The sequence below is a fragment of the Neoarius graeffei genome, chromosome 1 (genome assembly GCF_027579695.1).
Source record: "Neoarius graeffei isolate fNeoGra1 chromosome 1, fNeoGra1.pri, whole genome shotgun sequence".
In the NCBI taxonomy this organism is placed as follows: domain Eukaryota; kingdom Metazoa; phylum Chordata; class Actinopteri; order Siluriformes; family Ariidae; genus Neoarius; species Neoarius graeffei.
The window spans coordinates 59,457,406-59,529,494 of record NC_083569.1 but is presented as its reverse complement, the minus strand read 5'-3'; the positions used below and the strand labels follow the sequence as shown (position 1 = coordinate 59,529,494).

The following is a 72,089-nucleotide window of genomic DNA, read 5'->3' as shown; positions in this document are numbered from 1 at the left end:
TCAAGGACGGTCTGGCCTCTATTGGATGCCCAAGTGACCTCGAAACCCTCATCTCACATGCTATTCGTCTGGACAACAGGATGAGAGAACGCCACCAAGCCTTGAGCCCCCCCAGCCTCCCTACCTCTACCTGGAGACCGTCTACCTCCTTCAGTGACTGTCCAGAACCCATGCAAGTGGGTCGTACTCGCCTCTCCGCATCTGAGAGGGAGCGCAGAAGGAGGGACAAGTGCTGCATCTACTGTGGCAAGCCTGGTCACTTCCGAGCATCATGTCCCGAACTCTTGGGAAAAGGACCGCCCCGTCCAGCCGAGGGAGGGTTGTGACGGGGCCTACCCTCTCTCCCGGACTCCCTGGCCAAGGAATCTACATCCCGGTCTCCATCTCCTGGGGTGAGTCTGTCCACTCTTGTCAAGCTTTGATAGACTCAGGGGCGGCTGGGAACTTTATGGATATTCACTTCGCCCAAAGCATCAATATTCCGACTGCACCTCTTGAAGTCCCACTGTCTGTGTCTGCCCTCGATGGCCAAGCGTTAGGTGATGGAAGAGTCACCCAAGTTACTTCTCCAGTTTTCCTCCAGTCTCAAGGTCACAAGGAAGAAATATCCCTGCACCTGATTCCTTCACCTGAGTTCCCAGTTATTCTAGGCCTTCCTTGGCTTACTCGCCACAACCCTCGCATAGACTGGGTAACAAGCCAGGTTGTGGAATGGGGCCCTGCATGCCATGCCTCTTGTCTGCTCTCTAGCTCTCCTGTGTCTCCTGCCGAGCCCCCTGATCTCACCGAGTTATCTCAAGTTCCCACAGAGTACTGGGATCTCAAGGAGGTATTCAGCAAGAGCAGGGCCGCCGTTCTTCCTCCGCACCGGGCCTACGACTGTGCCATCGACTTGCTCCCTGGGACTACCCCTCCTCGTGGCAGACTGTTTTCACTCTCTCAGCCAGAACGCAAGGCCATGGAGGAATACCTCAAAGATGCCCTGGTCTCTGGGTTTATTCGACCCTCCACTTCACCTGCTGGAGCCGGCTTCTTCTTTGTCGGCAAGAAGGATGGGGGGCTCCGACCATGTATTGACTACAGGGGCCTGAATAAGATCACTGTGCGCAACCGATATCCCCTTCCGCTGATGTCCACAGCTTTCGACCTGCTCCAAGGCGCCACCGTCTTCACCAAGTTGGACCTACGGAACGCATACCACCTCATCCGTATCCGACAGGGAGACGAGTGGAAGACTGCCTTTAACACCCCGTCTGGGCACTACGAATACCAGGTGATGCCCTTCGGACTCACCAACGCACCAGCTGTTTTTCAGGCCCTAATCAACGACGTCTTAAGGGACATGATTAACCTATACGTTTTTGTCTACCTCGACGACATCCTTATCTTTTCCAAGACCGTGCAGGAGCACCACCACCATGTCCGCCAGGTTCTCCAGAGGCTGCTACAGAACAATCTGTTCGCCAAGGCCCAGAAATGCGAATTTCATGTTCCCGAGGTCTCCTTTCTGGGATTTATTGTACGGACAGGCCAACTCCAAATGGACCCTGCCAAGACCCTGGCCGTCCGGGATTGGCCTACTCCCAAGTCCGTTAAGGAGGTTCAGCGGTTCTTAGGATTCGCTAACTTCTACCGCAAGTTCATCAGGAACTTCAGTTCTGTGGCAGCACCCATGTCAGACCTCACCAAAGGGACAGGTGGATCTTATGGCTGGTCTCCTCAGGCAGAAAAGGCGTTCAAAGACCTCAAGGACCGCTTCTGCACGGCACCCATTCTGGTTCTCCCGGACACCTCCCAACCATTCATCGTGGAGGTGGACGCCTCGGACAGTGGTGTCGGCGCGGTGCTCTCTCAACGTTCGGAAGGAAAGCTGCACCCCTGCGCTTACTTCTCCCACCGCCTGAGTCCTGCTGAGTCCCGGTATGATGTGGGGGATCGAGAACTGCTAGCGGTCAAACTGGCCCTTGAGGAGTGGAGGCACTGGCTGGAGGGAGCACAACATCCATTCCTGGTTTGGACTGACCACAAGAACCTGGAGTACCTCCAGCAAGCCAAGAGACTGAACCCTCGACAGGCTAGGTGGGCCCTGTTTTTCAGTCGGTTTGACTTCACCCTCTCATACCGCCCCGGCTCCAAGAACACCAAACCTGACGCACTGTCCAGACTGTTCTCTGCCACTAACAGGGAGAATGAAGTCGGGCCTATTATCCCTGTGTCCCGGATTGTGGCCCCTGTCCGCTGGGGTATTGAGGAGGCTGTCCGACGAGCCCAACGCCAGGACCCCGGTCCTGGGACGGGGCCACCAGGCCTCTTGTACGTCCCACATCAAGCCCGGGCCAAGGTTCTCCAGTGGGGTCACTCTTCCCCTCTCACCGCCCACCCGGGAGCTCGGAGGACCCTGGACTTCCTGAAAAGACGCTTCTGGTGGCCTAACATGGAGAAGGAAGTAAGGTCATTTGTCCTGTCCTGTGAGGTTTGCACCAGAACCAAGAACCCACGACAGCGTCCCCAGGGTCTCCTGCATCCTCTGACCATTCCCCGGCGTCCCTGGTCCCACGTGGCAGTCGACTTTATCACGGGTCTCCCTGAGTCACAAGGTAACATGGTCATTTTGGTCTTAGTTGACAGATTCTCCAAGGCCTGCCGCTTCATACCACTGTGCAAACTCCCCTCTGCTCTTGAAACTGCGAAACTTTTGTTTAATCATGTCTTCCGAGTCTTTGGTCTTCCACAGGACATCGTCTCAGACCGAGGGCCCCAGTTCTCCTCCCGAGTGTGGCACGGGTTCTGCAAGGTCATCGGAGCCACTGCCAGCCTCTCCTCTGGGTTTCACCCACAGTCCAATGGTCAGACGGAGAGGCTCAACCAGGACCTGGAAACCACCCTGCGAGGCCTGGCTATGGATAACCCGACATCGTGGAGCACCTGGCTGCCATGGGCGGAGTACGCCCACAACACCCTGCAGTCATCGGCCACCAAGCTGTCGCCATTCCAGTGCCAATTCGGGTTCCAGCCACCTCTGTTCCCGGACCAGGAGGAGGACGCGGGGGTGCCCTCAGTCAACCAATATGTGAGACGGTGTCGCAAGACCTGGAGCAAGGTCAGGAAGACCCTCATACAGACCTCCAGAACCAACCAGACTCAGGCCAACCGCCATAGAAGACCTGCACACGCTTTCCGCCCTGGGCAGCGTGTTTGGCTGTCCACTAAGGACCTTCCACTGCGGGTGGAGAACCGCAAGCTTGCTCCTCGCTACATTGGCCCCTTCAAGGTGGTGCGCAGGGTGAACCCTGTCTCCTACCGGCTCCAGTTGCCCCGGACTCTGAGGATCAACCCCACTTTCCATGTTTCCCTGTTACGGCCCGTACTGACGTCTACGTATGCCCCTGCCCCTAGGAACCCCCCACCCCCCCGCATCTTCCAGGGGCAGACTGTGTTCACTGTGAATCGCCTGCTTGACTCCCGCCGGGTCCGCGGCGGGTTGCAATATCTGGTGGACTGGGAGGGCTATGGTCCTGAGGAGCGCTGCTGGGTTCCTGCTCGGGATGTCCTTGATAAAGAACTATGTCGGGACTTCCATTCGGCCCATCCGGATCGCCCTGGGAACGTCAGGAGACGCTCCTAGAGGGGGGGGTCCTGTTAGGACTAGGACTGTTTTGGCCTCTAGAGGCCGCTGTTATTTCCTTTTCATGTCGTGTTTATTTTGGCCTCTAGAGGCCGCCACTGTTCCTGTGTTTTGTGTTTGTGTTAATTGCCTAATTATCTTCACCTGTGTCCTTAATTAGTTTGTCTATTTATACCCCTGAGTTCAGTCCTCTTGTCACGGAGTCTTTGTGCTGTTATGTTTATCTCCAGTTTCCTTTGTACTGTGTTTTTTGATCTTCTTAGCTTTTGAATTTTTGCACTTTGCTTTTCTTTTGGATTATACTCTTTGGTTTTTTTTTGTCTTTTGTTTTGCCCTGTATATAGTGTATATAGTTTAAATAAACCTTTTGTTACTTTTTCTACTTCCGCCTCACGCCTCTGCATTTGAGTCATTCCCCTGGTGGCCTAGTGGGGGTTTGCTGGATCATCACACCAACGAACCAGGTTCGAATCCCAGCAAAACCCTAACAGGAAAATACTACAATCATACGGAGTTCCCGACAAGTTGATTGCTGTGATCAAGCTGTTCTACCATCACTTTGAATGCAGTGTAATTGTTGACGGTAAATTGTCGAAGTGGTTCCCGGTAGAATCTGGTGTTAGACAGGGCTGTATCATCTCACCCATGCTTTTCCTCCTCATAATCGACTGGATCATGTGCAAAACCATCTCAGACAAGCCAAGAGGAATACAGTGGACCCTTCTTTACCATCTCGAATCACTGGATTTTGCAGATGACCTAGCTGTCCTCTCAACCACCCATCGGCATTTGCAAGAGAAGACCAACAGACTGAGCTGTTTTGCCAAGCAGACCGGCCTGAATATCAGCACCAGCAAGACCAAGACCTTATATATCAACGCAACCACAACCGAGCCAATCTTAGTAGATGGAGAGCCATTGGAGAAGGTAGACCAATTTACTTATCTTGGAAGCATTGTCAGCACAAATGAGGCTACCCATAAAGACATCAACTCGCGGTTGGGGAAAGCACAGTGTGTTTTTGCAGCCCTTCGCCCCATCTGGAGGTCAAAACAGCTCAAATTGAAAACCAAGATCCGCATTTATAATAGCAACGTGAAGTCTGTCCTCCTCTATGGCTCAGAGTGTTGGTGAGTCGTCCAAAGTGATATGAAGCGCCTAGATGCTTTTAACAACAGATGCCTTAGAAGAATATGTGGTATCTACTGGCCGAACGTAATAAGCAACAAAGACCTCTTCAAGGCGACGAAGACCAGATGCCTTATGGATGATATCAAGTGCAGGCGTATGAGGTGGCTGGGGCATGTCCTCCGTATGGAGCCTGACCGTACCGCCAAGATAGCCCTAAGGTGGACTCCTCCTGGAAAGAGAAAACCTGGGAGGCCAAGAACAACATGGCATCGCACAATAACATCAGAACTCGCAGAGAACCATCTTACCTTAGGAGAGGCACAACATAGGGCTAGGGATAGGCTATGGTGAAAGCAGTTTGTGGCGGCCTTATGTCCCACCGGGGACGAAGAGGTGTAAGTAAGTAAGTAAGTAAGTACTATAGATGACATTTTGCCAGACATGTCAAAGGCAAAAGTTTTCACTGTCTGCGATGTAAAACATGGATTCTGGCATGTGAAGCTAGCAGCAGAATCACGCTACCTTACGACTTTTGCCACACCTTTTGGGAGATTTAGGTGGCTCAGGATACCAATGGGTATCAGCCCAGCGCCAGAGGTTTTTCAACGCAAGCTGATGCAAGCATTGGAAGGCTTGCCAGGCATCCACATCATAGTAGATGATGTTCTCATCACAGGAGAAGGTGAAACAATGCAGAGCGCGAGTCTAGACCATGACAACAAACTCCGACAGTTCCTTCAGAGATGCAGAGAGAGGAACATCAAGTTGAATGCAGAAAAACTCAAGCTCAGAAAGCAGGAGGTGCCTTACATCGGACACCTTCTCACAGCTGAGGGTTTGAAAGTTGATCCTGAGAAGGTTCGAGCCATCACAGATATGCCACCACCTACAGACGTTAAAGGCATCCAGAGACTGGTCAGGATGGTGAACTATTTGGCAAAGTTTTATGAACACCTCTCAGATGGCTGCGAGATACTGAGGCAGCTCACACACAAGGAGTCTGTGGGAGTGGTCTGAGGTGCAGGAGAGTGCATTCAAGAGACTAAAAGATCAGGCTCTATCCTGATCAGGCTGGCAGTAGATCCAGAGCCTGTCTCAGCTGCAAGATGGTGCCAGTGTGTCTGTCAGCCTGCCGTCTGCTCCGTGAGCTCTTACCTGTCTGATCGTTGTCTCGTCTGTACCTGCTGCTCTCCCTGCTGCACTGGAAATACTCCACTGCTTTTCGGATTTACGATCACCAGACACTGCTACATATTAAGGACTCCCTAGAACTTTTCACCAGTGGTAGTTCTGCCGCTCACAATTGGCATCATCATACATTTGCTCACCTTCCCACAGAGTGCATTCACTGGCTTCCCTGTTGCACCATCCACCGCAAGGGGCGTCGCAAGTGCCAGGGCAAATGCAGACGTTTTCGGGTGAAGATCAGGAGCCAGGTGAGTTCCGCCCTCTCACAACCAGGACACACGGGGTGGGATGATCTCTTCCTGACCCGGCGTTCATGGGACAAGAATTACTCTTGCCATGTTTCCATTGCTCCACTGACTACCCCGATGCCCGACAGCCCAGTTTGATCGAGGCCACATTCTATGCTCGACAGCTCTGCTCAACCGAGGCCACGCATCCGCAGTGGTGGGGTAAATCCCCGGAACATTCGTAAGTTGGAATACTCTCATTGTCTTCAGGACGTGGCTCATTCTGTGGCTAGGATGGTGCTAGTCAACAGCAGGTCGGTGGTGAACAAAACTTTTATACTGAATGACTTTTTCTCCCGTCATGATTTGGACTTACTGTTCCTAACTGAGACCTGGGTTGCTGCTGGAGTTGGTGAGTCTTCTGCCTTTGGTGAACTGTGCCCTACAAACTGTTCCTTCATTAGCACTCCAAGGCGCATTGGAAGAGGAGGTGGAGTAGCTCTTGTTTACAAAAATGTCTTTAAAATACAGTCGCTTCCTGTAGAGACATTTTCTACTTTTGAACTTCAGGGCATAACAGTGGAATCTAAAACCAACCCGTTGGTGTGTGTATTGATATACAGACCCCCAAAGCCAGATAAAGATTTTATTGCTGAATTCTCAGGCTTTCTTTCTTATTATGTGTTAGTGCATAACCAGTTATTAATATTGGGTGATTTTAATATTCATGTTTGCTGCCCAGGCAAACCCTTAGTAAGGGAATTGTGTGATGTATTGGACTCTTTTGGCTTCACTCAACACATAGATCAACCCACCCATACACTGGGTCGCACCCTTGACCTCATTTTGTCATATGGTTTCACTGTAGATAACATTATTATTGAGGAGGCTACTTTCTCTGACCACACACCTATCCTATTCAACACAATCCTTCCCAATCCTGTGCAGACCATCAGAGCTCTTGGTCACTACTCTAGATGCATAAACTCACTCACTACAGCTCAGTTTTCAGACTGTTTTCTCAGTAAAGCTGTTGCTACTACTTTCTCTACAGCTGCATCTGCCTCATCTTGCCCAGATGAACTGATTGCTTTATTCCATTCCTCCTGCACATCTATTCTCGATTTAGTGGCTCCTCTCAGTTACAGACGACCACATTTCAAATCTCAGGTCAGATTAGATTAAGCTACCCGTTCTCTTAGGCAGGCCTGCCGGAGAGCTGAAAGAAAATGGAGGAAAGATGGTCTCACTATCTCCTTCGAAATCTTTAAATCTTCACTAAAATCCTTTCAGGCAGCTGCCAAAGCTGCCAGAGCTAAGTATTTCTCTGATATTATTAATCAGCACTCCAACAGACCTAAAATTCTGTTTAACACTATAAACTCAATCATAAACCCAGCACTCTCACGAGCTCCTAACCTCAATACTGATGCTTGTGAGAAATTCTTGGAATTTCTCATTGACAAGACTGAGAATATCAGAGCTTAGTTCCCCCTCCCACCGCCAACCCCCCTTTATATCTCCCCTGGCCCTATACCTAGTTTCAGTCAATTTCATAATATTCCCCTTGCAGATTTAAAGGACCTAGTCCTACGCATGAAACCAACCTCCTCTCCTGGTGATGCTGTCCCCTCTCATATTATTAAAGAAGCTTTTGATGTAGTTGGCCTCTCCATACAGGTAATTATTAATTCGTGTCTGTCATCTGGTGTTGTTCCTGCGTGTTTTAAGCATGCGGTTGTCCAACCCCTGCTTAAAAAGCATAACCTGGATGGTAAATGCTTGAGTAATTACCGCCCTATCTCTAAGCTCCCTTTCATTTCCAAGGTGCTGGAGAAAGTCGTGCTGTCCCAGCTGCTTCCCTTCCTGTCTGAGCACAACATTCTAGAGCCATTCCAGTCAGGTTTTAGAGCACTCCACAGTACTGAAACGGCTCTGCTCAAAGTGACTAACAATCTACTGCTCACTCTAGACTCAGGCGAGAATGCAATCTTGGTCCTATTGGACCTTAGTGCGGCCTTTGATACTGTGGACCATGACATCCTCTTCTCTCATCTTGAGGAGTGGGTGGGCATTAATGGGACAGCACTGCATTGGTTCAGATCCTATTTAAAACACAGAACCTTCTCTGTATCTCTCGGTCATTTCTCCTCTTCCTCAGCCCCAGTCTCTTATGGGGTCCTGCAGGGCTCTATTTTGGGTCCAGTACTCTTCTGTTTGTATATGCTCCCCCTAGGTAACATTATTAGAAAGTATGATATCTCCTTTCACTTCTATGCAGACGATACACAACTGTACCTCCCCTTTAAATCTAGGGATTCCATACAGCCACTATTGGATTGTCTTGAGGACATTAAGTGCTGGATGACCAACAACTTCCTCCAGCTAAATAATGACAAAACTGAGGTTATCATTTTTGGTCCTCCCAAATCTGGATCCTCAGCGGCTGACAAGCTTGCTCATCTCTCTCCATACGTTAAGTCATATGCTAAAAACCTAGGTGTCACTCTTGATTCAGAACTCTGCTTTGAAAAGCAGATTAGTACTGTCATTAAGAATAGCTTCTTCCAGCTGAGAATGATCTCCCATCTCAAACCTTCTTTATCCTTTGAAGACCTAGAAAAAGTCGTCCATGCCTTCATTACATCCCGGCTAGATTACTGTAATTCCCTCTATCTTGGTCTCCCCCAGTCTCAATTAATGCGTTTACAGTTGGTGCAAAATGCAGCTGCTAGACTGCTGACAGGTACCAAGAAGAGAGAGCACATTACTCCTGTCCTGGCTTCTTTACAGTGGCTCCCCATTAGTTTTAGAATCCAATTTAAAGTCCTACTAATAGTCTACAAGGCGCTGCATGGTCAAGCCCCCACTTACATCTCAGATCTTCTGAAACCACCCCCTGCACCTAGGTCCCTCAGATGTGCTGATAAAGGTCTCCTCCATGTGGCCCGGACTCACCTCAAACAAAAAGGTGATAGGGCATTTGCAGTAGCAGCTCCAAGTCTGTGGAACTGTTTGCCCCTAGACATTAGATTTGCCCCCTCTATTTCCTCTTTTAAATCCAGGCTCAAAACTCACCTCTACTCATTGGCTTTTGCAACCTCTTAGCTGCCCATTCCCTAGTTCTTTTTGTAGTGGGTGTTATTCAATGTTGTTGTTCATTTGTTGTTTGTGTAATTCTGGCCTCTTTGTCTATCTGTCAATCTCTGTGTTTATAATGTGTACTTTTGTTGCAGCTATTAATGCATCTTTATTTTGTGTTGTGTTTATGTTTGTGCATTTTACCTCTGATTTCTTAGCTACCCTATGCACAGCACTTTGGTCAGTGAAAACTATTTTAAATGTGCTTTATAAATTAAATTTACTTACTTACTAAAAGACAAAATAACACATTTACCGGTCTTGAAATACTATGAGCCAGAGATGGAGCTTACACTGCAGTGCGACGCCAGTGAAACCGGGCTGGGAGCAGCTTTGACACAAAATGGCAGGCCTATGGCATACGGGAGCAGGGCACTAACACCGACAGAAAGGGGCTATGCCCAGATTGAAAAAGAGTGCCTCGCTATAGTATTTGGGATGGAAAAGTTCCATCAGTATACATATGGCCAACCTGTTAATGTACAATCAGACCACAAACCACTTGAAAATATCATCAAGAAACCACTGTGGAATGCACCGAAACGACTTCAGAGGATGTTGTTGAGACTGCAAAAATATGACCTAAATGTTACTTATATTCCAGGTCGTGACATGCTACTGGCCGACACATTGAGCAGAGTGTATCTGAAAGACAGTCACAAAAGCCAGAGAGACTGGGAGGTTGAGGTTGTCAACATGGTGGCTTTTGTACCAATCTCAGCAGAGAGGCTGAGTGAGATACGTGCTGCAACACAGACAGACAAAAAGCTGCAGACCCTGATCAACACCATACAGGAAGGGTGGCAACAAAACAAGAAAGATGTACCTGTTGACATAAAGCACTACTTTTCCTTTCAGGATGAACTGAGCACCCAAGATAGACTTGTTTTCAGGGGAGAGAGAGTTGTCATTCCTGAATCACTACAGGGAGACATCACTCAATGGATTCACTCATCACATCTGGGGATTGAGGGATGCCTGAGGAGGGCAAGAGAATGCATTTATTGGCCAGGTATGAATGAACACATAAGAACATTTGTGACAAAATGTGACGTATGCAGAAAGAAACACTTCAGCCGCACGAGATCACAGACAGACCATGGGCTATAGTGGGTACTGACCTCTTTAGTTTTGAAGGCAGAGATTATCTGATAACAGTAGACTACTTTTCCAATTTTTGGGAAATTGATTACCTCCCAGATACAATGTCAAGCACAGTTATCAGGAAGTTAAAAGCACACTTTGCCAGACAGGGGATTCCAGATGTTGTCATTTCTGACAATGGGCCCCAGTATTCCTCCAGAGAGTTAAAAAAAATTCAGCCAAAAGTGGGAATTCACTCACGTTACTTCTTTACTTGGCTACCCGCAAAGTAACGGGAAAGCAGAATCAACCGTAAAGACAGCCAAGCAGTTTATGAAGAAGGCAAAGATGTCTGGACAGGATCCATACCTGTCCATACTTGATCATAGGAACACCCCAACACAAGGGCTGAATGCAAGTCCAGTACAGAGGAGAGACTATATATATATATATATATATATATATATATATATATATAATATATAATGTGTGTGTGTATATACCATATATATATATATATATATATATATATATATATATATATAATGTGTGTGTGTGTGTGTGTGTGTGTATACACCGAGTCCCGTATATTTCGGTGTGTATACACCGAAAGCCGGCGAGGGACTTTCTGTGTGGAGTTTGCATGTTCTCCCCGTGTCCGCGTGGGTTTTCTCCGGGTGCTCCGGTTTCCCCCACAGTCCAAAGACATGCAGGTTAGGTTAACTGGTGACTCTGAATTGGCCGTAGGTGTGAGTGTGAATGGTTGTCTGTGTCTATGTGTCAGCCCTGTGATGACCTGGCGACTTGTCCAGGGTGTACCCCGCCTTTCGCCCATGGTCGGCTGGGATGGGCTCCAGCTTGCCTGCGACCCTGTAGAGGGATGAAGCGGCTAGAGATGATGAGATGAGACACTGAGTGTCTCTAGTGTCTATGGCAGTACTAATGAAAAGCAAAACCTGCATATTTTTTGTCACACGGACCACTAATCAATGACCAAATGTGACTCTTCTATATCTTTACTATAGTATTCTAGTGTTGTATGAGATATGGCTTTGAAGGTTATTAAGAGTGTAAAGATGACATTGATTTTCAGTTTTAAGTTTTGCTTGTACAAGACCCTGTCATTCTGACTTTCACATTTTATTTTGTTCTCTTGCTACTCTTCCAGTCTCAGTTTGCCATCTCAGTGCTAGATGGCTCATTTTCTCTCCCCTCATATGAAGAAATGGAAAAAGACATAGAGTTGGACATGGCTGCTCGTCGAGCTCGTGGTGTTGCCACTCGACATATCCTAAAACTGGACTCTGAACAGTGGGCCTATAATGACCATTTAGCTCACTTGGGTGGCTTCCAACCCCGCCCTTGCTACTGGAGCAACCTGTATGAGTCCAACAAGGTTTTCCGTGCCCACGATATGCTCAACTACAAAACCTACAACTATAGTGTACTCAGTGAGACTGGATGGATGGTGCAGAATCTGCAAGGACAACAGCTGCAGAAACCACAACTTAAGCATGTATAAATAGAACAGTGAAGAGGTTTACTAAAGACCCTTCAGTTGAAAATGAATGTAATTTTTTGCTATATTTGATTTACAGTGTCAAATTATTAAATTTGACACTGTAAATCAAACAGCACAGAGTACCATTAAAGGTCATAGGCAAGGGTCGGAGATGGAACGTAGAATATCAACTTTGTTTTCTAGAAGAACGACCAAAAAAGCAATTCAATCTTCCTGGTGTCTAATTTGCACCCTAAAATTGAATAAAACGATTAAAATATGCTGGTTTGCGCAAGTTGCAAAGGTTTGTTTACATCTCACTTATGCGCACTTTTACCGCCAGGGGACAGTCGTCGTGACGACATTCAAGGCAAACAGACCGGGAGCAGTTCTGTGTTTACTTGCAAACCGAGGACACGTGTACAGACTTTGGTCGTGAGACGTTGTGTAAAATGTCTGAAAGCGATAGCGATTTTGAAGTAGGAACTCTCCAAATTGAATATCGAGAGGTGAAACCATATATGTATGAACCTATGGCCATTGCAAAGCAATCAGTGAATGTGGCTCACTGGTTTGACTGTGCGGCCTCGGAATCGGACAGCGACTCAGCCGACTCTGATCGCGGTGACCCCAGACCTCAACAAGGCTCGCGCCCAAACGATTTATCCTGGTAATTATGATAAATTCTTACTTTCGTCATAATACTAAATAAGAGCCGTTTTGAAGAATAATTAAACCGCCCTCCCTAGTGGATATAGGTAACGAATACTTGACAGTGCGCCGGTAGGCCACATTAGCCTGCCATCCACAGCATTATACTATTTATCGCCTACTCTAAGCGAGGAAATATCCCTTTGTCTCATTTCCACAATGATTGTACAGGATCCCTCAGGATTCTTGACTTGTCAATTGTAAGCAAAGGTAAAAATGTTTACCTCCAATCTTCTCCTTTTTGCTGGTCCGTTTCTTCTTTGACTGCTTGATTTTGTTTCACATGCACAATCTACTCTCTCTGCCTCTTCTCCTCTTTCGGAAAAAGCCAACCCTCTGGCTTCACGCGCACAATCCACTCTCTCCGCCTCTTCTCCTCTTTCAGAAAAAGCCAACCCTCTGGCTTCACGCGCACAATCCACTCTCTCCACCTCATCTCCTCTTCCGGAAAAAGCCAATCCACTCGCTCCGCCTCTTCTCCTCTCTTGGAAAAAGGTAAAAACTTCTTCCTGAACCGGTCCCGTTGTTACAGTTCACTGCACAATAAGGCATGGTTTTTCTTTGGAAATTCCCGAACGCACGTCTGCACTCAAGCCAAATGGCAATGCAAGTAAATGGAAGTGAGCTCAACTCAAGCGGTTTCTTTGTCTTGAATGACGTCACACGCCGAGTAGTCACGAAAATCGCTGAACAGAAATTCGCCACGATCCGCACTAACTTATTAACAATACTTCTTGGGACCAGAAGAAAATTACAGAGGGTTTTTTAACATATAAAGTTTCAAATGTGCATAAATTGAAAACCGCTGCTTATGATCTTTAATAACAGAGTGAGCATCACATTAATAATTCTTTCTATCATTAAACATGATCTTAACTTTTATTATGGTTCTAGATAACTGGGCCATTGTGGCAGCGGGGGCGTGGTCAAGCGCCGGTCTGTGACAGGAGGGCAGAGTCAGGGAAGGTAAGTGGCAGAATCACTACACCTGAGAGCAATTAACCTGTGTTTGTGTGTCTTCCCAGTGACCGCGCCCTATATGAGGAGGGAGAGCGAGAGCAGAGGGAGCTCATCCCTGAACCAGACGCCGGTTGTGTGTGTGTCTGTGCGAGTGATTATTGTTAGACTGAAAAGTGTGGCAATAAAGCCAAATTATAAACCTGATCTCTGTCCTGCCGTCCTCTGTGCTCCACCCACACATAGGGAGTCCTACAGTGGTGCTGAAACCCAGGACAGTGGAGCACCAACCCAGCAGCCCCATGGAATCCTCCTCGTTCGCCGACCTGGTCCACGCCCTCACCATGGCTCAGCAAAGCCAGCACCAGGCGCTCGTCACACTCCGAAAGGAACAAGAGCGGCGCTTCGAAGCCCTGGTGCTGGCCCAGCAGGAAGATCGCAAGGCGTTCCGGCATCTCCTCGCGTCGGCGGGGCCCACCAGCGCTCCGGCCACGGGCCCATCTCCCCTCACTGTCACCAAAATGGGCCCGCAGGACGACCCCGAGGCATTCCTCACGTTGTTTGAACAGGTCGCCGAAGCCTCGGGGTGGCCGATGGAGCAGCGCGCGGCGCGCCTCCTCCCCCTGCTTACGGGAGAGGCACAGCTGGCCGCGCTACAGCTCCCTGCCGACTGCCGGCTGGCCTACGCGGACCTCCGCTGGGCTGTCCTCCAGCGCGTGGGGTGCACACCAGAACAACAGCGCCAGCACTTCCGCGCGCTGCAATTGGAGGAAGTCGGCCAGCTGTTCGCGTTCGGCCAGCAGCTCTGGGACGCCTGCTGGCGGTGGCTGAGGGCCGACGATCGCGACGCCGAGGGAATCGTCGACCAGGTGGTACTGGAACAGTTCATCGCCCGCTTACCAGCAGGAACCGCGGAGTGGGTCCAGTGCCACCGCCCGGCGTCACTGGATCAGGCAGTCGAGCTGGCGGAGGATCATCTGGCGGCTGTCCCGGCGGCAGGACAGCAGATGACATCTTCTCTTCTCTCCTCTTCTCTCTCTCTCTCCCCCTCCTCCTGTGTCCTGTCCTCGCCCCATTCCCCCACCGCGGAGGCGGGGGCCGGTGCCCTCCCGTTTCTCCCTTCTGTGTCTGTCTCTCCCCCACCTCAGGTGAGTGAGCCCCAGATCACCGGTGCAGAGGGAAAGCCCGGGCTGGTTTGCTGGCGCTGCGGGGAACCGGGCCACCTTCAACAGCAGTGCACAGCAATGGAAGTGGGCACGGTGGTTCGGATCCCTGACGCGCCAGAGGCCGCCCTCAATCGGGCCGGAGCGTATCGCATACCGGTGAGTATCCAAGGGGCTACATATCAGGCGTTGGTGGATTCTGGTTGTAATCAGACCTCAATTCACCAAAGCCTGGTTCAAAACGAGGCATTGGGGGGAGCACAAGGGGTGAAGGTGTTGTGTGTGCATGGGGATGTTCACCGCTACCCTTTGGTGTCGGTCCACATTATTTTCAGAGGGGAAAAATTTATAGTGAAGGCGGCGGTTAATCCTCGCCTTACCCACTCTTTAATTTTGGGGACTGATTGGCCGGGATTTCGGGGTTTAATGATGCACCTAGTAGAGAGTGGGTCCTGCCAGTTGACAGGGGGAGATCCCGGTGTCGCTTTGGCGGGAGCAGCTGTCACAGAGCCGTCTACGTCATCTCCGCATCAGAGTGAGGAGCCACCGGCTCCTCCTCTCTCTATTGGGGAATCCCTCACGGATTTCCCATTAGAGCAGTCGCGAGACGAGACTCTGCGGCATGCGTTTGACCAAGTGAGAGTAATCGATGGTCAAACGCTCCCGCCGAACGCCACCCCGTCCTTCCCCTACTTCGCGATTATGAAGGATAGATTATACCGAGTGACGCAGGACACTCAAACTAAAGAGCGAGTCACGCAGCTTTTGATTCCAAAGAGCCACCGGGAATTGGTATTCCAGGCGGCTCACTTTAATCCCATGGCTGGACACTTAGGGCAGGATAAAACACTAGCCCGAATAATGGCCCGATTCTATTGGCCGGGGATTCGCGGCGATGTCCGTAGGTGGTGTACGGCATGCCGCGAATGCCAGTTAGTAAATCCAGCGGCCATTCCAAAAGCGCCTTTGCGCCCTCTACCGTTAATCGAGACCCCGTTTGAGAGAATTGGGATGGATCTCGTCGGGCCAGTAGATTGGTCAGCACGAGGGTACCGCTTTATATTAGTTCTGGTGGACTATGCAAAGCGATACCCGGAAGCAGTGCCTCTGCGCAATATCTCAGCACGCAGTATTGCAGAGGCACTCCTCCGCGTCATCTCCCGAGTTGGAATCCCGAAAGAGATTCTGACTGATCAAGGCACTACGTTTATGTCACGAACACTGCGCGAACTGTATGGGTTATTGGGGATTAAGCCGATCCGCACCACCGTATATCACCCACAACCGGACGGTTTAGTGGAACGGTTCAACCGCACCATCAAAAATATTATTAAGAAATTCGTAAGTGAGGACGCACGTAATTGGGATAAGTGGCTCGAACCCTTGCTGTTCTCAGTGCGAGAGGTCCCCCAAGCCTCCACGGGGTTCTCCCCGTTCGAATTATTATATGGGCGTAAGCTGCGCGGCATCCTGGACGTGCTGTGGGAAAATTGGGAGGAGGGACCTTCACAAAGTAAGAACGAAATTCAGTACGTTATGGACCTGCGCGCAAAACTCCACACGCTCACCCACCTAACTCAGGAGAATTTGCGGCAGGCCCAGGAACGGCAAGCCCGCCTGTACAACAAGGGTACGCGCCTTAGAGATTTCACACCGGGAGATAAAGTACTCATACTGTTGCCCACGTCGAGCTCCAAATTGATCGCCAAGTGGCAAGGACCCTTTGAGGTCACACGGCGAGTCGGGGACATCGACTATGAGGTGAGGCGAACAGACAGGGGTGGGGTGCTACAGATTTACCACCTCAATCTGCTTAAACTCTGGAACGAGGACGTCCCCGTGGCGTTGGTGTCGGTGGTTCCGGAGAAGGCGGAGCTGGGGCCGGAGGTTCAAAAAGGGACATTGGCATCACGTACCTCTCCAGTCCCCTGTGGAGACCACCTCTCCCCGACCCAACTCACGGAGGTCGCCCAGTTGCAGACCGAGTTTTCGGATGTGTTCTCGCCCCTGCCCGGTCGCAGTAACCTCATAGAGCACCACATAGAGATGCCCCCGGGGGTGGTAGTGCGTAGCCGCCCTTACAGGCTACCCGAACACAAAAAAAAGGTGGTTCGGGAAGAACTTCAGACCATGCTCGAAATGGGCATCGTCGAGGAGTCCCACAGTGACTGGAGCAGCCCAGTGGTCTTGGTACCCAAGGCCGACGGGTCAGTCCGGTTCTGTGTGGACTATAGAAAAGTCAATGCGGTGTCTAAATTCGACGCGTACCCAATGCCTCGTATTGATGAGTTGCTCGACCGACTCGGCACTGCTCGCTTTTATTCGACACTGGATTTGACGAAGGGATATTGGCAGATCCCCTTGACTCCACTATCCCGAGAAAAAATTGCCTTTTCCACACCGTTTGGTTTACACCAATTCGTCACCCTTCCGTTTGGGCTGTTTGGGGCGCCCGCTACGTTTCAGCAGCTGATGGACAGAGTCCTCCGCCCTCACGCCACTTATGCGGCTGCGTATTTAGATGACATCATCATCTATAGTAATGACTGGCAGCGGCACCTCGAACATCTGAGGGCCGTCCTTAGGTCGCTGAGGCGAGCAGGGCTCACAGCCAACCCAAAGAAGTGTGCGATTGGGCGGGTGGAAGTACGGTATCTGGGCTTCCACTTGGGCAACGGGCAGGTGCATCCCCAAATTAATAAGACGGCAGCAATTGCGGCCTGCCCGAGGCCCAAGACCAAAAAGGGGGTGAGACAGTTCCTGGGGCTGGCTGGCTATTATCGTAGGTTTATACCTAATTATTCGGACGTCACCAGCCCGCTGACTGATCTCACTAAAAAGGGGGCACCTGATCCGGTCCAGTGGACGGAGCAATGCCAGCGGGCTTTCTCAGAGGTAAAGGCTGCACTGTGTGGGGGGCCACTTTTACACTCCCCTGACTTTTCTCTCCCTTTTATGTTGCAGACTGATGCGTTGGACAGAGGGCTGGGGGCGGTTTTGTCCCAGGAGGGGGAGGGGGAGGACCACCCGGTCCTGTATATCAGCAGGAAGCTGTCTGTGCTTGAGGGGCACTACAGCACAATAGAGAAAGAGTGTTTGGCCATCAAGTGGGCGGTTCTCGCCCTCCGGTACTACCTGCTGGGGCGCCCTTTCACCCTCTGTTCGGACCACGCGCCCCTCCAGTGGCTCCACCGCATGAAAGATGCCAACACGCGGATCACCCGTTGGTATCTGGCGCTCCAACCCTTTAATTTCAAGGTGGTCCACAGGCCGGGGGCGCAGATGGTCGTGGCGGACTTCCTCTCCCGTCAAGGGGGGGGGGGGAGTCGGCTGCAGGCCGGACAGCCGCCCGGCCTGAGTCGGGCGGTGGGGGTATGTGGCAGCGGGGGCGTGGTCAAGCGCCGGTCTGTGACAGGAGGGCGGAGTCAGGGAAGGTAAGTGGCAGAATCACTACACCTGAGAGCAATTAACCTGTGTTTGTGTGTCTTCCCAGTGACCACGCCCTATATGAGGAGGGAGAGCGAGAGCAGAGGGAGCTCATCCCTGAACCAGACGCCGGTTGTGTGTGTGTCTGTGCGAGTGATTATTGTTAGACTGAAAAGTGTGGCAATAAAGCCAAATTATAAACCTGATCTCTGTCCTGCCGTCCTCTGTGCTCCACCCACACATAGGGAGTCCTACAGCCATAAATATATTAAACTAAACAAATAAATAAATAGGGTTCAGTTTGTGTTCTAACTTTACTTATACTTTCCAGCTCATGGTACTTATACATATTCATGAATGAAAATGATCAAAAGGCTATACATTTTGTTGTATCGTTGATTCAAACAATTCACTAGTTACAGACATGTATTGGTGCATGTATTGTTTGTGTCAAACAATAAAGGCATTATAATGTTTATTAGGCAGTCTTGCAGGGGAGAAAAGTAATTGTGTGGGGTTTTTTTAAGCAGCCAAGAAGGAAGTGACAGCAAGCTAACTAGACTTATAAACAACAAATTTCAGAAATGAATGCAAATAATCAAGCAGAACTTTATCTCATCTCATTGTCTGTAGCCGCTTTATCCTTCTACAGGGTCGCAGGCAAGCTGGAGCCTATCCCAGCTGACTACGGGCGAAAGCAGAACTTTATACTTACTGTTTATTTACAATCATTACAAGTAACACCTACAGTAAAGCTCCAAGTGATTCTGACTGATGCGGATACATTTAATAAGTGTGAGATGTCTGTCATTATCGTTCCTGGTTTACTGATTGGAAACCAGTTACAAAATTTCACCCCCTTGGGATACTGGATAATTTGATATCTAGTCAAGTCAACTTTGTCAAATATGCTATACATGCTCGACATACAGCACAGATGAAATTTCAGTCCTCTCTGACCCACGGTGCAAACAGGCAATGCAATAAATAAAAATAGAATAATTGAAATAAACAGTATAAACACTCTAGATAAGAACTAGACATAGACTAAACACTCATATATTTTATTTATATATATATATATATATATATATCTCATCTCATCTCATTATCTGTAGCCGCTTTATCCTTCTACAGGGTCGCAGGCAAGCTGGAGCCTATCCCAGCTGACTACGGGCGAAAGGCGGGGTACACCCTGGACAAGTCGCCAGGTCATCACAGGGCTGACACATAGACACAGACAACCATTCACACTCACATTCACACCTACGGTCAATTTAGAGTCACCATTTAACCTAACCTGCATGTCTTTGGACTGTGGGGGAAACCGGAGCACCCGGAGGAAACCCACGCGGACACGGGGAGAACATGCAAACTCCACACAGAAAGGCCCTCGCCGGCCCCGGGGCTCGAACCCAGGACCTTCTTGCTGTGAGGCGACAGCGCTAACCACTACACCACCGTGCCGCCCATATATATATATATATATATATATATATATAAATAAAATATAAATTATTTGCTCCAATTTATACGTATATATATATATATAGATATATATAGATATATAGATATATATATACGTATAAATTGGAGCAAATAAACAGTCAAGGGCACTTGAGGTATAGCAGGTAAACATGAAATAAGCAGTATAAACAATAAACTAATAGCTGTTAAGGTGAGGTAGTGCGGAATAGTGCAAATGAGCAAGGTAAAGTGAAATGTGCAGTCCCTGAGTTCAGTGTGTTAATGAACGTTGAGAGTATGTGCGTTCTAAAATATTGAATTCCATCAAGACTGATTAATATTGGCATTTTGGTAAACATTTCATGACCACATTTTAATGAAATTTTAGGGGAAGCCAGACATCCCGTGTAGTCTTAAAACAATCACTTGAGCTATACCCAGAACATTATTTTGTAGGCCTATTAAAAAACACACACACACACACACAAACAAACAAACTTAATAAATTTAGAGAACTTCAAAACTGTAAGAAAAGTTTATGGAAACATTCCCAGAGTTAGATTGGTGTGACAAAAATAGCACCTAGGCTATATGTTTCAGGTGAAAGTTCCTTGACATTTGACATAATCATAAGAGAACCTTGTTTAAAGTTCCCAAAGAGTTTTGGGGAACAGTGCTGACGTTAACCCCCCCCCGAAAAAAAAAAGAGCAAGTTCCCCAAAACAACCAAAAAGGAACCAAAGTGCTAATCTTAGAGAAGCATTCTGGGATGTAACTAAAGAACTAACCCTTCCAAAATGGCAGCAGGAGCCAGAAATGTTGCCCAACATGACGGTTAAATAATGTCATGATGTGACTGACATTCAGAATACAGTGGGGCAAAAAAGGATTTAGTCAGTCACCAATTGTGCAAGTTATCCCACTTAAAAAGATGAGAGAGGCCTGTAATTTTCATCATAGGTACACTTCAACTATGAGAGACAGAATGAGAAAAAAAAATCCAGAAAATCACATTGTCTGATTTTTAAAGAATTTATTTGCAAATTATGGTGGAAAATAAGTATTTGGTCAATAACAAAAGTTCATCTCAATACTTTGTTATATACCCTTTGTTGGCAATGACAGAGGTCAAACGTTTTCTGTAAGTCTTCACAAGGTTTTCACACACTGTTGCTGGTATTTTGGCCCATTCCTCCATGCAGATCTCCTCTAGAGCAGTGATGTTTTGGGGCTGTCGCTGGGCAACACGGACTTTCAACTCCCTCCAAAGATTTTCTATGGGGTTGAGATCTGGAGACTGGCTAGGCCACTCCAGGACCTTGAAATGCTTCTTATGAAGCCACTCCTTCGTTGCCCGGTGTGTTTGGGATCATTGTCATGCTGAAAGACCCAGCCACGTTTCATCTTCAATGCCCTTGCTGATGGTAGGAGGTTTTCACTCAAAATCTCACAATACATGGCCCAATTCATTCTTTCCTTTACACGGATCAGTCGTCCTGGTCCTTTTGCAGAAAAACAGCCCCAAAGCATGATGTTTCCACCCCCATGCTTCACAGTAGGTATGGTGTTCTTTGGATGCAACTCAGCATTCTTTCTCCTCCAAACACAACAAGTTGAGTTTTTGCCAAAAAGTTCTATTTTGGTTTCATCTGACCATATGACATTCTCCCAATCCTCTTCTGGATCATCCAGATGCTCTCTAGCAAACTTCAGACGGGCCTGGACATGTACTGGCTTAAGCAGGGTACACGTCTGGCACTGCAGGATTTGGGTCCCTGGAGGCGTAGTGTGTTACTGATGGTATCCTTTGTTACTTTGGTCCCAGCTCTCTGCAGGTCATTCACTAGGTCCCCCAGTGTGGTTCTGGGATTTTTGCTCACCGTTCTTGTGATCATTTTGACCCCACGGGGTGAGATCTTGCGTGGAGCCCCAGATCGAGGGAGATTATCACTGGACTTCTATGTCTTCCATTTTCTAATAATTGCTCCCACAGTTGATTTCTTCACACCAAGCTGCTTACCTATTGCAGATTCAGTCTTCCCAGCCTGGTGCAGGTCTACAATTTTGTTTCTGGTGTCCTTTGACAGCTCTTTGGTCTTGGCCATAGTGGAGTTTGGAGTGTGACTGTTTGAGGTTGTGGACAGGTGTCTTTTATACTGATAACGAGTTCAAACAGGTGCCATTAATACAGGTAACGAGTGGAGGACAGAGGAGCCTCTTAAAGAAGAAGTTACAGGTCTGTGAGAGCCAGAAATCTTGCTTGTTTGTAGGTGACCAAATACTTATTTTACTGAGGAATTTACCAATTAATTCATTAAAAATCCTACAATGTGATTTCCTGGATTCTTTCCGCCCATTTTGTCTCTCATAGTTGAAGTGTACCTATGATGAAAATTACAGGCCTCTCTCATCTTTTTAAGTGGGAGAACTTGCACAATTGGTGGCTGACTAAATACTTTTTTGCCCCACTGTAACTGTGCCACTGGAAAAGCACTGCTGGGATTCAGACTCAGGATCATGGCACTTTAACCAACTAAGCCATGGTGCCGAAGTTAAAGGGTTAAAATGTACTTTCATGAACAGATGTCAGGCGTCTCAAATTAGGCCATAGGTTATTTGAACCTTGAGATTTACATATGGGCTTTGAACCTTTGGCCATACCATTAAAGGTTATTTGAAATGCAATGCAAAGTCAAACAAAGTGTGCTATTGAGTAATAATTACACACAACTACAGATAGCTACTGCTATCTACTGCTAGTATATGTAACAAGTGAAGACCCTGTTGGATGGAGTTATTATTCCATTGTTTCTACCTTAGCCATCTGGTGGCAGCAACATTGTAATTAAAAAATGGTAACAGATGTGAAGGTGGCACAGTGGTGATGAGCACTGTTGCCTCACAGAAAGCAGATTCTGGGTTCGAATTTGGTGGTTGACTGGGGTCTTTCTGTGTAGCATTTGCATGTTCCCCTCACCATCCAAAGGTGTGGATTAGGTCACCCTATATTGCCCATAGATGGGAATGGTTGTTTGTCTCTCTGTGTTAGCTTTGCAATAGATTGGTGCAGGGGCGTAGCCATCATTTTAGAAGTGAGGGGGACAAATTGTTAGCTTATACAGCTGCTGCCAGCACCTTTGATCTAAAGGTGGGGCTATTAAATATTAGCTCTCTTACAGCTAAGAACTAATAGATCAAAGGTGCTGGCAGCAGCTGTATAGTCAGTATGATCTAATTTTATATTGATTAGGTTACTGGAACAAACTCTGAGTATTTCTAGTTTTTTGTTTAGCTCGGGGAACAGACACAGTCTCGATGTAGTGGACCCTGCGTGGCAACTCTGTGCAGCTAGCAGACAGTCAGTTTAGCCTGTTCGTCTGCTTCCTGGCCTTGGTTCGGTATTGTCAGAAGTTAACTGGACCTATTCTGAGACTATGATCTATGCTACAAGAAATGAGAGCAGCACCTTCCTGATTGGGATAGATACCGCCCCACCCTAACAGGCCAGCAGTGCCCTCAAAATTACTCCAATTATCTATGGGGCCAGAGCACACTACAGCATCGGACATCGCCTTCGCTAATTTAAACACCTCTGCAAAGTTACTCTTAGTAACCTCAGACTGACAAAGGTGTATATCATTAGCTCCTACATGAATAACTATCTTTGAGAGCCTATGCTTGCCTAGGACCCTAAGATTACCTGCTATGTCCAGCGCCCTGGCTCCTGGTATACACCTGACTAAAGCTGCTACGTATTATTTTATGAATTTCACATGGGATTATTAGAAAATGCCACTGTAAAAGTTGTAGTAATTTATCACAGAAGTACCTGGGGATGTGTTCTACAAGAATATGGTAGAATTGGCTGATAACAATTTGATTATGACTTTAAATAACTTTTTGAATATCGGCCTCTATAGCAACTTCTGTGTATTGTGTATGAGTCTAGCACCAAATGATTAAAAATGCTGCAGTAAAACAGGTCATATCATATCTTTGAATGTGATTCGTCTGTATTGCGCCATGTTTGAGTGTTGTTTTTAAATTGGTGAAGTTTTTGCATTATCTGATATGAATGGGAAATTATTTCTCTTTATCTCCTGCTCCGACTGAATGTACTATTTATGGGGTGTACTTTAATGCACCACCAAGAGCCCGTTGGTGCCAAGACGCTTTACCGTATAAAGGGATGTCGACGCGCCAACAATTTTTAAACGCAGATAGTGTGACCGCAGTTATTTTAGGCAGTGGACAGGACATGGAAGCCCCTGGGTTGAGACGTCAATTCTCCTCTGACCACTTTCATCATCAGTTCATTTCCGCCCACAAAATTGTTGCTCACTAGATTTTTTTAATCATCCTGTGTAAACTCTTAGAGACTACTGTGCATGAAAATCCCAGGAAATGAGCGATTTCTGAAATGCTCAGATCGGCCCTTCTGGCACCAACTACCATGCCAAGGTCAGTCACTGTGATTATATTTTCCCTACATTAACTGAAGCTCTTGAGCAGCATCTACATGATTTTATACATAACACTCCTGCCACACAATTGGCTTCTTGGATAACTGAAACATTCTATACATGTTCCTATTAAAGTGCATGTAAGATACATTTTATTAAAGTGCATGATTAAAGTATTTTTCAATGCTACTATAACATTTCAGAAAAGCACTATTACATAAAGCCTTCGCATCAGTTAATTCATTCATTTTCTATACCACTTATTCATTGCAGGTCAAAGGTGAACTGAAGCCAATCCCAGCTGACAACAGGGTACACCGTGGACAGGTCACCAATCCATGGGCGTAGTGGACGCGGGAGACGTCCCCTGCACTTCCCGTCTTTGTGCCCTCTGTCCCCCGCACTTTTTACAGCCATTACAACCACTCAATTCATTTTTAACATGTGGAAACGCGTTTTTCCGAGCTGCCCCTAAACGCATCATGAGCAGGCGGAACTGAGGCGGCAAACAAACACCGCTGTCGTGTGTGATCAGAGACGCTTTAGAAAATATTGCATGAGTATCTTTGGTGTGATTCAGATCTGGGCAGCGCTTCTGTACTGTATGTTCAGCAAACCAGCCAAGAGGCTAAAGACTTTAGAGTTTTTTTTCCAAACAAACCGTGTAAATTGAGTAATGCTGTTGAATGTAGATAATGTTTAGCTAAAAGATGACAAATAGATGTCAATTTAGTTAGTTAAGCTAGCTAGCTAACTTAGAGGCGGTAGTAACTAGTTACATTTACTCCGTTACATTTACTTAAGTAACTTTTTGGATAAATTGTACTCTTAAGAGTTATTTTGTTGCAAAATTTGTTTTACTTTTACTTGAGTAATATTATTCTAAAGTAACAATACTCTTACTTGAGTAACGTTACTATTTTGGCTACTCTAAGATTACTCACATCTGGGTAGAAAATAAGAATATAAATGTATTTGTGTTCCTTTGACTGTTATTTTTGTAAAGATTTAATTTATTTTTGTGGTAAAGTTTAAAGTACATTAATTTGCTGATTATTATTACTGTATTCCTAATTCTATTTCAAAATGTTGCTTTCCACATATTTTTTAATCTTTATTGCCACAATCGAAAGAGCAGAGTGAGAGAGGAGACAGTGGACCAGAGGCCAACAGGAATGATTATGCAGGGTCACAGGTGAGAAGAGAATATAACTAGCTATGTCACTACTACTATTCTTAATTCTATTTATAAATTTTACTTTATAGATTTTGAATTTAGATTTTGATAGTATATCATTTTAAAGAACTAAAGTCGGTTCCCTGGTGCTGTGCTGTTTGTGATTATGCGGTTCTTTAGCTGCTAAGAAGAGGTGCAATTGAATGCGAGAGGATGATAAATCACTCAATAGACCTCTGAACAATTTGTCCCCCTCACTTCTAAAATGATGGCTACGCCCCTGCACCAATCTATTGCAAAGCTAACACAGAGAGACAACCAACCATTCCCATCTATGGGCAATATAGGGTGACCTAATCCACACCTTTGGATGGTGAGGGGAAACATGCAAATGCTACACAGAAAGACCCCAGTCAACCACCAAATTCGAACCCAGAATCTGCTTTCTGTGAGGCAACAGTGCTCATCACCACCGTGCCACCTTCACATCTGTTACCATTTTTTAATTACAATATTGCTGTCACCAGATGGCTAAGGTAGGAACAACGGAATAATAACTCCATCCAACAGGGTCTTCACTTGTTACATATACTAGCAGTAGATAGCAGTAGCTATCTGTAGTTAGCAATTTGTGTGTAATTATTAATCAATAGCACACTTTGTTTGACTTTGCATTGCATTTCAAATAACCTTTAATGGTATGGCCAAAGGTTCAAAGCCCATATGCAAATCTCAAGGTTCAAATAACCTATGGCCTAATTTGAGACGCCTGACATCTGTTCATGAAAGTACATTTTAACCCTTTAACTTCAGCACCATGGCTTAGTTGGTTAAAGTGCCATGATCCTGAGTCTGAATCCCAGCAGTGCTTTTCCAGTGGCACAGTTATTCTGAATGTCAGTCACATCATGACATTATTTAACTGTCATGTTGGGCAACATTTCTGGCTCCTGCTGCCATTTTGGAAGGGTTAGTTCTTTAGTTACACCCCAGAATGCTTCTCTAAGGTTAGCACTTTGGTTCCTTTTTGGTTGTTTTGGGGAACTTGCTCTTTTTTTTGGGGGGGGGGTTAACATCAGCACTGTTCCCCAAAACTGTCTGGGAACTTTAAACAAGGTTCTCTTATGATTATGTCAAGGAACTTTCACCTGAAACATATAGCCTAGGTGCTATTTTTGTCACACCAATGTAACTCTGGGAATCTCATCTCATCTCATTATCTCTAGCTGCTTTATCCTGTTCTACAGGGTCGCAGGCAAGCTGGAGCCTATCCCAGCTGACTACGGGCGAAAGGCAGGGTACACCCTGGACAAGTCGCCAGGTAACTCTGGGAATGTTTCCGTAAACTTTTCTTACACTTTTGAAGTTCTCTAAATTTATTAAGTTTGTCTGTTTGTGTGTGTGTGTGTGTATGTGTGTGTTTTTAATAGGCCTACAAAATAATGTTCTGGGTATAGCTCAAGTGATTGTTTTAAGACTACACAGGATGTCTGGCTTCCCCTAAAATTTCATTAAAATGTGGTCATGAAATGTTTACCAAAATGCCAATATTAATCAGTCTTGATGGAATTCAGTACTTTAGAACACACATACCCTCAACGTTCATAAACACACTGAACTCAGGGACTGCACATTTCACTTTACCTTGCTCATTTGCACTATTCCGCACTACCTCACCTTAACAGCTATTAGTTTATTGTTTATACTGCTTATTTCATGTTTACCCGCTATACCTCAAGTGCCCTTGACTGTTTATTTGCTCCAATTTATACGTATATATATAAATAAAATATATATGAGTGTTTAGTCTATGTCTAGTTCTTATCTAGAGTGTTTATATTGTTTATTTCAATTATTCTATTTTTATTTATTGCATTGCCTGTTTGCACCGTGGGTCAGAGAGGACTGAAATTTCATCTGTGCTGTATGTCGAGCATGTATAGCATATTTGACAATAAAGTTGACTTGACTAGAAATCAAATTATCCAGTATGCCAAGGGGGTGAAATTTTGTAACCGGTTTCCAATCAGTAAACCAGGAACGATAATGACAGACATCTCACACTTATTAAATGTATCCGCATCAGTCAGAATCACTTGGAGCTTTACTGTAGGTGTTACTTGTAATGATTGTAAATAAACAGTAAGTATAAAGTTCTGCTTGATTTTTTGCATTCATTTCTGAAATTTGTTGTTTATAAGTCTAGTTAGCTTGCTGTCACTTCCTTCTTGGCTGCTTAAAAAAAAAATGCACAATTACTTTTCTCCCCTGCAAGACTGCCTAATAAACATTATAATGCCTTTATTGTTTGACACAAACAATACATGCAACAATACATGTCTGTAACTAGTGAATTGCTTGAATCAACGATACAACAAAATGTATAGCCTTTTGATCGTTTTCATTCATGAATATGTATAAGCACCATGAGCTGGAAAGTATAAGTAAAGTTAGAACACAAACTGAACCCTATTTATTTATTTGTTTAGTTTTATATATATATATATATATATATATATATATATATATATGGCCCAGTTATTTAGAACCATAATAAAAGTTAAGATCATGTTTAATGGTAGAAAGAATTATTAATGTGATGCTCACTCTTTTATTAAAGATCATAGGCAACGGTTTTCAATTTATGCACATTTGAAACTTTATATGTTAAAAAACCCTCTGTAATTTTCTTCTGGTCCCAAGAAGTATTGTTAATAAGTTAGTGCGGATCGCAGCGAATTTCTGTTCAGCGATTTTCGTGACTACTCGGCGCGTGACGTCATTCAAGACAAAGAAACCTCTTGAGTTGAGTTCACTTCCGTTTACTTGCATTGCCATTTGGCTTGAGTGCAGACGTGCATTCGGGAATTTCCAAAGAAAAACCATGCCTTATTGTTGTGCAGTGAACTGTAACAACGGGACCGGTTCAGGAAGAAGTTTTTACCTTTTTCCGAGAGAGGAGAAGAGGTAGAGAGAGTGGATTGGCTTTTTCCGGAAGAGGAGATGAGGCAGAGAGAGTGGATTGTGCGCGTGAAACCAGAGGGTTGGCTTTTTCCGAAAGAGGAGAAGAGGCGGAGAGAGTAGATTGTGCACGTGAAACAAAATCAAGCAGTCAAAGAAGAAATGGACCAGCAAAAAGGAGAAGATTGGAGGTAAACATTTTTACCTTTGCTTACAATTGACAAGTCAAGAATCCTGAGGGATCCTGTACAATCATTGTGGAAATGAGACAAAGGGATATTTCCTAGCTTAGAGTAGGCTATAAATAGAATAATGCCGTGGATGGCAGGCTAATGTGGCCTACTGGTGCACTGTCAAGTAATTGTTACCTATATCCACTAGGGAGGGCGGTTTAATTATTCTTCAAAAAGGCTCTTATTTAGTATTACAACGAAAGTAAGAATTTATCATAATTACCAGGATAAATCATTTGGGCACGAGTCTTGTTGAGGTCTGGGGTCACCGTGATTAGAGTCGGCCGAGTCGCTGTCCGGTTCTGAGGCTGCACGGTCAAACCAGTGTGCCACATTCACTGATTGCTTCGCAACGGCCATAGGTTCATACATATATGGTTTCACCTCTCGATATTCAATTTGGAGAGTTCCTACTTCAAAATCGCTATCGCTTTCAGACATTTTACACAACGTCTCACGACCAAAGTCCGTACACGTGTCCTCGGTTTGCAAGTAAACACAGAACTGCTCCCGGTCTGTTTGCCTTGAATGACGTCACAACGACTGTCCCCTGGCGGTAAAAGTGCGCATAAGTGAGATGTAAACAAACCTTTGCAACTTGCGCAAACCAGCATATTTTAATCGTTTTATTCAATTTTAGGGTGCAAATTAGACACCAGGAAGACTGAATTGCTTTTTGGGTCGTTCTTCTAGAAAACAAAGTTGATATTCTACGTTCCATCTCCGACCCTTGCCTATGACCTTTAATGGCACTCTGTGCTGTTTGATTTACAGTGTCAATTTTAATAATTTGACACTGTAAATCAAATATAGCAAAAAATTACATTCATTTTCAACTGAAGGGTCTTTAGTAAACCTCTTCACTGATCTATTTATACATGCTTAAGTTGTGGTTTCTGCAGCTGCTGTCCTTGCAGATTCTGCACCATCCACTCAGTCTCACTGAGTACACTATAGTTGTAGGTTTTGTAGTTGAGCATATCGTGGGCACGGAAAACCTTGTTAGACTCATACAGGTTGCTCCAGTAGCAAGGGAGGGGTTGGAAGCCACCCAAGTGAGCTAAATGGTCATTATAGGCCCACTGTTCAGAGTCCAGTTTTAGGATATGTCGAGTGGCAACACCACGAGCTTGACGAGCAGCCATGTCCAACTCTATGTCTTTTTCCATTTCTTCACGTGAGGGGAGAGAAAATGAGCCATCTAGCACTGAGATGGCAAACTGAGACTGGAAGAGTAGCAAGAGAACAAAATAAAATGTGAAAGTCAGAATGACAGGGTCTTGTACAAACAAAACTTAAAACTGAAAACCAATGTCATCTTTACACTCTTAATAACCTTCAAAGCCATATCTCATACAACACTAGAATACTATAGTTAAGATATTGAAGAGTCACATTTTGTCATTGATTAGTGGTCCGTGTGACAAAAAATATGCAGGTTTTGCTTTTCATTAGTACTGCCATAGACACTAGAGACACTCAGTGTTAATGTCAAAATTATTTTTGACAAACCCTTCAAACAGAGCATTGCTCAAAGATAAAATAAGTGGTGCTACCAAAATTACAACAGCTTCTTGGCTATGAGAGTATATGTGGCTTACCTGTATGTGGAAGTGTGGAAAGGGGCAAATGGCTCTGCAGATGCCTATAATGAAGAGCGATGGATAGGCAGGAGGTATCAGAAACTTGTAGAGAGGATAGACCAAGTGTTCTTTCACCTGCACGCCAATTTGCTCATTCAGAAAGGGGAAGATGAAGTTGTAGCCTGTGCAGAGCAAAAACACCTCTGGCTTTGCTTGCTTTCCATCCTGAAGTTCCAGAGTGCCATCCTCCAACACTTTACTTACGGGAGGAGCCTGCTCTACTCCTCGGGGCATGGGGCAAGTCAGGGACTTCTGACCATGACTTAGAATCACCTGATTGGAGGATATATAGTCTGTCACACAAGGTGGCTGAATCTTTTAAACAAGTCTTATAAACATGTGCATTCTTGACATTTCTAGAGAAAACAACAATTAACACACATGAAACCACATTAACATGTTGATGCTTCCCTTGGTATAATAACATGGCAGAGATGGACAGATGAAAGAATGCAGTGAAAGACCTTAGCATTGACGTTGGCGAGCTCCATGGCAATGTCCAGCCCAGAAAGACCAGCACCGAGCACCAGCACTGATTTGCCTGCAAAGGGCTCTGCACTCCGATAATCATGGCTATGCATCAACATCCCTGTCAAAAATCAATACATCATACAACACTGTACATAAGTCCTGGTCTCCAAAATGTATTTAGTTACCCTGCATAAATTATACATGAAATAAATTTAAAATATGCATCTATCAAAAGACAGAATAAACCTAAATGAATTGACATGAACGGTTTTTATTTTGCTACCTCGCCCGGGACAGAGTCCATCAGGGGGTGAGGTATTATTTTCGGTCGGGTTTCTTTGTTTGTTTGTTTTTTATTAAAGATACTACAGGAAAACAGCTGGATCAAGCTTCATGAAACTCTCAGGACAGATGGGCATTGGTCTCAAATAGAACCTCCAACATTTTGAGGGTCATCCAGTCAAGGTCACCAAAAAGGTCAAAATCGTTTTTGTTCTGGCTAGTGCCTCATATAGAGGCACTAGCCACTATGTCATCGTGCTGTAAGAATGTAAGAGTGTAACAGTCGTGCACTGCACATGCGCATACACGTGTTCCGATTAAAATAGGCGGTAAGCGTATACAATTCGGCTCTCCATTCAAAATAAACGGACTAAAGAAATCACTTTCAGACATGTTTTGCTTACTGCAGAGGGAAAATGCGTTCCACTAAGCTCTAGTGCCGGGCCATTTCCGGGAAATAAGAGTTTCAGTCATGGCGACAGCATGTGTATGTCAGCCTCGGTTCTGAGGCTTCAGTTTCAAAAACTTTAAGAGGTAAGAGTAGAATAACATAAAGTACAGACACTTGGTATATTTTACTTCTTTGATTTTTAAATTGTTCATTTTTGAACTATGCTTCATTTTTGTGGCTACTTCCTCATAGAGTACACACACACAGTTAGGTCCATATATATTTGGACACTGACACAAATTTTGGTTTTTTACCTGTTTACTGAAACATATTCAAATTATAGTTATATAATGGACATGGACATAAAGTCCAGACTTTCAGCTTTCATTTGAGGGTATCCACATTAAAATTGGATGAAGGGTTTAGGAGTTTCAGCTCCTTAACATGTGCCACCCTGTTTTTAAAGGGACCAAAAGTAATTGGACAGTTGACTCAAAGGCTATTTCATGGGCAGGTGTGGGCAATTCCTTCATTATGTCATTCTCAATTAAGCAGATAAAAGGCCTGGAGTTGATTTGAGGTGTGGTGCTTGCATTTGGAAGATTTTGCTGTGAAGAAAACACGCGGTCAAAGGAGCTCTCCATGCAGGTGAAACAAGCCATCCTTAAGCTGCGAAAACAGAAAAAAAGCATCCGAGAAATTGCTACAATATTAAGAGTGGCAAAATCTACAGTTTGGTACATCCTGAGAAAGAAAGAAAGCACTGGTGAACTCATCAATGCAAAAAGACCTGGACGCCCACAGAAGATAACAGTGGTGGATGATCGCAGAATAATTTCCATGGTGAAGAGAAACCCCTTCACAACAGCCAACCAAGTGAACAACACTCTCCAGGAGGTAGGTGTATCAATATCCAAATCTACCATCAACAGAAAACTGTATGAAAGTAAATACAGAGGGTTCACTGCATGGTGCAAGCCACTCATAAGCCTCAAGAATAAAAAGGCTAGATTGGACTTTGCTAAAAAACATCTAAAAAAGCCAGCACAGTTCTGGAAGAACATTCTTTGGACAGATGAAACCAAGAGCAACCTTGACCAGAATGATGGAAAGAAAAAAGTATGGCAAAGGTGTGGTACAGCTCATGATCCAAAGCATACCACATCATCTGTAAAACACGGCAGAGACAGTGTGATGGCTTGGGCATGCATGGCTGCCAGTGGCACTGGGTCACTAGTGTTTATTGATGATGTGACACAGGACAGAAGCAGCCGGATGAATTCAGAGGTATTCAGAGACATACTGTGTACTCAAATCCAGGCAAATGCAGCCAAACTGATTGGTCGGCATTTCATAATACAGATGGACAATGACCCAAACCATAAAGCCAAAGCAACCCAGGAGTTTATCAAAGCAAAGAAGTGGAATATTCTTGAATGGCCAAGTCAGTCACCTGATCTCAACCCAATTGAGCATGCATTTCACTTGTTAAAGACTAAACTTCAGACAGAAAGGCCCACAAACTGAAAACCGCTACAGTAAAGGCCTGGCAGAGCATTAAAAAGGAGGAAACACAGCGTCTGGTGATGTCCATGAGTTCAGGACTTCAGGCAGTCATTGCCAACAAAGGGTTTTCAACCAAGTATTAGAAATGAACATTTTATTTACAATTATTTAATTTGTCCAATTACTTTTGAGCCCCTGAAATGAAGGGATTGTGTTGAAAAAAATGCTTTAGTTCCTCACATTTTTATGCAATCATTTTGTTCAACCCACTGAATTAAAGCTGAAAGTCTGAACTTCAACTGCATCTGAATTGTTTTGTTCAAAATTCATTGTGGTAATGTACAGAACCAAAATTAAAAAAATGTTGTCTCGGTCCAAATATTTATGGACCTAACTGATATATGCTATATTTACTGTATGGACATGGGACCAGAAAACAATTTTATTTATAAGCAATAGCCACATGTACCCATAGGGTACCTATTTTTTTTCCGCGATATCTTCCTTCATATTCATCATAAGTGCTACTGGGCAAGGTTTGTTTTGCCTGGCAACACTTGTTTTGTTTTATACAAGTTTCAGACAGACATTCTCTTTACAAAACAGACTCAACCATGCAAATAAACAGAAGCTTTTAAAAGTACAGCATTAATCAAACATCTGTTATGTTTGTGTGCTATATTGACTTTAAACATTCAATTACAGATGCTGGTCTATTGCCAGAATTTCACTTCTAAGAACTGATCAAAGGCCAGTTGGTACAGTTGTTGTCAGAAGTTTACATACAGTGACATGAATGTCATGGCAATATATTTGGGCTTTCAGTAATTTATTTGAACTGTTCTTTTTGTGTGGCAGAATGTACAGCATACATCTTTAATTTAAAAAAAAAAAACGAGAATTTGGTGCACAAGTTTTAATTTTCTTTGGGTTTTCTGAAATCAACACAGGGTCAAAATTATACATAAAGCACACCTAATATTTGGGTAAAATGTCTCTTTGCAAGATTCACCTTGACCAAACATTTTTGTTTACCATGAACAAGCTTCTGGCAGAATTCTGGTTGGATATTTCACAACTCTTCATGGTAGAATTGGTAGAGTTCAATTAAATTAGTTTTTTTTTTCTTGGTATGGATTTGACTTATAAGCATGGTCCATATATTTTCAATAGGGTTGAAGTCAGGACTTGTTTTAAGCTTAATGTTAGCCTGCTTTATCCTCCACAACCAGCTCTGATGCGTTTTTGGGTTCACTGTCCTGTTGTAACTCCCAAGTCGTGTTCAAGTTTCTGATGGTTTATGCTGAAGAATTCTGAGGTAGTCCTCCTTCTTCATTATTTCCATCCATTTTGTGCAATGAACCAGTTCCACTGGCAGCAAAACAGCCCCAGAGCATGATGCTGCTACCACCACTAGCAGCTAGTACAGTGTCCCTCTGCACATGGTGGTCATTGTGGCCAAACAACTCAATCTTTGTCTCATCTGGCCATACAGCTATCCTCCAGAAGGCTTTTTCTTTGTCCATGTGGTCAGCTTCAAACTTTAGTTAAGCTTGAAGGTGTCAATTTTGGAGCAGGGGTTTATTTCTTGGATAGCAGCCTCTCAGTCCATGGTGATCTGAACTGTAGACAGTGATCCATCAGCTTCCAGTTCATGGCAGGGCTGTGCCATGGTGGTTCCCAGGTTGTTCTTGACCATCCAAACCAATTTCCTTTCAGCTGAGGGTGACAGTTTGGGTTTTCTTGAAGCAAAATGGCTTGGCAAAGTGACTACACCTCACAATAACTTGGATACAATTGTTTGAACTGATCTTGTAATTTGCAGTTGTTTAGAAATGGCTCCAAGAGACATTCTGGAGATGTCTACATCTGCGATCCTCTTTCTCAGATCTGTACTGAGCTCCTTGGACTTTCCCATTTTACTGTGTGTGGGTCAATCCAATGAGTGCTGTAAACAAACCCTTTTTATGAAGCCACAGAGAAGCTACTAGCCGTAGTCAATCATGATCACTAACAGGAAGTTAAGAGACCTCGGCCTTGGCAAGATAAGAGACATTTTGGAAGTTTCAGCACCTCTGAATTAATCATCTAAGTGAGTGTATGTAAATTTTTGACCTTCTATATATAATTTGAACCCTGTGTTGATTTCAGAAAACCCAAAGAAAATTAAAACTTATGCACCAAATTCTAGTGTTTTTTTAAATTAAAGATGTATACTGTACAGTCATTCTGCCACAGAAAAAGAACAGTTCAAAGAAATTACTGAAAGCCCAAATATTGCCATGACATTCATGTCACTGTATGTAAACTTCTGACCACAACTGTATGCAATATGATAAGACTGTGGATATTGCTTCAAATCATCAAAGCCTTGATCATAATTCTGATTGGTCAGTAACTGGCCTTGTGTCATTCCAAGAACTCACTAAGCAAAGATGGCAATATTCAGGGACCAAAAATCCAGCATGAACACATGTTTTCTTTCATAACAGGGGGGTACACATACCTTTGAACTTCCCCAGTCCAGGTATAGCAGGGATGTATGGATCATAGAAATGTCTAGTGTTTAAAATCAGTGGAAACAAATAGGTATTTTAGTACAACTAAGAGTTGCCATTTTGCGAAATAGTTCTCTTGTTTGACATTCCCAGTAGTCTTAGATTTAAAATAACGGTAAAGCAATACATATTTGATTGTTAAAGCTGAAGGCTGAATGAGCCCAATGCATGAGAACTGAATGTCTGTTACAGAACATGGAGCAACAACACATGTACAATTTTGTCCACAAGCACAACTTTGTTTGAAAAGGATTACAGAAGATAAGTCTTCTCTGCCATTGTATTTGATGAACTGAAAACTGATCAACCTTTGCTCTAAAACTATCTGTATGTCTGACATGACTACAACCATGCCACAACCATTTTAGCACTCATCTACAATCTGTTCTCATTTGCTGATATCTTTATAAGTCATACCTCATAGCTTCATTTAAAAAAGACAATTCTATCTTAACTTTATCTTGCTCTAAAGAAAATATATTGCATTTTAGAAAACATTAGTGAAATATCATTTGCCTTTAATCTAAATCATCGTCTATGCTTGACCATTTTATCACTCTGAGGTTTGGTATGCATTTAGGCACATCATAAAAGTAGAAAGGTTATACACACCCATTACACACCATAACAGCATCAAAGCGCTCTTTAATGGATTTGCTCCGGTCCACACTATCACTGCTGGTGATGTCCCATGCCAAACCTTTCCAGCCACTCTTCACTTTTACTGGGTCCACTGCATCCACAGTCATGCCAAACTAAAAAGGGGGATTTCAGAAGTGCAAGTATACATAGTGCAAGACTGTTTACGCAGTCACTGTACAAATTAGACTTTTTTTTTATTAAATAATGCAATAAAAAGGCAAGTAGTTCTGCACATTGCTTGTAGGATGGACTTAAAGTGAGACTGCCTTTCGATTTAAAAAAATCAGTGAAATTTAGTTCCCTCTAAAATTTGGTCATTGTGATATATGTTTATTTCTGTAATATCTCACAAAATATCAGGTCATTCTGTGGCTGGGAAGTTATTTAATTTGAAGGGATTCCCTAGCAAATAATGTGCATGAAATCACTTGCTTCAAGCAGACAGAGGAAGTCCGTATGTGCATGCGCAGGTTTACCCTGACTGTGCACTGACACAGTTATATCATTTTGTCGCCAAGCGAACAGCTGATCACACCGAGGTGCTCGCTGACCGCCGATATTTATTACTTTCGTCCTGCGTTTCCTTTCCTTCACAACATAACATCTTTTCTTCTCACTTTCTGTGACTGTAGTCAGTTTTTCACGTTTCATTCGCACACTCACATCCTCCATTTTCCTCTCCTGTTTCAAATTTGTATCCCACAATGCCTTGTGCGAATGGGGAAAGTCCACCACATGACGTAATATCTTGAATTGGGTCATGGTAAAGCAGGCAAAAATAGCGGAGAATTTAGGGGCACATGGCCCTAAATTCATTAATTGTTCTATTAGAAAAAAAACCGAATAAAATTGGAAGTCCGTGATTCAAATTCAGTAGCTTTTGGTCCACTAAACAAAACTAATTGGGTGTCAGGGAAAATTCTTTTTATAACCTACACTTGAAAAATCTGAAAGGCAGTCTACCTTTAATGTGGAAAAGGACAAATAAATAAATGACTATTTGATTTATAAATGATATACTTGCTTGGCACACTTGACACACACAAAATGACTGGGAAAGATTGTGCTGAAATCATACCCTGATGTGGTCCCAAAGACGGAAATGGTCACAGTATTGCTCAAGGTACTTGCGCACCTCTGTATGGTGGACAAATGAAGGAAGATGCTTTGCAAAGGGGAAATCAGGAAATGACATGACCTCTTTGGGAATATTGGTTCTGCCAAATGGGGAAAATAATGCCTTTTTAACAAAAAGAAAGTTTTCAAAACATGCACAACACATAAAGGCCAATTTGCCAATGTTACCAGGGAAATGATGATGCATTGTTTGAGTTCTCATGCAATATGGTTAAATGTAGACCTTTTTATCTCCCAAGAGAACTCACATCAGTTTTTGTTACTGCTGTATATACACCACCAGACGCTAATGCTAAGCTTGCAATGGGAGAATTGCATGCAGCCATTAGCAAACAGCAGGAAATGCAACCAAAGGCTGCCTTTATTTTTGCGGGTGACTTTAATCACTCCAACTTGAAGACAGTACTTCCCAGACTACATCAACATGTCAGAAGAAGAAACCTTTATTTGTCACATGCACACTTCAAGCACAGTGAAATTCATCCTCTGCATTTAACACATCTGAAGCAGTGAACACAAGCACACACACTCAGAGCAGTGGGCAGCCACACCAGAGCACCTGGGGAGCAGTCAGGGGTCAGGTACCTTGCTCAAGGGCACCTCAGCCCAAGGCCGCCCCACGTCAACCTAACTGCATGTCTTTGGATTGTGGAGGAAACTGGAGCACCCGGAGGAAACACAGGGAGAACATGCAAACTCCACACAGAAAGGCCCTCGCTGGCCACTGGGTTCAAACACGGAACCTTCTTGCTGTGAGGCGACCGTGCTAACCACTACACCACCGTGCCACCACAAGAGGAAATAAGACACTGGATCATGTTTACTCCAGCATAGCTGGAGCTTACAAAGTTACACCCCTCCCCCATATATGACAGTCAGATCACCTTTCTCTGTTTCTCACCCCTAAGGGGCTCTGCATGCTCTTGCGACAAGGCTTTCGCAGATAGCTTTTCGCAGACAGTTGTAATTTATCGTTGAGCAGGGAGTAATAGGCGTGCGCGATGTTATTCACCGCCACAACGCAAGGGGGCGCGAAGTCGCGATATCTCTAGGTGGGTGTGGTTAGTGGAGTGTTCCGGTTACTGAGGAGCAACAGGTCATTCAACACCAACAACAATGGCGACTGGACGAGTCCGCACTTTGATCGTACTTCCTCACTTCGATCAACCGCTCTTCGTGCTGCTCCATCTTCGCTCGTGTTTTTAAAAATGGCGGTCGTGAAAACAAACCAAACCGGGAAAGTAGGGAAGCGGAAGTGCGTGTACAGTGGATGTAGAGTGGACCAATCAGAGTCCTCTTGTCTGCGACGCTGTCTGCGAGGCTGTCTGCGGTGGTCACAATTTTTGGGAGGTGCGTGCAGAGCGTCTGCGAAGGGGGGAGGCTTCGCAGACGCTATCTGTGACGCCATCTGCGAGGACTGGATTGTCAGCATAAATTGGCCTTAAGTACTCACCACTCATCCAACTTGTGAAACCCATAATGAAGACAATAAAAGTGTGGCCAGAGGGGACAGACTCTGTGCTGCAGGACCAATTCAAAACACACAGACTGGAATATGTTAGCCGTTCAAGCAACCTGTCACTCCTACACAGACATTGAGAGCTACGCTTCCTCTGTACTGGACCACATCACCACCACCACAGACAGCATCACCACCCAGAAAATGATCACCTTGTACCCAAATCAGAAACCCTGGATGAACAGAAATGCCCGTCTACTGCTGAAAGCCCGCAACACTGCCTTCAGATTAGGAGATGTACAAGCTTACAGTACAGCCAGAGCTGACCTGAAGCATGGCATCAAGAAGGCCAAGCACTGCAACAAACAGAAGGTTGAGGAGCATTTCTCCAACTCCAACCCTCGACGTATGTGGCAAGGCATTCAGGTCATCAGCGACTACAAGTCCAACAACCCTTCCCCCCCATCCTCTGATATCTCCTTTCTCAACGAGCTCAACAATTTCTATGCTTGGTTTGAGAAGGACAACCAGGAGTCTGCATCCAGGGCAAGGCTGACTACAGACCACCAACCCCTAACACTCTCCCCCACTGATGTTAAAGCAGTGCTGAGCAGGATCAATCCACATAAAGCTGCAGGCCCTGATGGCATCCCCGGACGTGTGCTCAGAGCATGTGCTGGGGAGATGGTGGGGGTCCTGATGGACTTCTTCAACATGTCTTTGGCCCATGCTGTTGTTCTGACCTGCTTCAAGACCACCTCCATCGTGCCAGTACCAAAACACTCCACTCCAACATGTCTCAACGACTACCATCCAGTAGCACTCACCCCCATCATTACAAAGTGTTTAGAGCAGCTGGTCCTGACACATCTCAAATCCTGTCTTCCCCCCCACCCTGGACCCCATCAATTTGCCTACCGCAAGAACAGGAGCACAGAAGATGCAGTCTCCCTAGCACTGCACTCTGTCCTCTCGCACCTGGATAATGGCAACACATATGCCAGAATGCTGTTCATAGACTTCAGTTCAGCACTTAACACTGTTATCCCCTCTAAGCTCATCACCAAATTCACAGATCTGGGCATCAGTGCTCCCATCTGCAACTGGTTGTTGGATTTTCTGACCAACAGGCCCCAACATGTTCGTTTAGACCATCACTGCTCCTCCACCCTCATCCTAAACACCGGCGTACCACAAGGCTGTGTGATGAGCCCGTTCCTCTACTCCCTTTTTACTCATGACTGCAGACCTGTACATTACACTAACACCATCGTCAAGTTTGCGGATGACACCACAGTGATAGGCGTCATCAAGGACAACGATGAGTCAGCCTACAGGGAGAAGGTGGACTGCCTGGCTCTGTGGTGCAGCGAGAACAACCTGCTGCTCAACACCAATAAGACCAAGGAGCTCATCGTGGACTTCAGGAGGAATGCTGACACACACACACCCACATCAACGGTGCAGCAGTGGAGCGTGTGACCAGCTTCAAAGTCCTGGGGATCCACATCTCACAGGACCTCACCTGAACAACCAACTGCTCCAACTTGGTCAAGAAGATTCACCAGCTTCTCTTTTTCTTGAGGACTCTGAAGAAAACCCACCTCTCTTCAGACATCCTGGTGAACTTCTACCGTTGTACCATTGAGAGAATCCTAACCAACTGTATTACAGTCTGATATGGGAACTGTTCTTTCTCGGACCGGAAGGCACTGCAGAGGGTGGTGAAGATCGCCCAGCGTGTCGTGGGAGCCTCACTTCCTGCTATTGAGGATGTCTACAGGAAGCGATGTCTCAGGAGAGCCATAAACATCAGTAAAGACTCCTGCCATCCAGCACACAAACTGTTCACTCTCCTGCCCTCTGGAAGGCACTACAGGAGCCTTCGGACCAAAACCACCAGGTTCAGGAACAGTTTTTCTTTCAGCTGTCTCACTGCTGAACTCCGCCCCCCCATGCCCCCCCACACTCTCATCAACACCCCCCCAAACAAACTGAATTGACTTGAACTGACTTCATTGCACTATCACTATTTGCACTACTGTTTATTCATACCGTGTTTTATATATACTGCAAATATCTATGTACCATACCATTGCACTACAGTTCATTTATATCGCACATTTTGAATATACTGTAAATATCTATCATATCATTATATCATTCCATACCCTGTAATTCCTGTACATTTATATTTATATATATCACACCAATGTTATTTACTGCTATGCACTTCTGGTTAGATGCAATCTACATTTTGTTGCCTTGTACCTGTGACATGTGCAATGACAAAGTTGAATCTAATCTAATATGTAGACATCTAGGTATAGTTCGAAGAGACAATAATAGTGTGACCACATGGGTGGCATACAATGACCTTAAATCATATTTTGAAGGGATTTCATGAATCATATCTAGCTAATGGTGATGTAAATGATTGCTGTAGAACTAAAAAAAAAAAACCCCACAAATTCCTTCAGTATTATGAATTAAAGAGAAAGTATAATGGAAAACCAGTGAATGTCATTATGTGACTTTATTTTGCAACAATGAAAAAAATCAGACATTCAACCATAATTAGACCTTTTGCCACCTCTTTCCACCTGGGTCGAAAAAAACATATGGAGACAACACTAGAAGTCATTCACCTGAGGTCCCTGTACATGCTGCTGTGGATGGGCAGACCATTGTCGTAGTGGCCCACGCGCTCTTCGTAAACCCAAGTTCCGCCCACATGCTTTGTGATCTCAAACAGCACCGGCGGTGTGAACAGGTCCTGGCGTGCAAGGAAGTGACGCGCAGCGCACAGACCCGCCGCTCCTGCACCCACCACAGCTACGCGTAGCTTCTCCAAACCAGCCATGATTCTACACACATGATTGGGGGGGGTGACGACAACACCTTGCTCATGTGATGGATTTGCATTACAATATGTTAAGCATCACAGACACAGATTGCAATTTTAAGCTATTTAGAAATGTAACCAAACATTAAGATATCCAAGTTACGGCATCATTACTTCACTTTACATGGGTTAAATTAGTCTAATGCAATTTATAGAATTAATTACGGGACACATTTTGAATCTTTATAGTCATCCAAATACTTAAAAGTACTTCCTGGGGAAGTCACAATCATAAAATTCATGCATGCATACTTAAGAATGTAGAAAGGATTACAGTTTGTTCTGTTCGATATTTCTAAGTTTTATTAATATAAACTCCATTTAACACTTATTCCACGAAATTGAGTCATACATGAGCTGATAGCCAACGAGGCGCGTAGACTTATCTCTCTCTTGGCAGTGAATTAAAGAAGAATAACTTATATGATCTTCCTTATGCCCTCTAAGGTCAGCCCAATAAACCAGAGTTAACTGATCCCTCCTGATATGAAGAGGCATTTCACCCATCTCAACCTGAATTGCATTAACTGGGGTAGTTTTCATAGCGCCACAACATAACCTCAAAGCTTTATGTTGAATAACATCCAACTTCATTAAGAGTGACTTAGATGCAGATCTGTAAGCCACACACCCATAGTCAAATACAGATCTAATGAGGCTAATGTAAATAGTTTTCATGGCTGGCCTATTTGCACCCCAATCCACCCCGTGCAAGCATCGCATCACATTTAAAACTTTTTTACATTTTTCAATCATCTTCTGTATATGTACAGACCAGGTTAGCCTCTTATCAAACCATAGGCCTAAATATTTGAAGCAATCGACTCTTTCTAACTCTGTGCCAGATATCTTCAACTTTAAGTCTAGAGGAGTAATCCTCCTGGTGAAAAATACTGTTTTAGTCTTATCTATAGAAATTCTAAATCCCCATTCAAGGACCCACTTTTGGACAGCATCCACTGACTGCTGCATCTTATGGCCCTTTTCCACTACCCTTTTTCAGCTCACTTCAGCCCGACACGGCTCGCGTTTCGACTACCTCAGAGCAGCACGACTCAGCTCGCTTCAGCCCTACTCAGCACCCAAAACTCGCACGGTTTTGGAGTGGGGCTGAAGCAAGCCAAACCAAGCCGAGTGGGGCTAGGGGCGTGAGGAGACACTCCCCTGTGCACTGATTGGTGAGGAAGAGTGTCCTCATATGCCCACACACGCCCCGCGAGCACGCTGGGATCTGTAAACACCATAAACCCGAAAGAAGAAGAATTATGAATTACGAGAATTTCTGAAGCCTTATGCGCCTCGCCTCATCTATACGCTCTTGCCAGTATCTGTTGGCGTTGTCGGTGACAACAAGCCACAGCGCCAAGACCAGCAACACTAACGACTCCATGTCCTCCATGTTTATTGTTTACTATCCGGGTCGTGAGACTACCGCTTAAAAGGTCACTGATGTCACTGTTTGCGCCGCCTAACGACATCACGTGACGTCCACCCACTTTCGCTAACTCCACCCAATGTGTCCACCCACTTCCAGCCAGCATGGTTCAGCGCGGTTGTAGTCGAAATGCAACTCCAACAGCCCTGCTCAGCTCGACTCAGCCCAACTCAGCACGGCACGGCTCAGCCCAACTCAGCCGCGTTGGTAGTGGAAAAGCGGCATTATTCACAATAAAGTTAACATTTCTACCGGTGGGGGGTTTCTTCTTCTTCTTTAGGGTTTTTTTTTTGGCAGTTGTCAAACCAACTTAAAGGTGAAAATACTGCCACCAACTGGGCTGGAGTGTGGAACATGAGATATTGGAGGAAAAACTATATTCTTTTAGCTCTTTCCGTTTCTTTTAAATACTTGATAATTTGGGGGGTTTTGTTTCTGAGAAGAGTTTTTATTTCATCCTCGGTTGGTTCAGCAATATGCTTCAACATTTTGTTTTTCTCTACTCACGGTATATGAGCTGATAGCCTAGTAGTAACCAATCAGAGCACGTGATTGCTCATGTCCAGTGAATGTGGATAGGATAAATAGTACGTAGTGGATGTTCATTATGTCTAACTATTACAAATATTTTTAAGTTCGTTTCTTAGACAAGGATATTTTTTTAAGCTTGTTACCTTGTTAACAGTTTCGGCGAGAATCTCCCGCCTTCTTCCTGAAGAAGGCGGGAGATTCTCGCCAAAACTGTTAACAAGGTAACAAGCTTAAAAAAATATCCTTGTCTAAGAAACGAACTTAAAAATAAAGGATAAATAGTAATATACCAATATACAACCTTGTGTATATTAAAATAGATCAGGCTACAGACTATTAAATTGCCTGTTATAAGGCAATTTAATAAATAAATATTATATAGGATATTATACGGTCATGCAAAGATATGAAGTTTATCTTCAAGTGGTGAATGTATATTTCAGTATACATTGAAATGAGCAAACAAGTGAAATATTTCTCAAACACAAGAAGATAAACTTCATATCTTTGTGCAACCATATAATATCCTATATAATATAAAATGTATTTTTTTAGACACAATTTATTTAGACAATTATTTATATATTTATATGTGTGCGTGTGTGTGTATATATATATATATATATATATATATATATATATATATACACACACACACACACACACACACGGTACACACACACACACACACACACATATATATATATATATATATATATATATATATATATATATATATATATATATATATGTGTGTGTGTGTGTGTGTGTGTGTGTGTATGTATATATATATTAAATGGCTATCAATTACTAATCTGTAGCACAATCCTACATGACTCCTCACGACCAGTCTCTTAACAAACACTTTGTCTAATTTTATACTTTACACAATTATGGCCAGAAGACATTCCTCACAAATAAATATTCACATAATATTAGTCTGTCTACTTACTAAAATCCAAAACAGTCAAAGCACTTAGATCCTACTTCAGTCCAACTTGAGCCCCGAAATTAAAAGGAGGAGAAGCAGGGGAAACGCTCATCTATATTTCAGTACTTTGGCCTCTGTCCAAATACCTCGCTGCTCACAACTAATTAACCCTTTAATAGACAGGCTGACTGACGGTCGGACAATTATGGTCAGCTCTTAAATCAAACAGTCAAGTAGCTCAGAGAGAGAGAGAGAGAGAGATATTCAGGGTTTCAAGTTCAGATTGTGCAATAGTTTCCCTCAAAACCCACCCTCTCTCTCAAATAGCCCCTGCTTGCATACAAATTTGCTCTGCTCCTGCTCAAAAAACAAGCCCTCTCTCTTTCAAATAGCCCCTTTAATGCAACATATGATGTTGACCAATGAAATCATCACTGCCTCCTTGGGTGTGTTCGCTTTACTTATGCTCGAGTTACTGACATGATCTGCAGTTGTCACAATTTTATTTTCAAGATAGAATGTTAAAAAAAGAACAAAATCGTTTTAAAAAATGTACACAGGGTGCATACAGGATTAGTGCTACTGGCACCAGTGTCTAACAGTAAATGAAAATGTTCTTCAACATTGAGTCTGATTTGGCATATTTCTGGTGTGAACTTGAGACAAAAAAGGAGCTACTAAAAATGCAATGAAAATATTAAATTTAAATATTAAACTGCAATGAGAATATTAAATTTGGTTGAACTTGAATTGAATAAAACTCACAAAACTGCTTAAAGTTTACAGCAAGTTTAGTTAGGTATAGACTGTTACTTTTCCCTTTCTGTTTGTGCAACATTTAGGTTATTGTTTTCCAGTAGATTGCACTAGTATTATATTAATCTTCCCTACTTTGGTTTACTCTCCTGATGGCCCAGGTTGTTTCAGTTTGTTCTGTCCTCTCTTGACTATACAAACTGGACGGTTGAGTATTACCCTTACTCACAGGGAACTTTATTAAACACTTCCGTAACTCACTCTTTAGTACAATGCAGTCTCTACTCATCGCAGGTACAACAACTGCGCATTTGCGGTGCCTCCTAATGCAGTCCGTGTGTAAACAACAGTATGAAACAATCCCATTGTTACATCCCTTTTCTTTTAAACAAAATAAACAACAGTGAAAGAAAAACAATTTTCATTTTCTCTTTCTTTCTTTTTCAGTCTTCCTCTCAAATTAAATGACAGCAGAATATCTTTGTGTCAACTCCTTAAACACTATTCATATTCACAAATACAACATCCTCTGGATATAAAGTGCAAACTTACCCATAGCTTTCAAACAGCTAAATTATACTCTCTATATAGTGGAGCTTTTCATAAACAAATAACATTACAGTATGAAAGTCCAGGAATTTTTTTTTCCTTTTCACATTATAAAACACATATATTTCCTTTAACATTTTCTCCATTCTCTTTCATTTGCATTTTTTTTCCATGTCAACGTCCCCTCAGTTACATACAAAGTCATTCAGGTACCTAGGTTTCTGAACTACACGTCCAGACCTTGTAGTAACACTGTGATTGTTACCAGTGTCCTGTGCAGGCACCTGTGTCTCTCCTGTATCCATAGGCCTTGTTGGTGTTGGAGTAACTGTCTCAGTGTCCATGGCTAGCTGGAGATGGTGGCGATTCCATCTCAGGACACTGCCGGAGTCCAGTTCCACTTTGTAGGATCTATGGCCCACTGGGGTCATCACCCTTGCTCTCTTCCAGGTTGTGTTTGGCTCAAGTGGCTGAACTCGCACACAGCCCCCAGCTTTTAGTGTGTCCATGTCCTTTGCTGTACGATTGTCATATTTTGCTTGTCTTCGTTGGTTAAGTATGAGCCCTTCTTTGATGTGCATCACTTTTGGCCTCAAAAGGCTCTCTTTGATGGGCAGCAGAGTCCTTGTCCGTCTACTCAAGAGCCTCTGTACTGGACTTGCATTCAGCCCTTGTGTTGGGGTGTTCCTATGATCAAGTATGGACAGGTATGGATCCTGTCCAGACATCTTTGCCTTCTTCATAAACCGCTTGGCTGTCTTTATGGCTGATTCTGCTTTCCCGTTACTTTGCAGGTAGCCAGGTGAGGAAGTAATGTGAGTGAATTCCCACTTTTGGCTGAATTTTTTGAACTCTCTGGAGGAATACTGGGGCCCATTGTCAGAAATGACAACATCTGGAATCCCCTGTCTGGCAAAGTGTGCTTTTAACTTCCTGATAACTGTGCTTGACATTGTATCTGGGAGGTAATCAATTTCCTAAAAATTGGAAAAGTAGTCTACTGTTATCAGATAATCTCTGCCTTCAAAACTAAAGAGGTCAGTACCCACTATAGCCCATGGTCTGTCTGTGATCTCGTGCAGCTGAAGTGTCTCTTTCTGCTGCTTATGATCTACTGACCTTCATATGTCACACTTTGTCACAAATGTTCTTATGTGTTTGTGGCAGCGGGGGCGTGGTCAAGCGCCAGTCTGTGACAGGAGGGCGGAGTCAGGGAAGGTAAGTGGCAGAATCACTACACCTGACTCCAATTAACCTGTGTTTGTGTGTGTCTTCCCAGTGACCGCGCCCTATTTAGGCAGGGAGAGCAGAGAGCAGAGGAGCTCACCCCTGAACAAGACGCCAGTTGTGTGCGTGTGTGTGTGTGTCTGTTCGAGTGAAGTATTGTTACACTGAAAAGTCTAGCAATAAACGCTATTTTGAACCTGATCTCTGTCCTGCCGTCCTCTGTGCTCCACCCACCAATACTGAACCGCTACAGTGGTGCTGAAACCCGGGCACAATTTGTGGAGCACAGCAGCCGATCAGCCCCATGGAGTCCTCCCCGTTCGCCGACCTGGTCCACGCCCTCGCCACGGCCCAGCAAAGCCAGCACCAGGCGATAGTCACCCTCCGAAAGGAACAAGAACGGCGCTTTGAGGCCCTGGTGCTGGCCCAGCAAGAAGATCAGGAGGCGTTCCGGCACCTCCTCGCGTCGGTGGGGTCCACCAGCGCTCCCACCGCAGGCCCGTCCCCCCTCACCGTAACCAAGATGGGTCCGCAGGACGACCCCGAAGCTTTTATCACGCACTTCGAGCAAGTCGCAGAGGCCTCGGGGTGGCTGATGGAGCAGCGCACGGCGCGCCTCCTCCCCCTGCTAACGGGAGAGGCGCAGCTGGCCGCGCTACAGCTCCCCGCCGACCGCCAGCTGGCCTACACGGACCTCTGTCGGGCCGTCCTCCAGCGCGTGGGGCGCACACCGGAACAGCAGCGCCAGCGCTTCCGCGCCTTGCACTTGGAGGAAGTCGGCCGGCCGTTCGCATTTGGCCAGCAACTCCGGGATGCCTGCTGGCGGTGGCTGAGGGCCAACAACCGTGACGCCGAGGAGATCGTCGATCAGGTGGTGCTGGAGCAGTTCGTCGCATGCTTGCCAGCAGGAACCGCGGAGTGGGTCCAGTGCCACCGCCCGGCGTCGCTGGATCAGGCCATCGAGCTGGCAGAGGACCATTTGGCGGCTGTTCCGGCGGCAGGACAGCAGACCGCCTCTTCTCTTGTCTCCTCTTCTCTCTCTCCCCCTCCTCCTGTGTCCCGTCCTCGCCCCATTCCACCACTGCAGAGGCGGGGGCCGGCACCACCCCTGCCGGCCTGCCGCACCCGCAGTGCCCTCCCGTTTCTCCCTTCTGTGTCTGTCTCTCCCCCCCCTCAGGTGAGTGAGCCCCAGAACACCGGTGCAGAGAGGAAGCCTGGGCCGGTTTGCTGGCGCTGCGGGGAATCGGGCCACCTTCAACAGCAGTGCACGGCAATGGAGGTGGGCGCGGTGGTTCGGATCCCTGACGCGCCAGAAGCCACCCTCGATCGGGCCGGAGCGTATCACATACTGATGAGTATTCAAGGGGATACATATCAGGCATTGGTGGATTCTGGTTGTAATCAAACCTCAATTCACCAAAGCCTGGTGCAAAACGAGGCATTGGGGGGAGCACAGGGGGTGAAGGTGTTGTGTGTGCACGGGGACGTTCACAGCTACCCTTTGGTGTCAGTCCACATTTTGTTCCGAGGGGAAAAATTTATAGTGAAGGCGGCTGTTAATCCTCGCCTGACCCACTCTAATTTTGGGGACTGATTGGCCAGGATTTCGGGATTTAATGACACGCTTAGTAGAGAGTGGGTCCTGCCATTTAGCAGGGGGAGGTCCCGGTGTCGCTTTGGCGGGAGCAGCTGTCACAGAGCCGTCTACGTCATCGCTGCATCAGAGTGAGGAGCCGCCGGCCCCTCCTCTCTCTATTGGGGAATCCCTCGCAGATTTCCCATTACAGCAATCGTGAGACGAGACTCTGCGACATGCGTTTGACCAAGTGAGAGTAATCGATGGTCAAACGCTCCAGCCGAACGCCACCCCGTCCTTCCCCTACTTCACGATTATGAAGGATAGGTTATACCGAGTGACGCAGGACACTCAAACTAAAGAGCGAGTCACGCAGCTTTTGATTCCAAAGAGCCGCCGGGAATTGGTATTCCAGGCGGCTCACTTTAATCCCATGGCTGGACACTTAGGGCAGGATAAGACACTAGCCTGAATAATGGCCCGATTCTATTGGCCGGGAATTCGCGGCGATGTTCGTAGGTGGTGTACGGCGTGCCGCAAATGCCAGTTAGTAAATCCAGTGGCCATTCCAAAAGCGCCTTTGCGCCCTCTACCATTAATCGAGACCCCGTTCGAAAGGATTGGGATGGATCTCGTCGGGCCATTAGATCGGTCAGCACGAGGGTACCGCTTTATATTAGTTCTGGTGGACTATGCAACACGATACCCGGAAGCAGTGCCTCTGCGCAATATCTCAGCACGCAGTATTGCAGAGGCGCTCTTCCGCGTTATCTCCCGAGTTGGAATCCCGAAAGAGATTCTGACTGATCAAGGCACCACATTTATGTCACGGACACTGCGTGAACTGTATGGGTTATTGGGGATTAAGCCGATCCGCACCAGCATGTATCACCCACAAACGGACGGTTTAGTGGAACGATTCAATCGCATCCTCAAGAATATCATGAAAAGATTCGTAAGTGAGGACGCACGTAACTGGGATAAGTGGCTCGAGCCCTTGTTGTTTTCAGTGCGAGAGGTTTCCCAAGCCTCCACGGGGTTCGCCCCGTTTGAATTATTATATGGGCGTAAGCCGTGCGGCATTCTAGACGTGCTGCGGGAAAATTGGGAGGAGGGACCTTCACAAAGTAAGAACGAAATTCAATACGTTATGGACCTGCGCGCAAAACTCCACACGCTCACACACCTAACCCAGGAGAATTTGCGGCAGGCCCAAGAATGGCAAGCCTGCCTGTACAACAAGGGTACGCGCCTTAGGGAGTTCACACCGGGAGATAAGGTACTCGTACTGTTGCCCACGTTGAGCTCCAAATTGATCGCCAAGTGGCAAGGACCTTTTGAGGTCACACAGCGAGTCGGGGACATCGACTACGAGGTGAGGCAAACAGACAGGGGTGGGGTGCTACCTCAATCTGCTTAAACTCTGGAATGAGGAGGTCCTCGTGGCGTTGGTGTCGGTGGTTCCGGAGAAGGCAGAGCTGGGGCCGGAGGTTCAAAAAGGGGCATTGACATCACGTACCTCTCCGGTCCCCTGTGGAGACCACCTCTCCCTGACCCAACTCACAGAGGTCGCCCAATTGCAGACCGAGTTTTCGGATGTGTTCGCGCCCCTGCCCGGTCGCACTAACCTCATAGAGCACCACATAGAGACGCCCCCGGGAGTAGTAGTGCGTAGCCGCCCTTACAGGCTACCCGAACACAAGAAAAAAAGTGGTTCGGGAAGAACTTGAGACCATGCTCGAAATGGGCATCGTCGAGGAGTCCCACAGTGACTGGAGCAGCCCGGTGGTCTTGGTACCCAAGGCTGACGGGTCGGTCTGGTTCTGTGTGGACTATAGAAAAGTCAACGCGGTGTCTAAATTCGATGCGTACCCAATGCCTCGTATTGATGAGTTGCTCGATCGACTCGGCACTGCTCGCTTTTATTCAACACTGGATTTGACGAAGGAATATTGGCAGATCCCCTTGACTCCATTATCCCGAGAAAAAACGCCCTTTTCCACACCGTTTGGCTTACACCAATTCGTCACACTTCCGTTTGGGCTGTTTGGGGCGCCCACTACGTTTCAGCGACTGATGGACAGGGTCCTCCGCCCCCACGCCACCTATGCGGCCGCCTATCTCGACAACATCGTCTATAGTAATGACTGGCCGAGGCACCTTGAACATCTAAGGGCCGTCCTTAGGTCGCTGAGGTGAGCGGGTCTCACAGCCAACCTGAAGAAGTGTGCGACTGGGCAGGTGGAAGTACGGTATCTGGGCTTCCACTTGGGCAACGGGCAGGTGCGTCCCCAAATTAACAAGACCGCAGCAATTGCGGCCTGCCCGAGGCCCAAGACCAAAAAGGGGGTGAGACAGTTCCTGGGGCTGGCTGGCTATTATCGTAGGTTTATACCTACCGTAATTATTCGGACGTCACCAGCCCGCTGACTGATCTCACTAAAAAGGGGGCACCAGATCCGGTCCAGTGGATGGAGCAGTGCCAGCGGACTTTTTCTGAGGTAAAGGCTGCACTGTGTGGGGGGCCACTTTTACACTCCCCTGACTTCTCTCCCCTTTACGTTGCAGACCGATGTGTCAGACAGAGGGCTGGGGGCGGTTTTGTCCCAGGAGGTGGAGGGGAAGGACCGCCCCGTCCTGTACATCAGCAGGAAGCTGTCGGTGCTTGAGGGGCGCTACAGCACCATAGAGAGTGTCTGGCAATCAAGTGGGCGGTCCTCGCCCTCCGGTACTACCTGCTGGGGCGCCCTTTCACCCTCTGTTCGGACCACGCGCCCCTCCAGTGGCTCCACCGCATGAAGGATGCCAACGCGCGGCTCACCCGTTGGTATCTGGCACACCAACCCTTTAATTTCAAGGTGGTCCACAGGCCGGGGGCGCAGATGGTCGTGGCGGACTTCCTCTCCCGTCAAGGGAGGTGGAGTCAGCTGCAGGCCGGACGGCCACCCGGCCTGAGTCAGGCGGTGGGGGTATGTGGCAGCAGGGGCGTGGTCAAGCGCCGGTCTGTGACAGGAGGGCGGAGTCAGGGAAGGTAAGTGGCAGAATCACTACACCTGACTCCAATTAACCTGTGTTTGTGTGTGTCTTCCCAGTGACCGCGCCCTATTTAGGCAGGGAGAGCAGAGAGCAGAGGAGCTCACCCCTGAACAAGACGCCAGTTGTGTGTGTGTGTGTGTGTGTCTGTTCGAGTGAAGTATTGTTACACTGAAAAGTCTAGCAATAAACGCTATTTTGAACCTGATCTCTGTCCTGCCGTCCTCTGTGCTCCACCCACCAATACTGAACTGCTACAGTGTTCATTCATACCTGGCCAATAAATGCATTCTCTTGCCCTCCTCAGGCATCCCTCAATCCCCAGATGTGATGAGTGAATCCGTTGAGTGATGTCTCCCTGTAGTGATTCAGGAATGACAACTCTCTCTTCCCTGAAAACAAGTCCATCCTGGGTGCTCAGTTCATCATGAAAGGAAAAGTAGTGCTTTATGTCAACAGGTACATCTTTCTTGTTTTGTTGCCACCCTTCCTGTATGGTGTTGATCAGGGTCTGCAGCTTTTTGTCTGTCTGTGTTGCAGCATGTATCTCACTCAGCCTCTCTGCTGAGATTGGTACAAAAGCCACCATGTTGACAACCTCAACCTCCCAGTCTCTCTGGCTTTTGTGACTGTCTTTCAGATACACTCTGCTCAATGTGTCGGCCAGTAGCATGTCACGACCTGGAATATAAGTAACATTTAGGTCATATTTTTGCAGTCTCAACAACATCCTCTGAAGTCGTTTCGGTGCATTCCACAGTGGTTTCTTGATGATATTTTCAAGTGGTTTGTGGTCTGATTGTACATTAACAGGTTGGCCATATGTATACTGATGGAACTTTTCCATCCCAAATACTATAGCGAGGCACTCTTTTTCAATCTGGGCATAGCCCCTTTCTGTCGGTGTTAGTGCCCTGCTCCCATATGCCACAGGCCTACAATTTTGTGTCAAAACTGCTCCCAGCCCGGTTTCACTGGCGTCGCACTGCAGTGTAAGCTCCATCTCTGGCTCATAGTATTTCAAGACCGGTACATGTGTTATTTTGTCTTTTAGTAAGTAAGTAAATTTAATTTATAAAGCACATTTAAAATAGTTTTCACTGACCAAAGTGCTGTGCATAGGGAAGCTAAGAAATCAGAGGTAAAATGCACAAACATAAACACAACACAAAATAAAGATGCATTAATAGCTGCAACAAAAGTACACATTATAAACACAGAGATTGACAGATAGACAAAGAGGCCAGAATTACACAAACAACAAATGAACAACAACACTGAATAACACCCACTACAAAAAGAACTAGGGAATGGGCAGCTAAGAGGTTGCAAAAGCCAGTGAGTAGAGGTGAGTTTTGAGCCTGGATTTAAAAGAGGAAATAGAGGGAGCGAATCTAATGTCTAGGGGCAAACAGTTCCACAGACTTGGAGCCGCTACTGCAAATGCCCTATCACCTTTTTGTTTGAGGTGAGTCCGAGCCAGGGCTCGAAATTAACTTTTTTTCTTTGTGTCCCCCAGTGGTCCCGAATTCTGTGTTGTATTGTCCCGAATGGAAGCAATAGTGTCCCCATTTTTTTCCTCTCTGAAATAACCAGTGGTTAATATTATCATATGAAGTCTCATCTCATCTCATTATCTCTAGCCGCTTTATCCTGCCCTACAGGGTCGCAGGCAAGCCGGAGCCCATCCCAGCTGACCACGGGCGAAAGGCGGGGTACACCCTGGACAAGTCGCCAGGTCATCACAGGGCTGACACATAGACACAGACAACCATTCACACTCACATTCACACCTACACTCAATTTAGAGTCACCAGTTAACCTAACCTGCATGTCTTTGGACTGTGGGGGAAACCGGAGCACCCGGAGGAAACCCACGCAGACACTGGGAGAACATGCAAACTCCGCACAGAAAGGCCCTCGCCGGCCCCGGGGCTCGAACCCAGGACCTTCTTGCTGTGAGGCGACAGCGCTAACCACTACACCACTGTGCCGCCCATCATATGAAGTTACTATTATATTTGTAACTATGCGATTTTGAACCCTTTATATCATTTTTACAATAAGTCACAAGACACAAGCGACACATGTCCTATAGATCATCTACTTCAAAATTACAGTTATTGCATTTTCAGTTTATTAAACTTTGGCGATCTCACTGTATGAATAGATACCCGTTTATTTAAAGGGGCCAACTAGCTCATTCAGAAAATGTTTCAACTCCCTACATCTGCAGTACACTTTAGCTGAAAATAAGACCCCTTTTATGTTCATTTCATCTACTTATACCTTGAATATCTGTTGGCACTTATAAGGCCAACTTATAATTTTCACCATTACCGTTGTCCATTTTTATGAACTTTCCGTTATCCATTTTATGAACTTTCGCTGCCGGGTGCAAATGTTAGCAACATCAACATAGTGGCAGGTCCGAGCCTAGTTGTGCTGCTGACTGACTAAACTTTCTGAACTAGAAAGACACCAAGAAAACTCACTTATTCTGTTGAACGGTATCTTCCGTCAATATCATCCACATCATTCCTGTTGTATTTTATAACGTGTCTAACAGTGTTCATTAAGTTCATTCAGTTGCTAGCGTTGCCTGCAGACCAGGCGATGACACTTTGGATCCTGAAGGTCCCGGAGACGTTATGTCTGGGCTTTCAGTTTCTTCCCCACGGTCGGTCCGCTTCAACCACTTCAGCATTTTTGTTCTGGCAAGAGTCGGCGCAGCGTGTGCGGTAGCAATTCCATTCCAAGTCCATATAATGCGGACACCGGCCGAAGATTCTAGAACAGAATGCGCTGCTCTGTAGCCTACGGATGCAGGTGCATCGAAAGTGTAGCTACTATGTATTTTTCGCTGTTAACGTTTTAAAATTAAAATTGACAAATTAGGTGAATGTCTACGTATGTGTTACGGCTTTGTAAATAATATTAATGTAGAACTTTTTTTCTAGATCTGTTTTTTTTCCATTGTCCCGGGATTGTCCCAGATATGATAATTTTGTGTCCCGATGACATTTTTTATGGTCCCCGGGACATCGGGACACCGTTAGTTTCGAGCGCTGGTCCGGGCCACATGGTGGAGACCTTTATCAGCACATCTGAGGGACCTAGGTGCAGGGGGTGGTTTCAAAAGATCTGAGATGTAAGTGGGGGCTTGACCATGCAGCGCCTTGTAGACTATTAGTAGGACTTTAAATTGGATTCTAAAACTAATGGGGAGCCAGTGTAAAGAAGCCAGGACAGGAGTAATGTGCTCACTCTTCTTGGTACCTGTCAGCAGTCTAGCAGCTGCATTTTGCACCAACTGTAAATGCATTAATTGAGACTGGGGGAGACTAAGATAGAGGGAATTGCAGTAATCTAGCCGGGATGTAATGAAGGCATGGATGACTTTTTCTAGGTCTTCAAAGGATAAAGAAGGTTTGAGACGGGAGATCATTCTCAGCTGGAAGAAGCTATTCTTAATAACAGTACTGATCTGCTTTTCAAAGCAGAGTTCTGAATCAAGAGTGACACCTAGGTTTTTAGCATATGACTTAACATATGGAGAGAGATGAGCAAGCTTGTCAGCCGCTGAGGATCTAGATTTGGAAGGACCAAAAATGATAACCTCAGTTTTGTCATTATTTAGCTGGAGGTAGTTGTTGGTCATCCAGCACTTAATGTCCTCAAGACAATCCAACAGTGGCTGGATGGAATCCCTAGATTTAAAGGGGAGGTACAGTTGTGTATCGTCTGCATAGAAGTGAAAGGAGATATCATACTTTCTAATAATATGACCTAGGGGGAGCATATACAAACAGAAGAGTACTGGACCCAAAATAGAGCCCTGCAGGACCCCATAAGAGACTGGGGTCAGAAGAGGAGAAATGACCGAGAGATACAGAGAAGGTTCTGTGTTTTAAATAGGATCTGAACCAATGCAGTGCTGTCCCATTAATGTCCACCCACTCCTCAAGACGAGAGAAGAGGATGTCATGGTCCACAGTACCAAAGGCCGCACTAAGGTCCAATAGGACCAAGATTGCATTCTCGCCTGAGTCTAGAGTGAGCAGTAGATCGTTAGTCACTTTGAGCAGAGCCGTTTCAGTACTGTGGAGTGCTCTAAAACCTGACTGGAACGGCTCTAGAATGTTGTGCTCAGACAGGAGGGGAAGCAGCTGGGACAGCATGACTTTCTCCAGCACCTTGGAAATGAAAGGGAGCTTAGAGATAGGGCGGTAATTACTCAAGCATTTACCATCCAGGTTATGCTTTTTAAGCAGGGGTTGGACAACCGCATGCTTAAAACATGCAGGAACAACACCAGATGACAGACACAAATTAATAATTACCTGTATGGAGAGACCAACTACATCAAAAGCTTCTTTAATAATATGAGAGGGGACAGCATCACCAGGAGAGGAGGTTGGTTTCATGTGTAGGACTAGGTCCTTTAAATCTGCAAGGGGAATATTATGAAATTGACTGAAACTAGGTATAGGGCCAGGGGAGACATAAAGGGGGGGTTGACAGTGGGAGGGGGAACTAAGCTCTGATATTCTCAATCTTGTCAATGAAAAATTCCAAGAACTTCTCACAAGCATCAGTATTGGTGATAGGAGCTGGTGAGAGTGCTGGGTTTATGATTGAGTTTATAGTGTTAAACAGAATTTTAGGTCTGTTGGAGTTCTGATTAATAATATCAGAGAAATACTTAGCTCTGGCAGCTGCCTGAAAGGATTTTAGTGAAGATTTAAAGATTTCGAAGGAGATAGTGAGACCATCTTTCCTCCATTTTCTTTCAGCTCTCCGGCAGGCCTGCCTAAGAGAGCGGGTAGCTTCATCTAATCTGACCTGAGATTTGAATTGTGGTCGTCTGTAACTGAGAGGAGCCACTAATGGGCCTTTTCCACTACCCTTTTTCAGCTCACTTCAGCCCAACACGGCTCGCATTTTGACTACCTCAGAGCAGCACGACTGAGCTCACTTCAGCCTTACTCAGCACCCAAAACTCGCACGGTTTTGGAGTGGGGCTGAAGTGAGTCCAACCGAGCCCAGTGGGGCTAAGGGCGTGAGGAGACAATCCCCTGTGCACTGATTAGTGAGGAGGAGTGTCCTCACATGCCCACACACGCCCCGCGAGCACGCTGGGATCTTTAAATAACCACCATCTGTAAACACCGTAAACCAGGAAGAAGAAGAATTAGAAGACGACAAAGAAGAAGAAGATGATCAACCAAGACCAGCAACACTAACGACTCCATGTCCTCCATGTTTATTGTTTACTATCCGGGTCGTGAGACTACCGCTTAAAAGGTCACTGATGTCACTGTTTGCACCGCCTAATGACATCACGTGACATCCACCCACTTTCGCTATCTCCACCCAATGTGTCCACCCACTTCCAGCCAGCACGGTTCAGTGCGGTTGTAGTCAAAATGCAACCCCAACAGCCCCACTCAGCTCCACTCAGCCCAACTCAGCACCGCACGGCTCAGCCCAACTCAGCCACGTTGGTAGTGGAAAAGCCCCATTAATCGAGAATAGATGTGCAGGAGGAATGGAATAAAGCAATCAGTTCATCTGGGCAAGATGAGGCAGATGCAGCTGTAGACAAAGTAGTAGCAACAGCCTTACTGAGAAAACAGTCTGAGAACTGAGCTGTAGTGAGTGAGTTTATGCGTCTAGAGTAGTGACCAAGAGCTCTGACGGTCTGCACAGGATTGGGAAGGATTGTGTTGAATAGGATAGGTGTCTGGTCAGAGAAAGTAGCCTCCTCAATAATAATGTTATCTAAAGTGAAACCATATGACAAAATGAGGTCAAGGGTGTGACCCAGTGTATGGGTGGGTTGAGCTATGTGTTGAGTGAAGCCAAAAGAGTCCAATACATCACAGAATTCCCTTACTAAGGGTTTGTCTGGGCAGCAAACATGAATATTAAAATCACCCAATATTAATAACTGGTTATGCACTGACACATAATAAGAAAGAAAGCCTGAGAATTTAGCAATAAAATCTTTATCTGGCTTTGGGGGTCTGTATATCAATACACACACCAACGGGTTGGTTTTAGATTCCACTGTTATGCCCTGAAGTTCAAAAGTAGAAAATGTCTCTACAGGAAGCGACTGTATTTTAAAGACATTTTTGTAAACAAGAGCTACTCCACCTCCTCTTCCAATGCACCTTGGAGTGCTAATGAAGGAACACTTTGTAGGGCACAGTTCACCAAAGGCAGAAGACTCACCAACTCCAGCAGCGACCCAGGTCTCAGTTAGGAACAGTAAGTCCAAATCATAACGGGAGAAAAAGTCATTCAGTATAAAAGTTTTGTTCACCACCGACCTGCTGTTGACTAGCACCATCCTAGCCACAGAATGAGCCACGTCCTGAAGACAATGAGAGTATTCCAACTTACGAATGTTCCGGGGATTTACCCCACCACTGCGGATGCGTGGCCTCGGTTGAGCAGAGCTGTCGAGCATAGAATGTGGCCTCGATCAAACTGGGCTGTCGGGCATCAAGGTAGTCAGTGGAGCAATGGAGACATGGCAAGAGTAATTCTGGTCCCATGAACGCCGGGTCAGGAAGAGATCATCCCACCCCGTGTGCCCTGGTTGTGAGAGGGTGGAACTCACCCGGCTCCTGATCTTCACCCGAAACCCTCTGCATTTGCCCCGGCGCTTGCGATGCCTCTTACGGTGGATGGTGCAACAGGGAAGCCAGTGAATGCACTCTGTGGGAAGGTGAGCAAATGTATGATGATGCCAATTGTGAGCGGCAGGACTACCACTGGTGAAAAGTTCTAGGGAGTCCTTAATATGTAGCAGTGTCTGGCGATCGTAAATCCGAAAAGCAGTGGAGTATTTCCAGTGCAGCAGGGAGAGCAGCAGGTACAGACAAAACAATGATCGGACAGGTAAGAGCTCATGGAGCAGACGGCAGGCCGACAGACACACTGGCACCATCTTGCAGCTGAGATAGGCTCTGGATCTACTGCCAGCCTGATCAGGATAGAGCCTGATCTTTTAGTCTCTTGAATGCACTCTCCTGCACCTCAGACCACTCCCACAGACTCTCCTTGTGTGTGAGCTGCCTCAGTATCTCGCAGTCATCTGAGAGGTGTTCAGAAAACTTTGCCAAATAGTTCACCATCCTGACCAGTCTCTGGATGCCTTTAACGTCTGTAGGTGGTGGCATATCTGTGATGGCTCGAACCTTCTCAGGATCGACTTTCAAACCCTCAGCTGTGAGAAGGTGTCCAATGTAAGGCACCTCCTGCTTTCTGAGCTTGAGTTTTTCTGCATTCAACTTGATGTTCCTCTCTCTGCATCTCTGAAGGAACTGTCGGAGTTTGTTGTCATGGTCTAGACTCGCGCTCTGCATTGTTTCACCTTCTCCTGTGATGAGAACATCATCTGCTATGATGTGGATGCCTGGCAAGCCTTCCAATGCTTGCATCAGCTTGCGTTGAAAAACCTCTGGCGCTTGGCTGATACCCATTGGCATCCTGAGCCACCTAAATCTCCCAAAAGGTGTGGCAAAAGTCGTAAGGTAGTGTGATTCTGCTCCTAGCTTCACATGCCAGAATCCATGTTTTACATCGCAGACAGTGAAAACTTTTGCCTTTGACATGTCTGGCAAAATGTCATCTATAGTAAGCAGTGGGAAATGGTTTCGTTTCAGAGCCCTGTTTAGCGGTCTTGGGTCGATGCAGATTCTGGGCTTTCCATTTGGTTTCTGTACCGACACCATGCCACTTATCCAATCTGTACTGCAGTCAACTGGTGTAATAATCTCTCTGTCCAAAAGACTCTGTAGTTCCTCTCGTAGGGGTTTTATCATAGCCACAGGGACTCTTCACTTTGGGAGTTTCACAGGTTCGACAGTAGAGTCGATCTCTATTTTGTATTCTCCTTCCAAGCATCCATCCCCTGTGAACACATCCTTGAACTCCATCTTTACCTCATCTAAAGTCCATGTCAACTCACTGGTGTCAGTTGTGGACACAATACTGTCAGTGGCAAATATGTTCTCATACTGTACTTTAATGAGTTTCATGGCTTCGCTAGCTTTCCTGCCAAGCAGGGGTGTTTTACAGTCCTCTCCCACAACTTGAAACTCCAGCCTGTACAACTTCTGTTTTCTGGGATTTCTCACATTTACCTTGCATTTGCCAACTGGGCGTAACTTGGACTTCTTGTCTATCACTAGCACTTCATCTGTGTGTTCAATCTGTGTGTCTGGGTTTACCATATGTACTGGTATAACATTGCATGTCGCTCCACAGTCAATTTGAAAGTTCACCAGGTTGTTGTTGATCATCATTCCAGCAAACAATTGCTGCGTTTCCTTCTGTGTCATTCTCATGTCCTTTACATGATTCACAGCCTCCATCTCCTGTGTAACTGCTGTGACTGTCATTATATCCTCACAGGAGTCCTGTTCTGTAACAGTGTGCACTTTCTTCCTCTGTTCTCCGTTACTCGCTTTGCTCCTGCAGGTCACTGCAAAGTGGTTTTCTTTCCCACACTTTTTGTATCTTTTCCCAAAAGCAGGACTTTCTCTCCAACTTGAGCCGTGTGTGCCACAAACGATCCTATCTCTAATAAGGGAGTCTTGTAGCCCACCGAAATTGCAGGTGCTGGCTAGCATCCTCAAATCTGTGACGTATTTGTCGATCATTTCATTTGGGCCTTGATTTCTTGCAAAAAAATGATATCTTTCCACAGTCTCATTCATTTTAGGCACGGGCGATTGCTCTAAGACAACGAGGGAGGCTCAGCCTCCTCTAAAAATGACGAACATCATGTAGGATGAATTGCGCTAGGCTTATGTTATAGCCGACCTTATAACATTGCTATTTCAGATCCAGAATCATAGAAATATATGTGCTCAACCCAACTACAGTGCGAAATCATTCCGTTATAGCTTTCCCCAGTTCGCCTAATGTGCGCGTGAATTTTTCCCCCTCGTGACAGCGCGATGCAGCCCAGCCTCAGTGGACTTCAATGGCATTTGGGAGCTATGCGCTTTTCAATCTCAAAATGCAAGACGGTTATTGGACAAATACTGCGAAAATGCCCACCCCACGGACTCCCAGCCTCAGTGGACTTCAATGGCATTTGGGAGCTATGCGCTTGTCAATCTCAAAATATAAGACTGTTATTGGACAAATACTGCGAAAATGCCCACCCCACAGACTCCCAGCCTCAGTGGACTTCAATGGCATTTGGGAGCTATGCGCTTGTCAATCTCAAAATGCAAGACGGTTATTGGACAAATACTGCGAAAATGCCCGCCCCACGGACTCCCAGCCTCACAGTGGGAGGGACATGGCAAAGCTTTCCGCGAGGAGACTGGTGATTGGTGAAAGCGGCCGGATATTTTCTTTGATTGACAGCTCGTTTCAACTATAGACAGGCAGTTCAGTCCCATGCGGATTCGCAAGTGCTGTGGTGTATTGTAAGAGATCAGCTTACATTTCTATTTCATTCATTACATACGGTTTCTACCAGCTTTTTTAGTTTGTATATATTTTCATTGTAAATAAAGTGTAAATATAGTGTTGTCAAGTTTGCTATCTTAGTTCCAGAAATTTCATATATTTGAGTGACTGAACTTGAACTTGAGGGGGCTAGTCAGCTAGCAAGAAAGCTGCGCACGGATGCCAAGCATTGCTGATTTAATTTTGGCGAAGCCATTTGCCAGTCTTCCTTTTGAGGAAAAAATTAAAATTAAACAGCAGGGTAGACCAACGCCTCAAATTGACTTGGTGAAAAAGGTAGGGAATAATACTCGTTCCTTTCAGCTCTCCTGGTATGAGAAAGTGAATTGGCTAACAGCAAGTGACCCACATCAACAACAGTAAATAGGCTACTTTAGTAATATGTCATGGATGGACCAAAAATATGGAATCTATTTAAAATGTTTATGCTGAGTATATTATATTGGAATATATATTTCTCTGGATATGAATTAAACACAGCGACAATTTGGAAAACATTTTTAAACAAAAACACAGCCGAGAACATTTCACACTACAGACCTGGATTAAAAGTGAAGGGTTATCAAAATTGTCAATAAAACATTTCTCAGTCAAAATAAGTAAAATATAGGGAAAGTGTCATTGAATGAAATGTGTGGCACCCAGCTCTATGTTTGGCTCCCCAAGGTCAGTGCTTGTGCCTATTCCAGAACACTCTGCTGTTACTGCTGAGGTTCCTGACAAAGAGCTGCTTTCAATAATGATCAATTTTTAAACACCATGCCACAATTTTAAAATATAAAATGTTAAAATATAACCCCCCAACACCACCATCATGTATATTGGACAGTAGGCTAATGGGCCAAAAAACCCTGTTATTTCACAGTTTGTGACCCTGCCAACAATCATCCAGATCAGAGGCAAGAGTATGGGCAAAATTGATGTGTTTTTTCTTTTAAAACCTGGAAATATCGTAACCGACCAGCCTCCCCTGTTTGAAAGACTACCAGACGCCACTGATTTTAGGAATACAATGTTCATCAAACTTTGCTATCATACGACCCACAGTCCTGTTTTCTGTACTCTCACTGCTCATTAGCATGTTGCACAGTTCTCTTCCACGCTCTCCAATGAGGTAGTGAAACAGCATCACTCTGGCAGTATCGCCCGTGTCTGGTAATGCTAGTCCCATGTAAAGAATAAACTCCTCTTTCCATGATTTCCAGGACTTCGCCAGGTTGCTTGCATCCATATCCCACTGTGCAGGCGGTTTTAATCCCTCCATGTCTCACTCGTGAACACATGCATCTCCTTCCACACTCTCGTCTGGACTGCGCGTCGGTGGTTACGGTGTTTCACGCTATAAATTCGCTGCTCGTCAGCCGGACCACTGCCACCATGTTTCAGTTTGTTCTGTCCTCTCTTGACTATACAAACTGGACGGTTGAGTATTACCCTTACTCACAGGGAACTTTATTAAACACTTCCGTAACTCACTCTTTAGTACAATGCAGTCTCTACTCATCACAGGTACTACAACAACAACAACTGCGCATGTGCGGTGCCTCCTAATGCAGTCCGTGTGTAAACATCAATATGAAACAATCCCATTGTTACACAGGTGGACACTGTAAAGAAACTAACAGCTTTGCCTTTCATTATCTTTAAACTTGTTGCACTGAAGTACAGTTAAATGAGTAACTGAAATATGTGCATTTTTAAATAAAAATGACAATTTTAGGATGACAATTGGGGGGATAGAAAAAATAGCCAGAGTTCCTTTGCTGCTTCAGGTAAATACTGTAGTTGTCTTGTGTTTTACAATACAGTCCCATTCGTGTTACTGTAACTGTAGAGTAAATCCCTTTGATATAGTATAATCCAGTGTTTCTCAAACACTGGGCCATGGCCCATTAGTGGGCCGCGAAGCGCCATCTTGTAGGCTACGAATATTTGTTTTCCAAGTTAAAGCTAATTTTTCTCATAGTAGGGTACAACTGCTGGGTTGCATCCAATGTCTCATTAAGCTATGGTCACACCACAGCTTGCGATGCTTTGCGATGGGTTATCGATGAAAATGAGGTATTTTGGTGCCAATCCATGGCGATATACACGTGAGCTAAAACCTGTAGTCACATACCAGGTGAACACTTGACTGTCACGCCTTTGCGCACTTGAGTCTGGCGCAGCTCAACCAGCCGTGCACACTCTTGGGACTCGGTCGTTATGGGAAACACCTGATACTGATTTGAGCGCAATCAACACATGCAGATACAGACGCTGTTTTCACAGAGGCTTTGCGAAGTATTATCAGTCTCATGTTTGTTTTTAGCCATGTTTATATACTCTGCTTTCTGTTTTGCTTTCATTTTTGTAAATATCACGCCTGCTAATAAACACTCTGCCTGCATTTAGATCCGTCTACATTGTAGTGTATTGATCCCCAGAGCTTTAACTCAGCCACATATAAAAAGTTGTATGTCTCCATGCTCTTCCAGGTTTTCATCTGTTTGTCCGTGTAGAACAATGCCTGCAGCACCAGGTAGTTTGAGATGTCAGCGAATTCAACCAGTGGATAATTTTCCAACTCATAGGAAAAATCCTTTATTAACGTGTAAGGCTCTATCCCATTGAGTGGTTTCTATATCCACTTTTTTTGAGTGTACTTCTTGGTTTTAATAACTTGCTTGTTTGCTCTACACAAACATGGCAATAAGTTCTTGTGTTAATCGACCAGATTCCACTTTTGGATCATTAATCCCTTTTGACTGAGAATGCCCTGCATGCATGGTTTTATGTTGGCTTCTGGAACATCCATACAGTTTTAAATACAATGCCTACAATTAACAAGAGTGCTCTGAGAGCACAATATCCCCCGCTGGCAACTATGTCATAACTCTGGTAAAATGCAACTGAATTGAACGAAACTGCAATATGCGTATTACCGACATATAACAAAGAATCCTGTCAAGTTTTGTGAAATTCCTCCAAAAATTGTGAGAGGAGTGGATTTCAGAAGGTGAGTACCCTTCCCAGGACAGATGGACGGACATCGCCGCGACATAATCCCCCTTCAGGCTGTAGGGATGGAGTCCCATGCCATAGCCATAGTAACTATTTATGAACCATCTTCTCCCTTTCACTGTATAGCATTGAACACACCAATCCCTGTACTCGATGTACTGTTCTATCTCCAGCAATTCACCTGACTCCCTTTTATGGTATTGAATACAGAGATGATACCGGATACCAAATACAGTGACGTCACAACTGTGCTTTAAACCCGCAGCGGAATCGAAATTCTTTCTCTCTTAGACCACGAGTTGTTTGATTTACTTTGTTTACTATCTGTATTTAGTTAGATAGTGCATGCGTTGGCGGCACGGTGGTGTAGTGGTTAGCGCTGTCGCCTCACAGCAAGAAGGTCCTGGGTTCGAGCCCCGGGGCCGGCGAGGGCCTTTCTGTGCGGAGTTTGCATGTTCTCCCCGTGTCCGCGTGGGTTTCCTCCGGGTGCTCCGGTTTCCCCCACAGTCCAAAGACATGCAGGTTAGGTTAACTGGTGACTCTAAATTGACCGTAGGTGTGAATGTGAGTGTGAATGGTTGTCTGTGTCTATGTGTCAGCCCTGTGATGACCTGGCGACTTGTCCAGGGTGTACCCTGCCTTTCGCCCGTAGTCAGCTGGGATAGGCTCCAGCTTGCCTGCGACCCTGTAGAAGGATAAAGCGGCTAGAGATAATGAGATGAGATGAGTGCATGCGTTTTCTCTCTCTTTTTAACTCCCTCCATCGCACTACACTCCTCAACATTGGGATTTCAGGAGTAGCTAAGGGTTGAGTAGAAGTTGGGTTTAAGGCCTAGCTGAGACTAGTTTTTAAACTACAGATCCTTTGTCTCTCTCTCTCTCTCTCCTTGCTGCGCATCCCCCTTTAGGCAAGGCCTAGCACAAGGCTTGCGCATTCCATTCACATACTCACACACACTCTCACATAAACGTGATTTCCCTCTCACATTTTAACATCCACTCGCCCCTACACTGTAAACTTGCATATAGCTTATTACTTCTCATCACCATTAGTGCCTTAGTTATCATCATATACACTACTGATTATTACCTGTATACATTGTATCACCATTTATATTGAATTATAACAATATAGCTATTGTTGCTATATCGGATCAGTATTAGTTTGCTAATTCATGTCAGCTATTTCAATAAATGGTATCTTTGGAATAAACTGTGTCCTGTCTACTGCTACAACATTCACTGAGTGCCAACCTCTGCCAAACAAGTATTCTAATTGCTTTTGCCCATTTGGTTGTTATATGAATGTTATACATGGGCATCGCCACCACTGAATATGAAGGGGACATGTTCCCTTCGCATTTCATAGTTCTTTGTTTGGACCCCCCCCCCCTATTTTTTGAGGGGAGGCTTTTTCTACCTTTATTGGATAGGACAGTGTAGAGACAGGGAGGGATCGGAAAATGACCTCAGGTCGGAATCGAACCCGGGTCCCCGGATTTATGGCATGGCGCCTTATCCACCTGAGCCACAACCTGAGTAGGTCTACCTTATTGTAATGCCAAGAATGAGGTCAAGTCTGCTCTGATGATATTTATTGATTCCCTGTTGTGATTTGAAGAACTTGTTTTGTCTGGTCTTTGCCAGTTTTCTGGCAAGTAACATGGGAAATCAGTGTATGGGGAAGGAATAGTGGAAAGGAAAGCAATGGAGAGAGATGGATGTTATTCCAGGTGGATTGTAAAGGAAGGGGGGATAAAAGTTATGAAGTGGTAGAAATTGTGGTGGCACCAATGTCAGAAGGAGTTATATCTATAAATCTATTTGTTATACTAATCTGTAAATGTTACTGTCGTACCACCATTGCATGTAGGTTGACAAAACTGCACTTGTTCATTGTGTGAAGTTATCTTTTATGTGTCGCTGCTTGACACAGTGTAATTTTGTGTTATGAAGACTGCATGATGCCATGTCATTTTTGTTATGAGTATCACTAAATCGGAAAAAAGTAAAACGCACCCACTAAAGTCACCGTTGGTGGTTAACAAAATGGCACCTGTTCATTGTGTGCAGTTATTTTTTATGTGTCACCGTTGTGTGATTTTGTGTTATGAAGTTTGCATGATGCAATGTCATGCCTGTTCATTGTGTGAAATTATGAATATTCTTTTTTTAAACATACAGTTGAGTGTCACTATTGCTTGGCACAGTGGCATGTTCTGTTACATCTCATCTCATTATCTCTAGCCGCTTTATCCTGTTCTACAGGGTCGCAGGCAAGCTGGAGCTTATCCCAGCTGACTACGGGCAAAAGGCAGGGTACACCCTGGACAAGTCGCCAGGTCATTACAGGGCTGACACATAGACAACCATTCACACCTATGGTTAATTTAGAGTCACCAGTTAACCTAACCTGCATGTCTTTGGACTGTGGGGGAAACCGGAGCACCCGGAGGAAACCCACGCGGAGAACATGCAAACTCCACACAGAAAGGCCCTCGCCGGCCACGGGGCTGGAACCCGGACCTTCTTGCTGTGAGGTGACAGCGCTAACCACTACACCACCATGCCGCCTGTGTTACATCTAAAACTAAATAAGAAAGGAAACACAAAATAAAAAGTAAAATGCACCCATAAAGTCATTGTTGGTGATAAATTGTGCCACATTCATCTCATTATCTTAGGCATAGCAGTGGGTTTAAAAACAGGCTGATGAATGTATGGATTAGTTCAATGAGGACTTATTGTTGAGTCTCTAAAATAGTCATTGAATTAAGTGACTTTTGTAGGTAAAATTAAGTGTTTAACATCCTGTTAAAAATACACCAGAATGCAGGAAATGGCATCTAATTAATTAAAAATTTTCTGGGGGAGGACCCCCAGACCCCCCACCAGTGTGTCCACCCCACATTAAAAATACTTCTGATGCCCCTGATGTTACAGATCTAGAATAAACGTATTACATTAGAGCTACAATACTCACTAAAACTATACCAACATCACCACTAAGTTATTCCATTGATTTTAATAGTTTAGCTATAAACTATTAGACACTTGAATTCATGATTAATTAATTTATGAGACTGATCCCTTTTTACATGAGACTTATTTGATAAGTCTATTGCACCCACAAGACCTTTTGGCCAGCGGGGGATAAAAACAGTTTGTTGTTATTGCATTTAATTAATTCCTGGGCTCACATCTGTAACAGGGAGTGATGTTGCATTCCATTCATCCACTTTACAGTAGATTATTAGATTCTAATAGCTAAAATAATTGGGGATCTTTTTTAATGGGCCCCATTACAAGTTACAAGTATGAATAGGTGGGCCTTAAAGTAGAAAAGGTTGAGAGTCCCTAGTATAATCTATACTGACAATAACAGATAACAATCTATTGCTGTGTGTAAGCACTTCGTCTGAAAATAAAAAAGGTAAAGCAAAGGTTATTGTCCACACAGTTACCTAAAGATGATTCTGTTACCGGCATAAGCTTATAATATTTAAATATTATACTTTTCTTAAACACATTTTATTGTAGAAATTGGGGTACAGGAAACGAAACGAAACAAAAGAGTGTTTCTCATCAGCATAATGCAGTGCAATTAAAAAGTTCAAATATCAATTTAAAAAGTTAAATTATCCATTCATCTCATTATCTCTAGCCGCTTTATCCTGTTCTACAGGGTCGCAGGCAAGCTGAAACCTATCCCAGCTGACTACGGGCAAAATGCAGGGTACACCCTGGACAAGTCGCCAGGTCATCACAGGGCAGACACATATGGCCCTTTTCCACTACCCTTTTTCAGCTCACTTCAGTTCGCTGCAGCTCACTTCAGCCCGACACGGCTCGCGTTTCGACTATCTCAGAACAGCACGATTCAGCTCGCTTCAGCCCTGCTCAGCCCCCAAAACTCGCACGGTTTTGGAGTGGGGCTGAAGCGAGCCAAACCGAGCTGAGTGAGGCTAGGGGCGTGAGGAGACACTCCCCTGTGCACTGATTGGTGAGGAAGAGTGTCCTCACACGCCCCGCGAGCACGCTGGGATCTGTAAACACCGTAAACCCGGAAGAAGGAGAATTACGAGAATTATGAAGCCTTATGCGCCTCGCCTCATCTATACGCTCTTGCCAGTATCTGTTGGCGTTGTTGGCGACAACAAGCCACAGCACCAAGACCAGCAGCACTAACGACTCCATGTCCTCCATGTTTATTGTTTACCCTCTGGGTTGTGAGACTACCGCTTAAAAGGTCACCGATGTCACTGTTTGCGCCGCCTAACGTCCATCCACTTTCGCTAACTCCACCCAATGTGTCCACCCACTTCCAGCCAGCGCGGTTGTAGTCAAAATGCAACTCCAATAGCCCCACTCAGCTCGACACAGCTCAGCCCAGTTGGTAGTGGAAAAGCAGCATTAGACAACCATTCACACTCAATTTAGAGTCACCAGTTAACCTAACCTGCATGTCTTTGGACTGTGGGGGAAAGTGGAGCAAACCCACGCAGAGAACATGCAAACTCCACAAAGAAAGGCCCTTGCCAGCCACGGGGCTCAAACCCGGACCTTCTTGCTGTGAGGCGACAGCACTAACCACTACACCACCATGCTGCCCTAAACTAGCCATTAAAAGCTCAATTATCAATTAAAAAGTTAAATTATCAGTTATAAATTATCAAGCTCTTAAAATAGATCTAAAACAATCATTCAAACACAATCTCTAAAATTTTATTTAAATTTAATTTAAAATGTATTATTATTATTATTATTATTATTATGTATCTTCATATATATCAATTTCCACACTTTCTAAGTTTTCCTACCCTCATACGAAAAAAAAATAATAATAATTCCATGCCATGACACATTTTTTGAAATCCTCAAGGCGTTGAATATCTATTCAGTGAGCCATTTTGGGTTAAAACCAAGTACAAACGGCTTTTTTGGTAATGTTTATTATCTCTTCTGTCAGATAGCTGTAACAAGAGTACCTTCAACAAAAATCACTACGACGCTGCGAGCAGGGTTCGAACCTGCGCGGGGAGACCCCATTGGATTTCAAGTCCAACGCCTTAACCACTCGGCCATCGCAGCTGGACATAAACCAATCCACTAGAACAAGTTTTTAAGTAGTATTGACAAAAATATACGACTATAAATCAATATTTAATTGAATATTTCTCGCGATATATTATTGACAGTATTTTATTTAGTGTTTGCACAGAATGTAATCCGAGTCTAAAGTAAACTTTATAAACTACATTAGCGGAAGATACACACAACATCGGGTGAAACACAAACTAATGAGGCATTGGACAACCGGAGCAAAATGTAAACATAATTATCTAAAAAGCTCGATTTTGTTCAAATCTTACTTGTTCAGTACCTACTGTTTATTGCCAGGGGTGTTGCATTAAAAATCTTTAAATGTGGAAACGTGTTCCTCATTATAGAGGGCGCTTCTGATTAGTTAATATTATCACGTGGCTCATCATTCGTCACGATGGTAAAACAACTTCTCTTTTCATTCTCTACATCATCTCTTAGTAAGTAATAATAGCTGTTTTCGTGTGGATTTGTACTAAGCGAAAAAAAGAAAGAAAATCCATACGGCACATACCGAGGTAAAGATAGGTTTAGGTTGGATATTCGACAGACTTTCAACCGCGAGTCAGCGGCGTCTTCCTCCTCAGTTTCAACAATTGTCAGCACTGAGAAAACGGTTAGCTCAGCCCCGAGCCCTCGCTCTAAAACACCCCCGTTTCACTTAGGGACCATCAATAAATTACTTTGTTTTTTTCGCGGTGCGGTTTCAATCAAATCCTGAGCTCTGATTGGCTGGCGAGCGGGTCCATATCCTACGGTACGGATCCCAGTTACTGACCCTGGGCCCTGTACTACGAAGCGGGTTTTCTGGCTTACCAGGGTAACTTCGAGAGTAACTTGATCACGTGCAGCGTAACTTCCCGATTAACCCATACTACGAAAGTTGGCTATGTTCAAACCGAGGTATGCTGCCATGGCAACTTACGCTGCATCTCAAACCTGCTCGTCTAAGGTTCTTGGTTAACCCGAGGTTTCCGATTAACCACACCCTTTTTAAACACCACCTCTCCTCCGACATTTCCTCTAGAGACAATGCCAGCGTACCTGGATGACCCGTGCGATATCGGAGCGCAGATTAGAGATGGGATTTATAGCTCTTTGATGGGATCCGCATCTTTGTGATCCGTTCTTTGAAAAGAGCCGTTCAAAAGACTGGCTCATTTGGCTCTTTTTAAATATTTATTCAGTTTTAAGAAGACAGCGTCTAAAGAAGCCAGATCCCTCTGCTTAGACAGTGACATCAATATTTCTGGACATACCTTTTATATAAAGCAACCTAGACTTACATTATTGTAACCCCTAAACGCTCATAAATAACCATTAAAAAACAATGAGGGCTTCAATGAATGTCCATGCAGAACGGCTTTTCTGTAAAAAAAAAAAAAAAGAACCCACTCAAGAACATAGTTACAAAATAGATACAACTACAATAAATATAACACAAGAACTAGTTATCACACAAGAACATTTTAATAGAAAAAAACAAACTTTCTATATTAAAAATATTGAAATTGTAACAAAAATAGATACAACTAAACAGTCAGATAAATAGATAAAGTTATAACAAGAACAAGATTATTTTAATAGGAAAAAACAAACTATTAATGCAAAAAAATATATTATTAGAAAAATAGATACAACTAGACAAACAGATAAATAAATAAAATACACAAAAATAGAGCAAACAAAATGACGATAGAATAAATTAAATGAACGTCCGTGCAAAGTAGTTTTCCCACAATATTATCATTAATATCACACAACAACATTATAAACTATATACAAAACAATTTGAACTATTAGGCAAACAGATAAAACTTGAATAAATAAAAGGCAAATGAATGCTTGCTTGCACGCACACACACACACACACCATTATGAATGATGTTTTTATATTTCATTTTCACCTGTTGCCAGGTGCGTTTGGCACTGCTGTTGCCTCTGAAATGTTCACAGGACATACACCAACTTAGTCAAAGGGACTGAACAGTCAGTCATCCTAATTCATGTGACTCTGTGCACATGTCAGCTTAAGTAGGCTACTCCATGAATTTACCATACCAAATTTTATTCAGGATTTTTCGGACATTAAACAAGCTATATATGACTGGGGCCACGTCGAAGGATCATTTTCTGTGACTTGTGATTGATCATGAAGCTTTCTCTCATCCTATACTTCTGTTCTGGAACATGTAGAAGGGAGAATGTACTTGCGCATTTACCCGATCGGCAATTCGTTGCCAACATGCTTGCCGCTCCTTATTGGCAGCCGCTGTGTTAGATTTTGCTCTTAATGTTGTTTTGAACTCCTCGTAGCTTTGCATTATGACAGCGCATTCTTCCTCCGTGAAGTACGGCGACCGTGCCATTGTGAACAGTGGTGATTTGCGCTGATAACCTCCCTTTTAACGTGAACGCGCATTAACCCTGATTAGGTTAACACAGGTTCAACAAATCAACTTCATAACTGGCGTCGTAGTACTGTTTAACCCCAAACAAGATAACCAGGTTTTGTCAACCCCGGTTTAGCGGGGGAACCCTGGGTTACTTCTGGGTAGGTTAACCTCCGTTCGTAGTACAGGGCCCTGGTTACGGACCTCTGGCGACTCGCTCGTTCACAACAACAAACATAGTAGCATTTTTTGACAACATTTTTTTACAAGATTTATTTATAAGATTATCAAAAATCTTGTACATTTTTTTGCCAGCATGGATAGCGATAACGACAGTGTTCACAGCGAAAGCGAGTTTTACTACCCTGAGGAAGAAGAAATAAAACATTTCAGGAGAAAGCTAAAAACCTGTAATTTGCTAACACCGAGCAAAAACATGGCTGAATCCCGAATGACTCAGTTTTGTATAAATAGGGGACTACATAGGCGGCAAAATGTAGTTTTTTTCCTGCCATGGAAGTGCACTTGTATACTGAGGGAAAAGCAATTTGCATTACAGCCATGAATGAGGATTCAAAGTAGCATTAATTTTACAGCATGGAT

At 44.9% G+C, this 72,089-nt stretch overlaps 1 protein-coding gene and 1 non-coding gene across 2 annotated transcripts; both read right to left on the bottom strand.

Moving 5' to 3' along the window:
• Positions 1–27,544: 27,544 nt before the first annotated feature.
• zgc:77439 (uncharacterized protein LOC378987 homolog) lies at positions 27,545–69,725 on the bottom strand. The gene is made up of 8 exons (XM_060935716.1): positions 69,608–69,725; positions 41,192–41,410; positions 37,026–37,164; positions 35,918–36,060; positions 35,254–35,306; positions 30,562–30,686; positions 30,056–30,370; positions 27,545–29,680 (listed from the first exon to the last, which is right to left on the bottom strand). The coding sequence occupies exons 2-8, from the start codon at positions 41,404–41,406 to the stop codon at positions 29,327–29,329; spliced, it is 1,344 nt and encodes a 447-aa protein (XP_060791699.1). The 5' UTR covers positions 41,407–41,410; positions 69,608–69,725; the 3' UTR covers positions 27,545–29,326.
• Positions 69,000–69,081, bottom strand: trnas-uga (transfer RNA serine (anticodon UGA)). The gene has a single exon. It is a non-coding gene; the product is annotated as a tRNA-Ser (tRNA).
• Positions 69,726–72,089: the final 2,364 nt, after the last annotated feature.

Excerpts from the sequence above, each read along its gene's own strand:
- zgc:77439 (XM_060935716.1), bottom strand. The coding sequence starts at position 41,406 with ATGGCTGGTTTGGAGAAGCTACGCGTAGCTGTGGTGGGTGCAGGAGCG. Across the intron at positions 35,307-35,917 it reads GCTGTTATGGTGTGTAATGG|ACATTTCTATGATCCATACA; the intron begins GTGTGTATAACC and ends TTTAAACACTAG. Across the intron at positions 30,371-30,561 it reads TCGCCAACGTCAATGCTAAG|GTGATTCTAAGTCATGGTCA; the intron begins GTCTTTCACTGC and ends TCCTCCAATCAG.